Source organism: Manis pentadactyla, chromosome 14 (genome assembly GCF_030020395.1).
Source record: "Manis pentadactyla isolate mManPen7 chromosome 14, mManPen7.hap1, whole genome shotgun sequence".
Taxonomy (NCBI): domain Eukaryota; kingdom Metazoa; phylum Chordata; class Mammalia; order Pholidota; family Manidae; genus Manis; species Manis pentadactyla.
In genome coordinates this window covers 70,478,954-70,551,042 of record NC_080032.1, presented here as the reverse complement: position 1 = coordinate 70,551,042, position 72,089 = coordinate 70,478,954, and the positions used below count along the sequence as shown (strand labels likewise).

The 72,089-nt window shown below is 42.6% G+C and overlaps 2 protein-coding genes across 4 annotated transcripts in view; both read left to right on the top strand.

The window, feature by feature from the left end:
- The first annotated feature begins 13,875 nt into the window (after window positions 1–13,875).
- Window positions 13,876–38,204, top strand: HEBP1 (heme binding protein 1). Of its 2 annotated transcripts, none has more exons than XM_036909411.2 (4): window positions 13,876–14,073; window positions 23,810–23,948; window positions 25,489–25,669; window positions 29,100–30,160. In XM_036909411.2, the coding sequence occupies exons 1-4, from the start codon at window positions 13,996–13,998 to the stop codon at window positions 29,188–29,190; spliced, it is 489 nt and encodes a 162-aa protein (XP_036765306.2). In that variant the 5' UTR covers window positions 13,876–13,995; the 3' UTR covers window positions 29,191–30,160. The 2 variants fall into 2 exon arrangements, with proteins under 2 accessions (XP_036765306.2, XP_036765299.2); XM_036909404.2 differs by lacking the exon at window positions 29,100–30,160 and adding an exon at window positions 37,614–38,204 and having other exon boundaries at window positions 13,884–14,073.
- Window positions 38,205–64,191: 25,987 nt separating this feature from the next.
- The window catches only part of GPRC5D (G protein-coupled receptor class C group 5 member D), an 8,592-nt gene continuing 694 nt past the window's right edge, over window positions 64,192–72,089 (top strand). The window contains exons 1-3 of one of the 2 annotated variants that reach the window (XM_036906942.2): window positions 64,192–64,595; window positions 65,319–66,262; window positions 71,323–71,390. In XM_036906942.2, the coding sequence (XP_036762837.1) occupies window positions 65,362–66,262; window positions 71,323–71,390 (969 nt within the window). In that variant the 5' untranslated portion in view covers window positions 64,192–64,595; window positions 65,319–65,361. The remainder of the gene's footprint in view (window positions 64,596–65,318; window positions 66,263–71,322; window positions 71,391–72,089) is intronic. The other variant, XM_057491845.1, reaches the window with a different exon arrangement.

Here is a 72,089-nt window from a genome sequence, read left to right as displayed (position 1 = left end):
AGGGTTTAGCACTCCACCTCCCAGCCCTAAAAAACTATGGTTCTGGAAGCTGTGGCTATTTAACAAAAACTGAAAAATCTTACTAAGCTTGTTTTGTGTCCTGAGAAATCCACTTGGAGACCCTATGATCAGACAGAAATGTGAGTTACATCCCATTTGTAGCCAGATACAGTTGGACAGAAATGTGGACTTCATGCGCAGCTAGGTTCCTGCCAAACTGCTGCCCAGCCCTCAGGGGAATGGCAGCCTAGAATAACTATGGCCATATAATAAATGTTCCAAATACGTGAAATTAGTTAAGAAGTGCACTTAAAAGCAAACTCTTCAAAATTTCAGCATAGCTTCATTAGAAGTTTCATTACCAAAAAAAAAAAAAAGAATGAGAAATGAAAGAGATTAGGTACCTTAAAAGAAGAAAGAAATAACCCTGTAAGACTGCTCCCCTTTTCTCCTCTGAGCCCTCATCCTAATAATTCTCTATTAGAGTTGGATTTGCACCATGAAAAGACTGTGTGACTGTCCACAAAAATCCGTCAAGTTCATGGCCTTACAGCCGCCCCAACTTGGGCTCCTCCTACAAAGGAGGAAACTGAGGGACTTCCTGGTGAGCTGCTGTTACTCCCTTAAACAGCCAAGGGGTGACTGGCAGATACAGAGCCTATAGAGAGGATCCTGGAAAAACTGGCAGAAACCCACAAAGGGTGAATATTTTTACCAGAAGTAGCTCTTCTGAACCTCTGTCTGTAATGTCCAGTCAAGTGAGGAAAATAAAATGTAATGTTATTTCTTGCTTGTCCTGTCTTACATCATACCATCAGGCTTGGCTTTCTGCCTGCCTGGGACATGCAGGTTCTTGGTTCCTTCTCTTAGATGTATTTAGCTCTGGACTTTTGGACCCTTCTGGGGACCCCTCTTATACTCAAGCAATGTCATTCCATACTGCCAACAATATTTAATGTTTGCCCTGGCTGGAAACTGACAAGATATGTAAAAAGAAATTTTAGCAGCTCTGTAAGTCAACAGTTGGCTAAATTGGAGGCTGATATTTAGAACCTGATAGGAATTTTTAAGGTCTTCGTCCCTAAGGTAAAATTAGAACTATGTACCCAGAGGGAAAGAAGCCAACTGAGGGTAATGTAAGTGGATAAAGCTTTGGTGTCATTTAAGTTACAACCCACTTCTTTAAGCTGAGAACAACTGTCCTTACCTTTTAAATTTTTGCAAAACCAGAAATACAAGTCTAGAAACATGTCAGAGTCCACCTACAACTTTTATATAGATCATCCTCAATCCCTCAGACTGTAGGGAAAAAAAGGAAAAGAGACTTTTTTAAAAACCACAAACAGCTATAAAAACCCCTTTGCTATATACAGAAGTACCACAACTTCTATAAAGTTACTTGTTAAGAACAAATATAAATCTTATGTGTCTTCCCCAAAAATATTAATAACTATAATGTCTCTGTGTCTGTCTATATGTCTGAGTGTCTGTATGTGTGAAATTTTTTCTCTCTCTCTGAACAGTATTGCTAAAATTAATTTGTAAAGAGCTCTATTTAATTGGTTTAAAAATAAGCACTTTTAAGCATTTCTAAATCTCAGAAATATAATAGAAACTAACCTACATTTTTTTTTCAACTTCATGTGATCCAGGATAATTTTCAATATTAAAGTTAGCTTAAGTTTATTGGGTTAATAAAAATAAACATGTCTTTAGAGTTATCAACATTCAGTATACTTGAATTTTACCTAGGTTTACTATGAATAAATTCATGTTATCTCTGTTATAAAATTTGTCCACAATAACTTGGTATTTATAAAAACTTTTATTTGAAAATAGCTTCCAAAATCTTTTACTGGAAAATAGCTTCCAAAATCCTTTGGTAACCTGAAGTCTTGAAATTTTACTAAGCTAAATTAAATTAGAAATTCATTCAATACCTAAATAATTTCCAAATAAGATAAAATACTGAACCATGAATTTCTAAGCAAGTCTGAGTTTATCTATTTTTGTTTTCTTGTAACAGAAAACTAAAAATAAATTTGAGTATGCTGGTAAACTTGTTTGGGCTTTATTGAAAGAATGTACTATGAAGGAACTTGTTTCTAGAAATTATGCAATGTGCTAATAAATCTGCCAATCTGTAGAACACTAGTATAATAGACAGTTCACAATTGCTTACTATTTAATTTTCACCAGATATTAAGGGTTCTAAAAGTTAAGTGTTCTAATTAAGTGTTATGAGAGCCACTGGAAATAATAAGGGAAATGTCTCTGCATGCAAGAAAAGTAGAATGTGTGCTTTCAGTAAAAGAGGGTAGGAGGAATAGAGATGCATTTTATTTAGGGCAAACAAAGTAATTTTGTCCTAAAAGTGAGAGCCTGGCTATTTAAAGAGGGAAAAGTTAGGACAAAATATGAATGTAAAAAAGGAAACTGTGGAAGGCTTCTGAAAAAGAATCTTAGGGAAAGAATTTTCATGTGTGGTCAAGCTGGCTAAGATTAAAATGAATTTCTTTAAAATGATTTTAATATCAAAAGTAAGCTGGTACAAAATTAAAATCTAGTTTTCTCTCTGTTTAAAAGATAAAGTTGCCTGACTATTGGTTTACTCTTGATATAGGAGATTGTGAGGAGTTTTCTTCTTTGAAAGTAATTGCCAGAAAACAAAATTCTGTGCTTCATGGCATCTTTGTCATCAGGTGTTTGATTACTTAAGAAAACTGTCTTAATATTAAAGGAGGTAACTTTTGCAAGCGACTGTGTAACCTATATTTGTAAAGTCATTAATTGTCATTTTGGTTAAATAGATAACTAAATATTGTTTGACAGTGATCCTATTCAACCAAGTGTTTTAAAAAAATCAACCTATTTTTGATACTTCCGACAAACTTCCCAAAATCAAATTCTCACTAAACTAATTAGATTCATTTACTATGTTAAATGGCCTGAGATACATTGCCAAATAAGAAGTAGTACTAAACCTTCTGCATGTTATATTTGTGTAGGTATATAACTGTTCCAGATATTATATGGAATTCCTAGAAATCTGATAGGAATTCCTAGAAATCTGACAGGTCCTGGTATAAAGTTATCGCTTGTATTTATTCTCTTACCTTCTGAAGTTGTTGTCATCAAAATTGAGGCTCACACTAAAAGGACTGGCCTGAATCAGGGAAATGCCCCTGCTGATTTCCTGCAAACTTTCAGGCAGCGGCAGCAGGATCTATAGAAAATTGTGGCACATGTGGATAAAGTCCATTCTGCTTCTATGAAAAAAAGAAAGAACTTTTGTTGCCAGACTTTCGCCATCCTAATATCCTTAAAACATGGTAACAGTCTGCTCCTCAATCAGAGAAATTAACATGGGTTAATAATTATTATAAAAATCAATAGATACTCAAAACTACAAGAGACCCAAGATGGTTACTCAGTTCTTCTCAGCTCCTTAGTAAATTCTGTTTTTACCTTCCTCCTCTGGACCCTTTGAACAACTGTAGCTGGACTTCACTCAGTTGCCACTCTGTATGGGTTGTCAGTATGTTCTGGCTTTTGCATGTATGTTTCTGGATGAGTTGGAGCTTCTTCTGTTTGCCATGCCACCTCTGTGGCTAAAATACTGATAGAGAAAATTAATCAACTTAGGGGACCTCTTCTGCTCCACATAGTGATAGGCTACCTCATTTTACTGGACAAATTATCCAGCAGGTATGTGCTATCTTGCCAATATTATATTTTCATTACACGTACCATCCACAATCCTCTGGGTTAATAAAAAGTATAAACAGAATTATAAAGACTCAGTTAGCCAAATTCTGGGAAGTCTCCAAAATTCCTTGGTCAAAAAACCTTACCTACAGTTCTTTTGAATCTGATATCCACTCCCTTTGGAAAACATAAGCTTTCCCGTTTTGAAATCATAACAGGAAGACCTATGCATCTTTCGCTGGTGGCCTTAGACTCTCCAATTATAAAAGGGGAAATCCTTACTTATTGCCAAGATCTTATTAGAGCTATTAATAAAAATCACTCTTTAGTGAAACACTATTTTTACAGTAACAAGGAGAGTGACCTTCAGCCCCACGGAATTCAATCTGCAGGTTTTCTGAACTGAAAAAGACATCTCCACAAAAATTCTTGACAACCCCATTGTTAAGATCTCTTCCAAGTACTACCTGTGGATCTCTGTGAAGCCAAAATCCAAGGAATTGACTCCCGGACCTGCACATCCTACTTAAAAAAGGCTAATCCACCCGAATGGTCTGGCACTTGCATCTCCTGTCTCAAACTCAGCCTCGCTAGGAAGAGAAGCTGCTGACATCTTGAAGTCGCCTACTTGCACCCAAGAGTCCAGACCAGGCCTGTATATTCTGAAAGATTCAAAACCACCCTAATCTATATTTCCTCTATGTTCTTTCTAGTCATAACTCTTAACACTAAAGATGGGCAATCAGGCTACAGAAATCTAAAGCCCAAACACCATCACAAAATTTTTAGAATGTGTTTCATCAGGCTATGACTATTACAAAAACAAGGCCCTGTGAGATCCAACCTCAATTTAGGAGAGATATTAAAATGTTTCGGGGCATAAGGCTCATGGATTAAAACCACCTTTCAGATGGTATTTGCTGTCCTTCTTTTAATTTTTCTCAGTGTTATTTTATCTAAACTTTATACTCGATTGTTCTTCCCAATTATGTAAGTCTAGGAACTGAACCCCAGCCAACATTATGCTTGCTCAACAGATTGGATTAGTCACCTATGCCTTTCCAGAAAAAGATACTCTTTAAAAGAAAACTGAACATCCCCAATGAGAACTCACTGATGGTCCTCTCTCTCTCTCTCTCTCTCTCTCTCTCTCTCTCTCTCTCTCTCTCTCTCTTTCACACCATCTTGTTGTCCATAATTGACCTGAGACATCTTTTCTCTCTGATGTTACCTTTACCTCTCCCTCCTCCATGGGATGTGAGCCTTCCTAGCAACATGCAATAACGCCCTGAATGTAAGAGTCATTTTAAACATACTTAAATTCACAACAGACATGCATGAGCAACGATTTCTACAAAGTAACTTGCTGAGAGGGGGGAATGATAAGGAAAAATTGTGAAAAGTCCTAAATTAAGTGACATAAGGGCAGGAAAATAAGAGAGACAAGGGCAGGTCATCGGTCAATAGCCATGGGCCATAGTTAACCAAAAACTCCGCATTCCTGATTGAAGTTATATCAGCAATCATCTGGAAGTCCCCAGGACTAACCCAGCCCCCTTGCATGTGACCAGTGTCTGACCTTAGTCAACAACCAATCCACCTGGTCAAACCACCTCTCCCAGGACTTGCCCCACTTCTTGTTAGCCCACCTTACTTATCTGTAGCCAGTTGGAATTTAAAGAAAACTTTCTTTCCCAGAAACCCCTCAGAAATGTGCCTCATTTATTGAGTCTGGTAGACAAGCCATGTCTGTGAACTGTCCTTGCTGCAGGTGAAGCAGAAACTTCCTCTCCCAGAACTAAGTCCTTTTCCAGCTACATCTGTAAAGGCTCAATAAGCCCTTTATTTCAGAGATCTCTCTGTCTCTAGAGTACTTGATTTGTCATGATCAACCTCGAAGCTTCAAATATGCGTATTTTACAAAACCTTTTCCTTCTCCCTTCTAAAAAAATGTACTTAGTGTAAGAGGGAACATTAGACCCTGCCACACACACACACACACAGTCACTCCACTGGCTGCGTTCATGTTGCCAACTTTCCTCCTAGGGCCCTGCCCCCTCCTCCCCACACCATCTCCCCCCATCCCTGCTTCATCCATTCAGTAAGTATATATTGAGAGCTTATGTTTCTGATATATACCAGTGAAAGGCAGAAAGAATTTGCTTGGGAGCCATTAGTCGCAGAGACCCCTATGGCAAGGCAGAGTCCCTGTACCCAAAGGTGCATGGTACACGGCTGGCTCCAGCCACGGGCAGCCCCCCAAATGGAGGCACCATTCTAGGCACTGGGAACTGAGTCCTGGGTTTATCCTCCCATGATACGTGCATTCCAGTGTAAAGAGGTAGACAAAAGAAGAAAACGCATAGAAATACATATTTTCAGATACTGGTAAGTGCTCTGGGAAAGAGGGAACACTTAGGGTTGGGTAATCAAGGCAAGTCTCTCTGAAAAGGTGGTCTGACACCGCAATTTCGAGAAGGAAAATTTCTCAAATCAAGTGAATTTCTGGGGGAGCAGAATAGGGAGAAATAGGAAGTGCAGAGACCCTGACCTAGAACATACTTACATTCTTGAGGAATGCAAAGAAGATGCGTGTGGCTGGACTATAGTAAACTAGAAGGAAAACACTCAAATATTAGGTGAAAGGAGTGGGTTCTGTGTGTGTGTGCACATGCGTGTGTGTACTAGAATTTATCTCTGCACTGTTTGACAGTAAGTTGCATACATCATGCCCCCTGACCCCTTAATACTTCACTGTGTATTTCCTAAAAACAAGAATATTGTCCTACACAACCACAATACAGTCATCAATTTGGGGAACTTTAACACTGATACATTTATCTAATCTACAGTCTTTATTTCAATGTAAGCATTACTCCATTAATGCTCTTAATAGCCTTCTTTTCCTGATAGAGGGTCCAGTCCATAATCACAGACAGCATTTAATTTAATCTTTAGTCTCCCTTAATCTAGATCAATTCCTCAGCCTTTTCTTGTCTGTTAAGATACTGGTATTTTAAAAGAACACAGATTAGTAGTTTTATAGAATTGTCTTCTATTTGGGTTTTTCTGATGTCTTTGTAGTTACATTTGGGTTACACACCTTTGGCTAGAATGCTACATATACGATTAATTCAGAGTGTTGCTGGGGAGGAAGAAATTTCCTCTACCCCTGGAGGTTCTCTACCGCACCCAGTTTCCATTTGAATGTAGCTCTCTGTGGGGACAGCTCTCCTGGAGCAGGGCCTCTATCCGAACGGTTTTTCTGAAGTTGTGGGTGATGGGGAGGTCTAAGTTTGTTTCTTGGTCTTTTAGGCCTTGATTGTTCTCAGTTCTGAAATAATATGGACATCAAAATGGCACATTTTGGGGCAGCCTTGAATTCCCCCTTCTTGCAGGCTGTTGTTTAAGTGAAAACTGCAATGCAAACTACATTCGCTTAGTTTAGTGAATGGGGAGCAGAAACCAGGTGGGAAATGGCAATGTTTGGGAAGCCGTGTCCCCTAGGAAGCAAAGGACTCTGAGCACAGCATGGCTATACAGCTTAGCAGGATTTGAGCAGAGGTCAGGGAACAAAATGTCCATGTTTAAGTATAAATTTAGACTGCTGTAAAACTAATGGTTAAATGTTAAAATGGTTAAGTGTTAAAAAAAAAAGAACTAATGGTTATTTGAGGGGTTATTTGAGCAATTACAACCAAGAGTATCTGAGGCAAAGAAGAGGGCAGCAGAGGTGAACTGACGCCTCTGTGCCTCCCTCCTGGGGAAGGCCATAGAGAAGCAGGCTGCTGCTGGGCCACACCTTCTGTTTTTAAGGTTCTTCATTCTTCAGTTGCTTGGGCTAAGCACCTTGGAGTCATCCTCAGCGCCTCACATCCCATTTCTCCAGCGCAATCCTATTAATCGTATCTTCAAGTGCACCCAGAGCCCAGCCACATCTCACCATCTCTATGCACATCATCATTGCATTACCTCAAGGGCCTGCTAACTGGTCTCCCTGCTTCCCCCCTTGCCCTTACCATCTATGATCAACAATGCAACAGCAAGAGAAGTCCTTCTAAACCCTCCAATGGCTCCCCATCTTACTCAGAAAAAATACACAGCCCTTACAATGAATGACCTGCCAGGCCCTACATGATCTGCCCTGCACCCTACCTGTATTAGGGTTCTCCAGAGAAACAGAACCACTATGTGATAGATTTTATAAGCATAGTCTATTTTATTATAGCTAGTTATGTATTTCTAATTGTATATATTATATATATTTTATATATATAAAGAGATTTATAATAAAGAATTGGCTCATGTGATCATGGAGGGTGAGAAGGCCCACAATCTCCTGTCCAAAAGCTGGAGACGAAGGAGAGCCAGGGGTGTTAAGTTCCAGTTTGAGCGAAAACTCACGTTCCAGCTCAAATCCAGGCAAAGATCCCAAATTCTCTCTTATCCTACTTTATGTTCTATTCAGGCCTCTGCCAGATTGAATAAGGCCCACCCACACTGGGGCAGGCACCCTGGTTTACTTGTCTACTAATTCAGATATTAATCTCATCCAGAAACACCTTCACAGACACACCCCAAATAATGTTTAACCAAATGTCTGGATATCCAGGCCCAGCAACATTGGTGCATGAAATTAACGACACACCATCCCAAGTCATTTTTCTTCTGCCCACTTAAGGGGCACTCACTGCATCAGGCAGAGCACTAAGGGCTTTACAATTATTCATCCTCATAAAAAGCCTGTGAGGTAGATATTATCATTACCCTCATTTTGCAGATGAGAACCTAGAGGTGTTGCTGGGACAAATAACTTGCTCAAGTCGTCCAACTTGTGAGCAGTGGAACTGGGACCCGAACCCAGGCAGCTTGGCTATAAAGCCCATGCCTGCAGTCACTCTTGCTACTTCCTTCTCCCTTCCTCAGTCACCCCCAGCCACACTAGCTTCCTTACTGGCAATATACCAGGTACTCTCCACCTCAGGACCTTTGCACATGCTCTTCTAGCTGACTTGAAAACTCCCCTAGCTATCTGCTTGATTTTGCCCTCACTTCTTCAGGTCTTTGTTCAAACGTCACCCCCCTACCTAAGTGGGACACCTTGACACACCTTGTCCTCCTATCACACACCACCTGACCTATTATATATTTATTGGCATATTTATTTATTGCCAGTCTATTTACATGTTGAAATGTAACCTCTCAGAAAGCAAGGATTTTTGTCTGTTTTGCTTGTTGCTCTGGTATAGAACCCCAGAGCCTACCTAGGAACATACAGGCATTAAATGAACATGTACCAGATGAATTTAAGACTAAACCAGACCTTAGGGAGATGAGCTCCTGCTGTGTACTTTAGAAGCAAAAATGAGAGAAAGCAATTCCCTGGTGGATAAATATCTGTGTTACTGATTATGTGCTGTGTTCTCAGAGGAGGCAGAGGAAACATCGTCACTAGTGTGGGTAGGGAGTGGGTCTCCCCTGAAGGCTGGAACATGTCTAAAGTGAAACATCTGGCAGGAGCCCCACCCTGGATGAGCAGTGCTGAATGGGAGGTGGTCTTTGTGCAGATGGCAATGAGGAGGGAACTCCCATCTCTCTCTGTCTCATTCACTTGGGGTGCACAGCACTCAGAGGAGTCTCGGTTGCACACAAGACACCCTCTGCAGACATGAGGCAGGAAGGATGCTCTCACCACCCTATAAAAGTCTGAGTGGGACAGAGCCCCACTGCCTTCTTGGTATTGCATACAACTGTGTTCTGATGCCTTATTCCGATTATTGTTTGGTCTGCCTCCACTTTGCCTATAGGAAAGGAATGGTACCTGTTCTATCCCACTACCTGCTCCACCATTCTCATAATCTATTTCCCAGAGAAAATAAAAGCCTTCTGACATGAGCTCCCACCACTCTTCACCTCCAGCCTACACAAGTACATACACCTATACCCTTCCCTCTTTTTATAATGGAAGATAGGTCCATCCCACCCATGTTCCAACTCATACCTGTTTTTAATTTCTCAGAAATACCACTCACTCAGCCAACTTGCTCCTGGATCTTGGACATCTTCCTTCTTCCTAGCTCCTTCCTTTCTAATTAAAACTTGCCTCCATCTCTGTCACGTTAAAAAACAAACAGAAAACACCCCCTTGACCCCTCCTCCTCACTTACTGGCTCCGTGTTTCTCCCCTCCTTTTAGCAACCAAGCTGTGTTGTCTCCACTTCTTTACCACCCACAGACTCCTTGGATCTCTCCTTCTGCTTTCTGCACCTCCCAACCTGCCTTGTAACTGTAAATGTCAGAGGCATTCTTGATGCTACAGAAAATGCACCCTTCCTGGTCTCTTTCTCCCTGAATTCTTGGCAGCATTTGACACTGTCCATCTCTCCTCGGAACATACTCTCCCCTTGACTTCCTGGCTCAGTGGCTCCCTGGATTCCCCCTCCCGACATCACAATTTTTCCTTATTCTCCCTAGTGCAATGTCCCCTGCTACCTGTTCCCTTGAATATTGATGTCCCTCACTGTCCTGACTAGGCTCTTTTTTTTCCTAAGCTACATGCTCTACCTGGGCAATTTCATCACTATTAAGGTGCCCACGTCCAGCCAACGATGCTGATGACTTTCACATCTTTCTCCAACCCACATCTCTCCCCTGAGACACCGTGGCCTTAAGCCTAATTCTCAGCCTCAGCTTTCAAGGCTAAAATCTTGGTTTGCCAGCATTCTCAGAGTGGCTGTTTCTTTCAGGGGAAACTAAGTTATCTTTGTCACATAGTAAAGATACCAAAGATATTAGGGGCTGTGGTCATTGAATCGATATTATTAGTGGTATTGCTAGCATATTCATTATGAATATTTAAATCAAATGCCCATTTTTTTAATGAGCAAGTGATTTTTAAAACAATAAATTAAAGCCCATTCTGAAAGGGTGAAGCCCAAAAGGAAAATGGCTCATCATGCCTGAGGACAATAATAACCCGCAATGGAACAGCAAGGTTCCATTACTTAGGCCTTTTGCAGGCGGAGATAGTATAAAACAATCCATCCTCAGTGTATAGTATGTTTCTGAGCTTGAACCCAAAGGAAGAATAAATGTAAAAATCAAAGTCAACCAGGTATAATCCAAAGTAACTGAACCTTCTTTGCTCTTCACTTCTTAATTAAGGTCAGTCTCACCTCTAACCTTCCCTGTGAGCCACTGACCAAGAAGGCATGCTGGGTTAATGAACATTTTCTGCAAAGATGGAGCAGACAGTTGTCTCATGAGTAGAAGGGAAAATTTCCCTTTGAAGTCTTCCCATAGCTTCTGGTCTTGCTTTCTTTCCCTTGTAAATGTTTAGTAGACAATTTACCATGTATGCAACTTTGGCTGAGGGAGCTCTGCTTTGTCCTGCTTCACACATAAATATTACAACCTCCTTTACTTCCCTCTCAGGCTAGGTAAACTCTGCTTCTGAATGTTCCTCCCATCAAGTCCCATATTTTGAGTGGGCGCTTCTGCTGCAGATATCAGCCCCCACATCCCACCCCCGATCTCTTAAATCAATCTCTCTCCCTGGGTATGATTTCCAGGGAAACACCAACTAGCGCCTGCAGCGATGCCTCTGAGGAACTGTGAAGTCCCCTAGTGTCTCCTCTCCCACTCTCTTCAGCTCTTGGTGACTTGGGAGTTCCGGGTCACACTTCCTGCCCTACTGCCCTAGCTGCGTAGAGAAGACTTAAGAGCAACATGACTCTGGCCCTACAGTACCTGTCTTTGAACCCTACCCTCACGTCACTAGCTCTCAGGTAGATTACCTGCTCTGTCTATGCCCCAGTGTCCTGGTCTGCAACATCAGGGAAATCATAGCACCTTCCTCCAAGGCTACCATCAAGGTTAAATGAGATAAACCAAATTAGAGTGTTTCTGATATGTAATGGCCCCTATCCAACCCTCAATGAGTGCAAGTTATTACCCCTCTCCTACGAAGTTCTGCTTCATCACATTTTATTCCTAAAACCATTGCATAAATAATACATACAATATCTTTAGTCTATAGAACATACACATTCATCATTATTCAATCATAATACCTAATAAATTGCAAAAGGAAGTATCTCACAGCATATCAAAGTCTTCAGATAAAGGAAACACCTAATAATCTGTACTTTAAAAGGATGCATCAATGCAATGCTTTTAAAGCAAATGGGTTCAACTCTTGGTAGCAAAAACTTGACCGTGAGAGTGGAGATAGCCGAGCTCTTAACGGCGTCCGCTGTGTTTTTAAGTGCCTGAGCAATTTTAACCCTCCCAATGGCAAGAGAAGGTAACGTTAATACCCCAAAGTTGCAGGTGTAGGAGCAGAGGCCTGCAGAGGTTAGGAAATTTGCAAAAGAGACACTAAGCATTCTGGTAGGACAGAGCCTATGGGAATGAAGATGTTCGACCCCATGTATTCTGATTCCCAAATGCTTTTGTCACTTGAACATGCTGAGTAATAGGCCTATTTCACTATACCTGGTTTATTAACTAAAATAGGTGGTTAGATCTAGTATCAAGAATAGTTTTGTTAATCATTTGACAATTATTGAGCAGCCTCTGGGTGTGTGGAGTGAGAGAAAACCTGGAGAAACAGAGATCTTTGTACTTTAAGAGATTCGTTTGTAATAAAGGAGAAATGGCTGTGAGCAGGAACAACAGGGACTCTTACAAAGCAGCTTACAATCTCTTACAAATTGTATGCTGCATGCTATTTCACATTTTAATATCTCCACAAGTTTTCAAATCAACTGAATAGTAAACATAGTTTACTTAGTAACTTTTTTTTTCTTTCTTGGTGGCAACAGAAAATAACCATGCCTCTTATAACCAGTGACATCTTAGAGTTAAGAACATATAACTAAGTGCCCTTTATTTTATAGCAATCAACACATATTTATTGCCAAAAATCTTTTTTATACATAGTTAATAAAGTTAGTATCTGTTGTCACAAAACTAGAGGTCATGAGTATCACTATTACTGATTCCCACTGTCTGGTTCAGGTTCAATGTTCCCTTTTTCAAGATGCAGGCACAGGAGGAGGTCCCTCAGGGTTGGCTCAGAGCAGCCTGAACAAAGGAGGCCAACAATTGGGTTAGATGTTCAGAGGACAATGTAACCAGTGGGTTAAATGTGCATTAAAAAAATCTTCACAGAGGAAAACATTTGAAAAAACAAAACAGTACATGAATTCAGACAGAAGGGCCACACAGTGTTACCGGAGACACAGTGAAAGCTGCACATTCAGAAAAGCCAAATTCCAAGAGGTGTGTTAGAGGGAAGAGGCCCTGGTGGGGAATCAGTGCGGCATAGGGGCAGGAACAAATAGAGGGCATGCAGGGAAAAGGCAGGTCTGTGAGAGGCTAGAGTGACAGGGTGCAATGAAAGCTTTACAGATATTGACAGGACAGTCACAGATTCAAATGCTAGCCAAGCCTCACCACGCTGGTTTTTGACCTTAGGAAAGTAACTTCATTATTTTGAGCTTTGTGTTTCTCCTTTGTAAAATGGCTATATTTTTGTTTAATGGTATAAGGAGCAGTGATGCTTGTAAAATACTTGTCAGAGGGAATAGGCACTCAATAAATGGTAGTAAAATTGGTTAGAAGGTTTTTAATAGAAGGATTGAATGAGCAAAGCTGTGTTTTGGGAAATTAACGTGGAATCCGTCGTTAAACCTGAGAGGAGGAATGAAAGTCAAGGTGCTTTTTCAATCGTCCAGATGAGAGGTGCTGCGAGGAGGCGGGAGACAAGCTAGGGTTTCCGACGGTGGAGAGGCAGCAGCCAGTGTTCCTGGATGCAGGGGCTACAGGACTGGGAACCTGTGCTACTCCTACCTGCCGGGTTCGGAGCTGTGTGAGGTGCAGGCCGGAGAGGAATCGGAGGCTCGCAGGTTTGCAGCCCGGGTACCTGAGAGAGGACGCGGCAGTGGACAGGATAGAGGGGGCGGCGGAGGTGTAGGAAGCTCCACCACCCTGCCTAAATCCTATAGGGGGAATCTGTCTCCAGGCCCCCCGCGAATACTCAGCCTCAGTAAAGGAGGGGCGGGCAGCCGGGGCAGAGCCGCTCCTCACTAGGCACCCTGGCGGGCTGCCCGGGGGAGGCGGAGCGCTGCCACTGCTCCTCTTCCCCGCGCAGCCTCGCGCGTCCCGCCCGCCCCGGCCCGCCTGCAGCGCTGGTCCCGGGCGGAGCCTTAGGCGCCCTCCCGCTCGCCCGCCCCGCGCCTCAGCCCGCGAACGCCGGTGCGTCCCGAGCGCCACGGCCGCAGCATGTTGGGCATGATCAAGAACGCGCTGTTTGGGAGCGTAGAGACGTGGCCTTGGCAGGTCCTGAGCAAAGGGGACAAGGTAGGCCCGCCGGGCTGCCGAGGACCTGAAGTGGGCTGCGCCCCCACCCCGCACCCTGACGGGCCGGAGCGGGTTCGGAGGTCAGGAGGGACAGGAGTGTGCCCCGGAATGGTTTCTGCCGTGAGCACCGCCCTCCACTGCCACACTTCGGTTGGGAGGGCGGAAGTAGGAGGTCGGGTGCAGCCGCGCAAAGGGCTTTCTTTGCCGGGAGGAAGGGAGACAGGGGAGAGGTTGATTGGAGGGGAGAGTCCCGGCCTGGCGAGACGGCCTGCGCCTGTTGAATGCATTCATTCATTTAAACATTCCCACCATTCTGAACATGTGTTTACCAGGAAAACCTTGGTTGCAGAAAAACTGAGAAAAGTGCTTGTTCACTTAAAAAAAACCTTCCCAGCTACTCGAGAACTGAGTACAAAAGAATAAGATCTGTGCTCTAAGGAGATAAACATGCAACGATGCAAGGCCAGAGCACTGGGGAGGGAGCGATCCCTTCTGCCAGCGGCGGAGGGTGGGGCCTTCTTAAAGGAAGTGTCTTCAGCTGGGCCTCAGGAACATGCAGAAGCGCACAGAAAAAAGAAGAGCAGGTGCAAAGGCCCGGAGCCACAAAATGGCTGGCCGACCAGTGGAACGCCCGGAGTTGGGTGCCTAGAATACATGATAAGTGAAGTGGGCGTGGCTGCTGTTGCCCCAAACTCACATCAGCGCTAAGCAGGCAAATCAAACTGCCCCTGAAAACCGGGCATATGCCCGCAGATTATAATCTTGCAGACGTGGCTTTGGTGCACTTCATGGCCATGTGCCCAGCCCCTGGCTCCGTGCCTCGTTTGTTAAAGGACTGTGTACCTAGTACTGTGATTGTCACACACAAGTCCTCAACTAGACTGTATTCCTGACCCTCGGGCAGCTGTAGCCGGCGGCGTGTGACTGAGTTCCCTCAGCTCTTACAGAATGAGCGGGTTGGCGCTGACCCAGGAGGGCAACTTCCATTTCGGGCAAGCACCCAGGCAGGTCATGGAAATGCGTGAAGCTGGCTGTTTGAGACTTTGAGGCAAGGTGGGGCCTCAGGCAAACTGGAGAGAAAGAACTCAGGCCCCTGTCTGCAAAGGGCAGCTCCAGGCAGTTAACAGGAAGTGAGGTCAACCAGGGTTGCCAAATTTTTAAGGACACCCAGAAATCCAGATTCTTCATGTGAAATCTCCCAATTTAAAATTAGTGTATTCAACAAATAACTTTTCTGAAGTGCCTGTCCCTCTGACAGGCAATGGGGGTAAAACAGTGGACAAACTGACCAAAAATTCCTGTCCTCACGGAGCTTACATTTTAGTGGCTCACGAAATGTGTATGAACAAATAAATAAGTGAAATAAATCATACATCAGAGGTGGTCGGTGCTGTGGCTAAGAAGAAGGAGAAGGGGAGGAGGGGACAAGGAGTATTAGGGGTGAGGACGTGGTTTTGAGTAGGGCAACTGTCGGTTTTAACTGACTGCATATGTTTGCAAACACTGCAGGCCAAAGGGTCCATCTGTGGCCAGATGGTGCATGTGCGCAAGGCCAGTCTGTGGACTTGGCCTGATGATGTCCGGGGTCCTTGCTGGCCTCAGCACTCAAAGAATCTGTGTATTACCAACAGCTCCCGGAGGACTTTCTGTAGTGGAATCCAGCTCGCTGGCCTTTCTGGGTTAACTGCCTTGCAAATGCAGGCTGAGGGTCCGGGCTGGCCTGCTGCCTGTCTGCACTCAGATCCCTCCCACCCCCATTCTCTGCTCTGCTGCCTGTGTCTCAGTGTGGAGGGGGCCTCATCCTGTTATCTGTTTCCCAGGAGGTTCCTGTAGCGGGAGGTACTAGTGACAAATAAGAGAATGGGAGGAAAGGAGAAACCAGGGTATTTCTCGCTCTCCTTCTTGGTCCTTTCAGGTGTCTGGCACCGGGAGCTTTTCCGTGGCTCCAGCTCCTGCCAGACAGGGCACCATTGTCCCAGCTGCTACCAGGTATTGAGCTCAGGTAACAGATAATCCTCCCTGGACCTCTCCGAGGGCATGTACTAACCATGAGTTGCCTCATTGTCCCCTTTGGGCATCTCAGCTTTTTTATTATCTATGAAATCAATACCTCGACTCAAAGTGCCTTTGTTCAAAATGGTTTTTCTCTAGTAGTTTCTTTTTCCTGTTAGACCCTTTTTGATGGTGTCACCTGCCACAGGTTGCCCCCAGGGATAAATGCAGCTCTCTGATAAACGTCTTCCCTCAGCATTTGTTGGGAATATGGGGCCCTAATGGGATATTTTACCAGGCTGAAGCAACTCATTTAACCTGAATGGACCTCAGTTTCTGCAGCTATTGAATGGGTATAAAAATATCTTTCTCATCTACTGGCAGAGTTACTATAAATATTAAATTTTTAAAAACATGGAAATGCTTTGTGTACCAATACACTACGAATATAGTAGTGTCATTATGTCACAACTCATTTCCACTCCATTTTTACTAGCTGTTGAAGTCTCAGGCAACTTAACCTCTCTGAAGCTAATCATGAAAGAAAACAATAATTCATATCTTACTGTTTTAAAGTTATGCAAGATTATCTTCTGTAAATTGTTCAACAAAATTCCTTGCACTTGGTGGACATGGTAAATGTTAGCTTCCCCTTAGTTTACAGGTAATTTGGGGTAAGCTATTTAACCTCCCAACCTCTCTGATCCCTGAAATAACTCACTTATAAGAAGAGAATGACAGTGCCTATGTGACAATTACTTAAGTATTCAAAGATACTTGTAAACCTTTTTTTTAACTATACAAATTCAGGGTGTTATTATGATGAAGTGAACCTCTCCCTGAAATTCTCTTATCCTGAAAAGAGTCTAGGTCAGAAACCATTTCCGCTTCCATGAGCAAATGGATGGTACATAGTGAATCCTGCATAGCTTGTATTCAGGCTCACCAGATGCTCAGGACTGATTCCAGGCACCTAGTAGGTAGGTCCAGGCTGCTGCAGACCTTATCAGGTGCCTTCTGCATTGCCCAGGGAGGGAGGAAGACACACAGCTCTCTGTGTTGGATTGGGTGGGCCTTGTAGATACTCAGAGCAGGACAGACATTAACAACTGACATCTCTCTGGGAGTTGTTTTTAGCCTGTGCACATTGGTCAGGACCTAACTGCCTGAGTTTGAATCCTGGCTCCACCACTTTCCCACTGTAACTTCACATGTTACTGATCCTCTTGTGTTCCAGTTTCATCTGAAAATGAAGATAAAAACACTAACTTCTTCACAGGGCTGTTGGAGGGATTGAATCCATGTAAAATGTTTAAAATAGTACCTGACATATATAGAAAGTGCTCAGTTGGTTATTATTTTTATTATTAGTGATACTTTCTTATAAAAATTGCTGGCTTCTAAAATCAACCCACACATCAGATGGCAAGGAAAAAAACTGGCCTTGAAGAGGACCTTGCAAATCCCATAGCAACAGGCATTCTTGCAAGATCTCTGAGACTTGAACCTGACCAGGGCTCTCACTGCTGGTTGAAAATTGATGTTGGGCCAAAATCCTCATCTAGTAACTGATTGGAAGCATGAGCTAGCTGGATATGGGACGGAGGAGGGCTATTATGTTCTGAAGGTGTAAACTCTGTTAACTTAGGTGCTTTATTTTCTGCAGAAATTGAACTCTGTTTAAATTCAGCTCCCTGTAGAACTTGAGTGGTCTTACGATACCCATCTCTCAAACCTAAATTTTCAGTGATTCAGTGGCTCATAGGAGGGGTTGTGGGCATAGATACTGTGAAAACAGGCAGTACCTACTGTAGAAGCCAGCTTTTCTCCAGGTACATATAATTAGACTGGATTCTCACCTCTCCACCCCCCTGTGGCTATTATATCCTTGTCATCAGAGTAAAGGAAGGTTTCACTCTGAGGTCTTCTTTCCCACAACTACTTACAGAATGCTTACCATATGTAAGACGTGGTACTAGATACTAAGAGGTACTGTGGTAAACTATATATAACACAGTCCCTGACCCCATGGGGCTTATGTTTTGCAGCTAGAGGTTACACATAGTATTATTCGATTATAATTATAATAATTACTGTGTTTTGAAAGTACAAGGGCCTATAAAAAATGTCATGGGGAACGTGTTTTAAATTAGATCCCCTCTGAAGGAAATGATGCTTAGGTTGGGACCTATGGGATCAGTAGGGGTCCATCAAGCAGAGACAGGAAAAGACTGTTCCAGGCAGAGGAAGAGTCAGGTACAGAAGTGCTGAGGCAGAAATGACCTTGGCATTGAAGGACATAGCAGAAGGTCAGTGAGGAGGTGCTCTGGGTGTGGCTGCAAGGTAGGTAGAAGCTAGGTGGTGCTGGACCATCTGGGATAGATTAAGAACTTGGTGAGCAAAGGCTTTTAGGCAGGAGATTAATTAGCATGATTAGATTTATATAGAGCGCCCTCTATATGTTACTAAGCAATCAAACCTCATGCACGGTTTTAGTTACCCCTTAGGCTGATGACGTCCAAGTTGACACCCCTATGCCAGTCTCCTGCCAAGCTCTAGACCCAGGTGTCCAACTGTACAATGGTCACATTGCTTTTCTATAACAGGAGTGGGGTGGACTGACATATGTAAGGCCCTTCCAGCTCTAGAATTATCTCCCTTTGGAGTTCATAAGAAGGGGGGATCACTCAGGAAGAGGAGGTAGAGTTGATTAAGCCTCAAAGGATGGTAGAATTATGGAAGACTCGGCTCTCTGAGTTCCTTTTTTGGCAGCCTTTTTCTTCCTTGCTGTGGACTTTCTGCCTGGGGAACAGGCTGAGAGCACAGATCACCTATACCATTCCCCAGAACCCTTTTCTGCTTCGGGACCCCTGCCACTCAAGACTCAGAGACACTTGCAAAATCCTGTATTTAGATCACAAAAATTAGTTGAACTAATTAGTTGAACATGAAACTGACTTGCTGTCAGATAACCGTCATTGGTCACACAATCCAGCTCCCTGTGGCAGCCTCCAAGGTCTTTGGAGATCTGGCCCCTGCCAGAATCCCTGGCCGCCTCTCTTGCCATGCCCTGCTTGACAGTGTTTGCTCCAGTCACCACTCGAATTCTTCATCACCACCATGCTGTTCTTCGGCTCTTCTCATTTACCCACTAAATGGAATCGCCCTCCCTGAACTATCAGAGCATTTAACACATCGTATGCTAATTATGTAATTCTTCTCACACCCAGCTAGACTGCCCGCATATCAATCTCCAAATCTGTAGCACCTGGCAGAGGGTTTCAGTAAATGTTTATTCAATGAATCAATGCATCATTGATGGAATGTCCAGCTGGATGATCTATAAGCAAAGTCAGCTTCACCTACCCAAACAAGTATAGACATACCCATGCCCCCCCAAATTAACCTAAGTAAACAACCAACACATGCACCCCCAGGCCCCCAAATTAATGTAAGTAGTCCTCTGTGTTCCCACCCTGCCCTGACCCTCCTCTCCTCTGAAACATATCATCAGATTATAACCCATTTTCCTGGCTACTTCTAATAGACCATATCTCTCCTGATGTCAGAGACCATGTCTTTCATCTCTGTATTGTAGCACTTGGCACAGTGTTCACACTGTGTATTTTCTTGGTGGAAAGAATAAAACAAGGAGAGAAAGAACAAAGAAAGACAGCCAGCTCTTTCTCCAGTGAGAGCTTGTCTTTGGTTTCTCTCTTTGTAAGAGAAAGAGCTGCCTTAAATGACTTTTGATGCCCCTGTTCTGCATTCGACAGGGGCGTACAAAAGTCTATCCCAAATAACTAGCTCAATAGCTAGAGATAGAGGTTTAAAAATGCTCCGTCCCTTCCCCATAGCAGCATACTTCCCTATAATAAACATTAGACTGGAATTTGGGGATTTGAATTCTGGTTCCAGTTTCACCATTCAGCAGCTGTGTGTTCTCAGGCAATTCCATCTCTCTGGTTCTTCATCTCCTTTTTGGTAAAGTGAGTTTGATTTGGTGAACTTGAAAACCTCCTTCAGGCTGAAATTATGTGATTCACAGCAACATTTCTAGAATGTAAAACATTATTCTAAGTGGCAAGACTCAGTGGGACCTCAAGTGAAGGGTGAGTATAGTCTCCACTGTGACACACAGAGCTGGAAAGAACAAAACACCCCAAGTTTGCGTAACACAGTTTTGTTCCTGAAGGTTCTTTAGCGGTGTGGGGCTCACCAAAGGGAGGGCCTCACAGCAGTCCTCAGAATTAGTGGGCACAGTGACCCAAAGTCAAGGCCAATTTGAAGCCTCTTGATTCTTGGTCTGGTGCAATTTCCTCTGCCCCTTATAAGGGGAAGTTTATGGAACTGACATTCAGCATTTGCTTTCAGATCCCATGGGCTGCTTTCTCGCTACTCTTTAATTTTGCATTATAAAAATGATAGGTGTTTTTTCATTCTAAAAAAAAATTGTAATATTAAATGCACTTTTTCAGGCAACACAGGCCACTCAGCCCCAGAGACACACCCTCCACCAGGGATGCACTGGGAGTTGGGAGTTGAGAACTTCAGTCTGGGGTGTCCTAAGAAGGTCTAGCTGGGAATAGCCAAGTCCCCTATCATGTGTCTATTTTTCATAATTATTAGTAAGAGAGGCAGCTCCTTAATCAATAAATATCTACTGACCATCTAACACATAAAGCTCTGTGGTATGATTCCTGTCCACAAGGCTTTATAGCAGATTTTTCAAACTACAGTGGTGTTCCATTACCTGATAGTAAAATCAATAGAGAACAAGTTTCTCTTCTTTTAGTGGAACAGAATAAAATTCACCCAAGTACAGCAGAATAAAAGTAAACAGGACAGAAAGAAAAGGCAGGTAATATCAGAGTGCATCCCGCAGGTAAGAGTAAAGTATTATTTTATGAAACTTTGTTTCAATCGTGTATGTTGCCTATAGGGCATGATGTAAAATGTATTTCTTGTTATGGATTATGATTTTTTTTTTTAGTCTGGAAAGCACTGCCTTATGGTATGTTCAGGAATACAAAATTCTCTCATATTGAGGTAGAGCAGGGACATGGGACAAACATCATGATTAACTTGTCCTGCCTGTGATGAAAAATGCCAAGATATAAACAGTGTAGGAAGAACAGGAGGGATTCCATCTTAAGGCTAAGATTCCATTTTTAAAATGAGGGAGTTAGGAGGTAAGATTCCTAACATATTCTTTGTTAATCAGCCAACAACCTATCTTAAGGCAGGGCAAGCAGTCCTACCTGATAGGTTCCCAGTGCTTTGAGGGTGACCACTATCCTGGAGAAGAACAGGATCAATAAATTCCTTAGGTTAAGTTTATCTTACAGAATTATCTAGAAGACTGACTGTGGATGGTGACATAAAGTCACTCACTAGAGAGAGACATCATGAGACCACATGTCAAGCCTATGCCCAGCCCCACACCCACCCTTTGCCCCATTCTTGAAAGCCTGAAAGACAGAATCCTAAGCCCTTAAGGGTGCCTCCCCTCTGAGGCTGCCACTACTCCCCTTTCTTTGAGTGTGTACTTTTTGCCTTAAATAAGGCCTTCTCACTGCTCAACTTACTGCATTTTGTCTCTGCACTCTTCCAGTAGTAAGCATCTTTGTTACTTTGCTATTTCGTTCTGTTCTCCAGACTTAAGCACAAGTCTTCACTCTGTCTCCTACTTCAGACAAGTAGGGAAGGGCTGCTAAGATCTCTGATGTGGGCTTGCAAGTTCCCATCACCTGGGTGACCTGGACAGGCCTGCAGCTGTGTGATCACGCTCTTTAGTAGCCTGCCCAAAAATCTCATTTCTCTGCCTTTGGAAAGTTCTCAGAACATAATCTCACTTCATCCAGTGCTCTACAGCTCCCCGAAATCCTGGGGTGGTGGGGCTTAGTTCCTATGCCCTGCAGATTCAAGCAGATGCTGGATGCCAGGTGACCCTGGCTTGATCAGTTGGCAAGGGATTTGCCCTATGCCTAGCGGAAGTTCAGTAAGCTTCCCTGTCCTCCCTCTGCTGTTCCTTGCTCTCTGCTGCCTGCAAGGCAGCTGCCATTCCCTGACACTCCCACTTTAATGAATTCCTTCCTTACCTACACTCATCCCACCCATTCAAGAATTCTTTCTCATCCAGAATCAAGAACTGTCCCCCGTCCAGGTTGAGGTTTCACCTAGTGCAGGGAGAGACCTCCCCAGATGCAGCTGCCCGACAACAATATAAGTTATCAAATGTTATCAAGTGGCAAGGGGTTGGTGAAGGAGAGCTGCATGGTGCCTGTAGGAAAGGCTGATGACCTTAGGACAGAGACAGCACAGAAAGTTACCAGGAGGATGGGGTCGCTGCTGAGAGGAGGGGATTGTGGGGAGGGGACAGTGTTGCTGAGTATCCAGGGCAGTGAGGGGGTACATGAGATTGCAGGGAAAAGGAATGGCACTTGGGAGTAGGGCAAACAGAACTACTGTGATTCTCGAATTGCAGTCCTGTGCCTAGAATGAGGCTAGTCTTAGGGCCTTAGGGTTTTGTGGCATTGCTCTTCTATTTCTCTGTTTCCTCTTTTCTGATTTTTTCTTCCTCTCTTTTGCTGGAACTCCTGATATTCAGATGTTGGATCTCCTGGCTTACTGCTCTGATTTTATTTTTTCTTCTATTTTCTACTTCTTTGCCTTTGTACTTGACTTTCTGGAAGATTGCCTTCAACTGTTTCTTCCAACCTTTCTACTGAATTTTTCATTTCTATTACATTTTGTATGTCTAAGAGCTCTGATCTCTGAACATCCATTTTTATAGCACTCTGGGGATATTGGGATGGTTTTGGCTGTAGTATCTTCTTTTATCTCTCTGAGGATATTGATTATGTTCAGTTTTTTTCTGCTGTCTCTACATTTGTGCAAAATCCCAGAATCTATTTCTCATGGCCCTTCATACTCAGCCCTGTCTCCTCTGTCCTGTCACCATACCCAGACGCACTATTGAAAGTTCTTAGTAGTGTGCCTTTTGTAACTGGACTATTACAGGTCTTCCTTGACTTACAATTTTTCCAAAAGAGTTGAATCAGTACACGCCTAACTCCAATACGTATAAATAAGAGGTGTTTTGTGTGGGTCTGACTGTATATTTTTAATGCCTGAAATGTTTATTAAGTTTAAGAACAGCAAATATTATCTTGGAAAGAAAATTGGGACTAGCTGATCTTCCACAGTAAACCCATCGTAAATTGAAAATATCATGTCAAAAATGCATTTCATATACCTAACCTACTGACCATCAGAGCTTAGCTTGGTCTACCTTAAACATCCCCAGAACTCTTACATTAGCCTACAGTGGGGCAGAATCATCTAACACAAAGTCTCTTTTATAACAAAGTATGAATCTCTCATGTAACTTATTGAATACTGTGCCAAACATCAAAAACAGAATGGTTTTCTGGATACAGGATGGTTGTAAGTATAGCAGTTGTTGACCCTCACAACCATGTGACTAGTTGGGAGCTGTGCTCTCCGCCCTACACAGCATCACGAGAGATGATCATACCATATATCTCTAGCCTGGGAAAAAAATTCCAAATTCAAAATAAGAAGTACAGTTTCTACTGAATGCATATTGCTTTTGCACCATTGTAAAGTCAAAAAATCGCAAGTCGAACCATCCTAAGTCAGGGACCATCTGTACTGCCTCCAGAGTCATCACGGGTGGCCACTTCCTCTCTCTCAAGCACTGTGTGCTCTCTGTCTCTAGGAAGAAGTCTCCTACGAGGAAAGGGCCTGTGAAGGTGGACGGTTCGCCACAGTGGAAGTGACAGATAAACCTGTGGATGAGGCCCTACGGGAAGCGATGCCTAAAGTCATGAAGTATGTGGGAGGCACCAACGAGAAGGGTGAGGGTCCCTGAAGGGTGTGTCCTGGTCTCAGGGAGCCTGGCATGGGCCCACACCCACCCCACGGCTCCTGCCACTACCTGTTCAGTGGCATTTGAGCTCCCTGTGCCCCATGAGCAAGGGAGCTCTGGGGAGATCACGTCGGCGTCATCCAGCCTACCCCTCACTTTGTGGCCTCCCTGCTGAGTATCACCGACTTCCTGCTTCTCTCCCAGGAGTGGAGATATGCTCTGCTCTTTTTTTTGACCCTACAGTATTCGTCGTGTCTTTGGATGGGTGACTGGGTGAAGTGTGCCCACCCCACAGTAAGCCAAGCTGAGAGTAAGGCCAGCCTCTGACCTGAGACCTCCACGCCCAGACTGGAAATCTCCCGAGCCAGCCCTCTGCTAGCTCAGGTCCTGCGGGTACTGAGGCTCAGTGAGTGATGAGTATGGCAGGCCCCCAGCTCCGTTCTGGCAAATGAAGGGTCTGAGAATTCTTAGGCTGTCCCACTCTTAAAAGACTTGGCCGTTTCTGCAGAATGCCTTCCTATTTTTAAAATGATAGGCCTAAGGTTCAGTGTACCTATTAGCATGTAAACCATATTTAACTATGAATGTAAATCTTAAGCTCTCTAATTTGGCTGTACTTTGGAATCACTGCAAACCCAAAATGGGTCAGGAAGCAGAGTGAAAAAAGAGGGGTCATATTTCATTTTTAGCATATTTCCCAAGCTGATAATTTATAAAGTTAGAAACTGGTATTAACCTTGGCAACATTTACAAGGACCAAAGTAATCAGGCTTTAGGCAGTAAGCTGACCAGTAGGAGGTCAAGAAGAAATCTTTTCCTTCTCAGCACTGTTATAACATTATTTAGAAGAAAATATGTATAAAAATTATAAAGCTCATTGAAGTAATCTTAAAAATTACAAAACAGCACCCTTAATCCATCTTTTTTAATACAACCATTGCCTTTTGAATATATTTCTTTAGGGCTTTTTAATAGGCTTTTAAAATATAATCACAGTGTTTGTACAATTGTATATCCTGCTTCTGTTATTTTGAAACTATTCTCCACTGTTGCTAACTAGTCTTCTTAAGCATAACTATTAATAGATACATTATATTGTATCATGTGCCTATAATTTACTTAGACATAGTCCTATTTTGAACATTTATATGGCTCTAGTTTTCCATAGTTGTAAATTCTGCTGCAATGACTATCCTATTACCCATAGCTTTTCTGTATTTTTGGATTTTCATTGAAATTGATATCTAGATAGGAAATAATTAGGTACTGATATATTTACAGTCTTGATATATACTACCAGATAAATTTTTCCAAAAGAGTTGAATCAGTACCCTCCTAACTCCAATATGTATAAAGAAGAAGTGTTATGTGTGGATTCAACTCTATATTTTTAATGCCTGAAATGTTTATTGATTTTAAGAACAGCAAATATTATCTTGGAAAGAAAATTGAGACTAGCTGATCTTCCACAGGACTGAGCAAGTTCTCTAATACCTACCTGACTCAATGGGTTTTTATTGTATTTTCAGGAATTGGAATGGGGATGACCGTTCCTATTTCCTTTGCCGTGTTCCCCAATGAAGATGGTTCCCTACAGAAGAAATTAAAAGTATGGTTCCGGATTCCAAACCAGTTTCAGAGCAACCCACCAGTTCCCAGTGACGACAGCATTAAGATCGAGGAGAGGGAGAGCGTCACCGTATATTCCACGTAAGCAGATGATTCTTTCGGCATCCAAGGGCAGCATTTGATTTCCATAACTACTGCTTATCATCTTCAGTGAGCTTTTGCAGTAAATTTCTATTTTTTCCAGTTTTATTGAGATATAATTGACATACAACATTGTATTACTTTAAGGTGTACAACATAAAGCTTTGATATATGTATATATTATGAAATGATTACCACAATAAGTCGAGTTAACATCCATCACCTGACACAGTTACAGTATTTTTTCTTGAGATGAGAACTTCGAGATCTACCGTCTTGGTTACTTTCAAATATACAGGATAATTTTGTTAACTGTAGTCACCTTGCTTTACATTATATGCCCAGAACTGATTTGTCTTATAGCTGGAAGTTTGTACCTTTGACCACCTTCACCCATTTCTCCCACCCCGACCCCCACCACCCATCCCCCTCTGATGACCACCACTCTGTTCTCTGTATCTATGAGTTTGGTTTTTTTTTTAATTCTACACGTCAGTGAGATCATACACTATTTGCCTTTCTCTGACTTATTACACTTAGCATAAAGCCCTCAAGGTCCATCTGTGTTATCACAAATGGCAAGGTTTCCTTCTTTTCTATGGCTGAATAGCATTCCATCCTGTATGTGTATAGGTATATATCACATTTTCTTTATTCATTCTTACATCAGTGAACACTTAGGTTGTTTCCCTGTCTTGACCATTGTAAATAATGCTGCAATGAACATGGTGTGGTACAGGTATCTTTTCAAGATAGTGATTTCATTTCCTTTGGATACATACCCAGAAGTGGGATTACTGGATCATATGGTAATTTAATTTTTAATTTTTTGAGGAACTTCCATATTGTTTTCCATGTGGCTGTACCAATTTACATTCCCACCAACAGTTTAGAAGGGTTCCCTTTTCTCAATAACCTCACTAACATTTGTTATTTCTTGACTTTTTGATAATAGCCATTCTAATAGGTATGAGGTAATATTTCATTATGGCTTTGATTTGCATTTTGGTGAAGTTGAGCATGTTTTTATGTACCTGTTGGCCATGTGTATGTCTCCTTTGGGAAAATGTCTATTCAGATCCTCTGCCCATTTTTAAATCAGATTGTTTGGCTCTTTACCTGTTGAGCTGTATCAGTTCTCTATATTTTGAATATTAACCCTTTATTAGATATGTGATTTACAAATATTTTATCCCGTTTGGTAGTTTGCCTTTTCATTTTGTTGATGGTTTCCTTTGCTGTGAAGAAGCTTTTTAGTTTGATGTTGTCCCACTTTTTTATTTTTGCTTTTGTTGCCTTTGTTTTGGGTGTCAAATATGAAAAATCTTTGCCAAGAACAATGTTGAGGTGCTTAGTGCCTGTTCTCATCTGGGCATTTTATGGTTCCAGGTCCTGTGTTCAACACGTTAACCCATTTTGAGGGGACTTTTGTGTGTGGTATAAGATAAGGGTCCAGTTTCAATCTTTTGCATGTGCTGTCCAGTTTTCCCAAAACCATTTATTGAAACAGCTATTTCCCCATTGTTAATTCCTGGCTCCTTTGTTGTAAATTAGTTGACCGTATGTGCATGGGTTTATTTCTGGGTTCTCTATTCTGTTCCATTGATCTATGTATTTGGTTTTATGCCAAGATCATACTATTTTGTTTACTGTAGCTTTGCAATATAGTTTGAAAATCAGGACATGTGTCCTTCAGTTTTGCTCTTTCTTCTCAAGATTTCTTTGGCTATTCAGTGTCTTTTGTGGTTCCATACAGATTTTAAGATTGTTTTTTTTTTCTGTGAAAAACTCCCTTGGAATTTTCATAGAGGTTACATTGAATCAGTAAGTGGGTAGTATGGACATTTTAATAATATTAATTCTTCCAGTCCATGAGAATGGAATATCTTTCCATATACTAGTTATCTTTTCAATTTCTTTCATCAGTGTCTGTAGGACACTATAAGTTTTCAGTATACAGATCTTTCACCTTCTTGGTTAAATTTATCCCTAGGTATTTTATTCCTTTTGATGTATTTTAAGTGGGATTGTTTTCTTAATTTCTCTTTCTATATTTATATTGTTGATTAATTAAGAAATACTTGGTCCTGACTATTTCTCACTTCAGTTTCTTCAGCCTATTGCGCATAAACATTTGCACTGTATGTAAATAAATGCCTTTGCCAGTAGCAGAGCTGGCTTGGATAGAAAGAGTGCCCTCTCAGCTTAAGCAGAACACCTACATCAGCCACAGCAGGGTTCTGGGAGACTCAGAGAATCTCTAATTCAAGCTATACTTTGGAGTCATGAATACATGGGATGCATAAAGGGCTGGTGATACCTCTTAACCCACATTCCCCTTGAATGCCAGAAGGGCAGGGAGCATTTGCCAGAGCTGGACTGCCACCCTGTTAGTTGTCCATGGTCTGTGGTCCTTCAGACAGAGCATACATGCATTCTGTGATCATTCTAGTCTTGTTTCCAGGCCCTCCTACCAGGTCATGCTCCCTTGACTATAGAGAATAACAAGTATAAAAGGCGGCATGTATCTATTCATTGGTCCCCAGCCTCCCCCCAGAAACCAACTCTTCTAGGTAATCAGTGACTCCCTGTTTGTTAAAATCTTGTGTGACAGGCACTGAACCATGTACAAGTGAGAACAGGAGCTTCACCAGTAGCAACCATAGGTGGGGATTTGGTTCTGCACTAAAACAAGCTCATGAAAAATAAACATCCAGGTAATCTTGCACCAGATGGTTTTTGTCCACTGCCAGGGCCTCCCAGCTTAGTTATTTGCCTGCCCTTCTCCAACTCTGTGCCTGAGGATGTAGCTTTCTCTGAAGCTAACACTAATGCTGTGAGCCTGGCTGCTCTGGGAAGTCCTCAGGCAGGTGACATAGAGTCCCCCAGAGGACAGGGTGTGGACTGTCCTCTGGAGAACAGCAGCTCTTGCTTCTGTCCTCATGCAGGCTTTCCAGCCTTCCGTGCAGAGGCTGCATAGAAAGGCGCACTCTAATTAAAGAGCATCTTTTCCCCAGGCAGGGACTATGGTGGGGAAGCAAGGCCCCTCTGGTGCAAAATTTAAGGAGGCACTGGCTCTCATGGTTGCCCAGGTGCAGGAATGGCACCGAGAGCAAGTGCTTCCTTAAATTTGCACCCTGGGTGTCTCAGCTGTTGCACCTGTTCCTGCCCCCTCTTGGGGAGGCAGCCTGGTGTAATACAATGACCACATATATTTTAGTTTGAATGCCAGGATGATGGTGGGGAAATTACTCAGCCTCTCTAAGACTTAGTGTCCTCATCTCTTAAGTTTTAATAATATAACCTACCTCATAAGATTATTGTTAAACAACATCTTCTTGTGTTTACTAAAGTACCATTTACAAATTATTTAATGTTTATAACCTGTAGTAGGTTTCCATAAGTATTCTTTCCCTTCTCATTTTGTCAGGAATGTGGGTGACATGATCAAATCAGTTCACATGAGACTTCAAGCAGACAGGGCTGGTGTTGAATCATTTGCTTTACCAGACCCAGGATAATGAGTTTGCACAAACATTTCTTTTGTCTTTTAGTATGGAAATTTTAAAACTTATAAAAGTAGAGAATAAGATAACACAGCCCTATGTATCCATTGTGTATCTTCAATGATAATTAACTCAAAGCCGACTTTGTGTCATTTGTGCGCTCAAACTTTCACCCAGCCCCTACCCTGCATTATTTTTAGGCAAATCCCAGACATGATATTTCATCCATAAATATTTCAGTGTGACTACTGGAGACCTTTTAAAATTACAATCATTATATCTTACTACTCCTAAATTTTAAATTGCAATTCATTGATGTTGTAATACAAAATATCAAGTGTTCAGATTTCTCCCATAATCTCATGATTTGTTTTCATAGTCTGATTCTGGGTCCAATAAAATCCAGATTATTGATTGCTACATCTTTAAAGCTTTCGTCAATCTGTAGCTTTCGTCACCACCACACCTTTCATTTTTCCTTGCCATTTATGGATTTTTTGTCCTAAGGTTTCCCACAGTCTGAATTTTGCTGATTGCCTTTCTGTGGCATTTTGACATGTTCGTCCGCCCCCTGTATTGCCTGTAAGTTAGTCATTGGAACTAGAGGTGTGATCAGATTCAAAGTTGAGTTTTAGGTAAGGATATTTCATAGGCAGTGTTGTGTACCTCTATCAGGGGCTCATAACATTTGCCTGCCTCTGCGTGATATTCGTAACCACAGGTCACCATTACCTCAATGCCTGGTTTTAGTAGAGATTGTAAAATCATAATGTTCTCTATTTTTTCTTTCTTCATTTATTAACTGGGATACTTCAATAAAAAGAAACTTTCCTTCCTCTGCTATGTCATTCCCCTGACATAGAGTTATAGAGGAAAAACAGGATACCCTCTGTTTAGCTTGATGCCCTCTCTTCATTCCTTAACTTCCTCCAAAGGTGAGGTAGTTTTTTGAGTGTCAATATAAACAGGAATTTAAATGTAATGCATGTGATTTCGTTTTTGTGTGCATTATTCCTGTCGATGCTCCAGTTATCCCATCTTCGGCCAGTGGTAGCCTGTCCAAGTTGGTTTATTCGTCTTTGTGACATACCTCTAGCAGTCTATGGTAGCTTCCTTACTCTCTGATATAATAACTATGTTTCAAGCACATCTTGACATTTCTTGCTCCAGAGGTGAAATCAGCCATTTCTCAAGAAAACCCTGGTCTCTTATGGGAAAGAGTACCTCTTTAAAAGGTACTATTAAAGCCAAGTCCACGAAAGTTTCCTTTTAATTCCCTGACACCCAGACAGATGAAAGTGACAAATAAGGCATCTACCCTGGCGCAGTGAACCTGTGTGACCCACAATTAGCATGCGGTCATTCCTCAACTAGCCACTTGGTGTCACTGCACAGTCAAATGTACATGTAGAAGTCCCTTTCTGTGGAAGGCAACGCTAACGAGGGAGTGGAAGGAAAAGTTCTATTTCAAATACACACTGAGTCATTAGATGACAAAATTAATTCTTGCATCTTTAGTTCCGTCTTCTCTTTTTATGACCTCGTGAAGGTATGTCCCCAAAGGGCTATTTATTAGCAGTGTGCCTCACAAGTGCTTTTTAAATGAATATAGGCTGTGAAAAAATAACACTGTCAGAATCTTTTCAATATTCACAAGATGCAATAGAAATATCCTCACAATGAGACAAGTGGCCATGTTCCAGACCACTGTCCATCCGCTATGACCTATAAGGCCACTTGGGTCAGAGGTTGGCCCCTTCAGTGCAGGTCAACACTGGGTTCAGCAGAGACCAACAGCAGAAGGCTTGATGGTTTTAAGGAAACTTTCATGGCTTTGATGAAATGTCTCCATGTAAAGGAAAGATGTGGAAACAAGGAGTTCATTGTCAGGCTGAGGACCTTTGGCATGTTACTGAGCCTCCCTGTGTCTCAGTTTCCTCATCTGTAAGATGGGGGTGAGATTTCCTGCCTTACAGAGTTGTGAGGATAAACTATGGTATCTGTAAATGCCTGCGCAATGCTAGACGTTAGGTGGACACTCAGCAAATGTGGGCTCAGTCTCTTCTTCTTGATTTCATCTCCCTCTCCCTCCCTCTAGTTTTACTAGAATTAACAGCAAAAAATTCAAGCTACCACTTGATTTTAAGCCTCAACTCAAGTAATTATGAATTTTATAACTTTGGGCTTTCTGAGCTTGAGTTTTCTAATCTATAAAATAGAACTTGCAACTTGTTGTTGGGAGGGTGCAGTGAAGTTGTGCACATGGCAGCCTTTTGTCAGCTCCGAGGCACAGAGACTGGCAGTGCTGCTTCTCTACACGATCAGGCCTTGACTGAGGCCACTGGTAGCTTGGGAATTCCAGCCTGCAGAGAAGTGTGGAAGAAAGGGTCCAACTGCTAAGCCTCTAGGGTGTTCCCGTATGACCACTTAGGCGATCTACAGGCAAATGCTGGCGGGTCCCAGATCATTCTAACACCCATCTGTAATCACGGGATTTGGGCCAAGGGTGACATGACACCGCTTTGCCTCCTGGGCCTGCTCAACACCCAGGTCCTCTCACTTCAGTTTCAAGGGGCGTCACCTGACCTTTCTATCAAAAATAAGCACCTAAGCACCCTGTCCTTTTCTACCCCCTTACCCTGCTTTATTTTCTTCATAATACTCATCATCTCATGCATAATACACCTATTTGTTCACTTAGTTGTTGTCCTCTCCCTCACCAGAGTATTCCTGAGGGCAGGGCCTTTGGCTCTTCTCTAATAAGTGCTCAATGAAAAGCTCATGAATAAATGAATGAATGAAACCTTGGATCATGTTTCCCTGCACTGCTGTTCTTCGCTTTCCTCCCTAAAGATCATGGTCCCCTTCCATAGCTCCAACTTTCCCTCTTCTGTGGGTAATTCTCCATCCTGAACTCTGTCCAGCTCCCTTGAGTGTCTTATCATTCATCAGACTAAGGGGAGCCACTTAGCATTTATTCATTCATCCAAAAATCACAGGTTCATTATTCACTTACTCTGTGCCAGGAATTGGTTTAGGCACTGAAAATACAGCAGGGAGCAAGTAAAGTCTCTGTTCTTTGAAGTGGGAGAAACATTCTACTCGGGAAAAAGGCAGAGAAACCAATGTGTCAAGGTATTTCTGTTGTTCCAGAGATAAAGAAGTGTCTGTGGATTGAAATTATATTGCTACTCAAAATAGAAAGTTTGAAATGGTACTATGGGAAGCATATTTCTACTCAAAAATAAAAACTTTCTCGCCTAAGTGTCTGACAGTAAAATGGACAGATAACAAGGTGATGAAGTCCTTGCCCTGGAGGAATTCAAGCACCATCTGGGCAGACGTGTGACAATCATCCTACGTAATGTTTGTACCAAGTGGGAAGTTGACTCCATTGGACCAGTGTTCACTGAGAGCCTCTGGTGTTTATACCACCTCACCTCTAAGCCCTGCCAAAGATAATGTTCTCCATCTAAAACCTAATTAATCACCATTCGTCTCCCCCCACAACAGGCCAGGTGTCCCACAAGTCTTTTACAAACTGACACTTAGTAGGGGCTTCAGTCACCATTTATGGGGGGGTGGACCCCAGTCAACATGGCTCATGAGCTATTACTTCCAAGCACCACCTCCTGTTCCCAGCTGCCTGGGAGGCAGGTCCACATAAACCAAAGTCTCCCACGTCGACACGCCCGAAGTGGAACTGCAGCCCTGACCCCCTGAGTTGTCTTACATGCGGTCCCCTCTGTCCTCCTACCTGTACCACTCAGATGGCATCCTGCCCCTTCACCTCCTGTGTCACTCCTGGGCCGGGCCGTAGTCACCCCCTTATGGCTTCCCCTTCATCCACCCTTCATCACGTCCTGCCTGAACCACCGCCACGCCTCCTGATTGTTGCTGTTCATCCCCCTCTGCCTCTTCCAAGTTGTCCTTTCATTGCCACCGGCCCTGAAGCCCGCGACCCAGCGCCCCACTGCCCCCTGCTGCTCAGCTCTGGTGTGGGCCTGGGCCTGCCTCTGACCTAGACACACACTAGGATTGGCTCCAGAGCCCAGACTAGTAATAAAACGAGACGCAGGATGGGTAAACTCTGGGTTGGGCCTCCAAATGTGTGACCAGGCAGCGAAGCCTATAAAACTCCCTTGTGCTGGGATTTACTGGCTGCCCGATGTAGCTCCGCTCCACATGTCCATCCTGGAGCACCCCGCCCTCGCCTCCCGGGGTGCCCCAAACACACACACGGCATCCACTTCCACAGCTGCTCTCACACAACCCTCCCCAGTCTGTTATTGTAGGTGCTGTGAGGACAGGAATTTTTTGTCATGCTGTTCCATCACCAGCATCAAAAAGAAATGCTCAGTAAATAATTGTTTGCCATCACATGCTCCATAACGCCTTCCCTTTGTGCCGTGAGTCAGGACCAATCATTCCCTATTCCCAGTGCCCGAGCATTCTGTTGGCACCTTCTCCCTCCATTCTCGTGCTCTGTCTGCCCCATGTCATCTTTACGAGTGCTTCTGTCTGGACCACTGCAGTCCAACCTCAGGAGGGTAGGAAGACCTCATATCATCCTTACAGCTCTGTGGTGTCTAGCTTGTGTTTTGTGGCCAGCAATGCTCAACTCAATAACCACGGTCCAGCCTAATTGAATGAAATGCTTTATGGTGTTAAGCTTCTTTCCTGTTGACATGAAATTATCAGCAATGAGTCCTAGACTCCTTTTGCCAAGCACAGAGCTCCATGCACAGAGGACTCTCCACACATTTGTGTTGACTTGTTGACTGTTAACATTTTAGGCCAAGTTGGATGGTTAGGTTCAAAGTCATTCCATTTCTCTCTCTTTCTCCCAGAATGTCAGCACCAGACACTCCCTGAAAGATAACACACGATTTTTTGCCTCCTTGGACCAAAGCCTCCCATCTGTTAGCCTATCTCACCGGTGCCTGCGTCATCTCCCCACTTTCGTGCTTCTAGAATCCAGGGCATGTGTGTCCTTCCTCAGTTCCCATGGTAACCAAATTCTTCCTTCAAATACCAAAGCTCAGTTGGGGGAGATAAAATATAGTGCCCTTGAGGAGAGCTGTTTTGAAGATAAAGACAAAGACTTGTAAGCAGGCTTACAGAACTAATGTATGGCCTTCGTGTTTATTTCCTGTGAGGATCTCCAAGCACATTGCAAGCATTACTTAAGTCACACTCACATATGCCTGTGAATTTGGAGACTGGGGTACTGTGTTAGCCTCTGTATACAGCTTGGAAACTGAGGCAAGGAGGATTAGGTGACTTGCCCATGACCCAAGCCAGCTAGGCAGCTGAAGTGGCACCTCCCTCGTGTAGCAGGGCTGTGTGCCACGTAGGGTTGGGTTTCTGGCTTGTTTCTGCAGCTCTGTGATGAGGGTGGGTTGGTTAGATTGGCAGTGAGAACACCTGTCTCGGTTCCATAGCCCACCCAGCTTGGCTGGTTTTCTAGCAGAATGCTTCCGTGATGAAGCAGTTGGGAAATTTTCATCCTCATTACCAGCATCTGAGTCAGCCTGGGAATAAATACAAAAAGTTGAGTTTTTCTTCCAGTAATGGATTCCAGGACCCCTGAATGATGGCATTCTCTGTGTCGCCCTCTGCCGGGTCTCCTGGGCTTTCTCAGATGACTCCTTCCCGGTGGCGTGTGCCAAGTTCTCACCCTCCACCCACCACCTGGGGACTCGGAAGCCTCAGAGCAGCCTCCTGACCCTCATGTGCTCACCATCTTGGCCTCATCTCCTTCCTCCCCATGATTATGGCCCGTGTCTGCTCGCTGGCGACCCCGGATACCAGTCCCTACACCTGTCTCTTTCCCGAATCAGTATCTCTGACTCCAGTTCTTGCCCAAGTCTAAGGAGGTGTTCACAGTGCCCAGCACACACTTAGGTACACAGTCACTGTCGCCTGAATGTAGTCTCAGAGGCACCTTCGTATCAATATGCCCCCAAACAAGCTATTCACCTTGCCCACCCGTCCTTCCCAAAGTGACTGTGAAGCCCAGAGTCCCTGGGCTGGTCAGTGGCATCAGTTTCCATCACGAGACTTAACTAGAAATGCTGGAGATTCCTCCACACCCCGTTTCCCCGACCTCCCGTCCACATGCTGTCACCTGTCAAATTCACCTTTGTCCAGGCCTCCAGCTCCCACCTGGTGCTTCCTGGCCTCCAGGGACTCCTTCCTGCGCCACCAGAGGGAGCCTCTAAAATACCATCCGGGCATGTCTGTCCCTTACTGTAAGTCCCTTGGTAAGTCTGCCTTTGCACTGGATCCTGGGCCTTAGCATGGTGTTCAAGTCCCTGCCCAGTGTGGCTGCAGTCAGTCTTCTTTCCTATTTGAATTCCCACCGCTGTGCCCTTAGGATGTGCTCCCAGTTTCATTATCTGAGTGAGTGAATATGGAGGCAAACAGACTTATTACGTGCTGTCATCTTCAGTCTACCAGCCCGAAGACAGTGACTTCACCTACTTATCTCAAAACTGTTCACTCAGCCTAGTCTGGGGGAGCTAATCTGTGTCAGTTCTGTGTTCAGTGCTCAGATACCCCAGTGGACAGAAAGTGACAGAGATCTGTGCCCTCATGGGGTGTGTTCTCCCAGGACCTCAGACCGTAGGCAGTGAGCATAATGAATAAGTGCAGAGTAAGTTGGGAGGCGATACATACTGCGAAACAGAAAGAAAAAGGCCACCCTCACCAGATGGCCCTTCTGAGCAAACCACAAAGTAGCGATAATCACTGTCTGCTGCGAGCTTCCCCAGGCACTGGGCTGAGCAGCTTCCAGAGTCTTTCCTCCTTTAATCTTTACAGCCGCCTTCCCAGAGGGATGCTGTCATCCCTTGCTAACAGATGAGGGACCCAAAGTGAGAGAAATTAAAGCATTTGCCCCAGACCGTGAGCTAGAAAGCAGCAGAGGTAAGATTTGAGCACACAGGTAGCCATTTTGCTCCAACCGGTGAATGAAGATATCTGAGGCACCCTCCTTTGGATGTTTCCAAAAACCAGTAGCTTAAAGAGCCAACCGTGTCCGTTTTCACAGAGAGGAACGTAGTGTCACTGCTGAGAGCACCCAACACCTCCCACGTCCAGCATCTGATTTGTTTCAGACTGATGGTTCTCAGCCTATAGACATCCTTTGAAAAGAATTCCCATGTCTGGCAGGCTTTTATTACTGGAACAAATCTCTCCTTACATTTATCCTCTACTAATCCCACTTCCTCTCATATGAGCCTCGGTGAAGCTAGAGCTCGACTCTCTTCATCAGCCTTATAATCTTTTTCGACATTATTAAAGAACCTCTCTTATTCCAAGTTAGCCTCAGCTCTGCCCATGCTCACGAGCTGCCGTCTAGACAGTAGAAAAACCAATCTCTTAAAGATGGAATCCCGGGTGTTTTTACATCAATAACCCTGTAATCAACATGCTGAGCGCTTGCCAAGCATGACTAACCCCTTATAAAAGAGCAAAGCATGAGTCAGAGAACCCCACCAAAAATAATGCATTTGGCCTAATCTTGGTCTGGTGCAGATTCAGACTTTTGAGTCATAAAGCTCATTAGAAATGGGGATGTATTTGACTCTAACAAAGATTTTGGTGCAACCCAGATTTAGAGTGGTATATTTAGGGTAGGCCACAGGATGAAATTTGGAGCATAGGCAGATGATGTAAGGAGAGAATAATAATCTTGAAAAAACAAGCTTCCTTACTTTCCTGTCCCCATCTTCTGCTATCCTGAGAAAAGCACAGTTTGGGAAAAGTCTCTTTACTTACTAGAAAAAGAATGCTGTCATGATTTGAGCAGGAGAAAGGATGCATTTGAAGTGGTTTCTTTATTTGGGGAATGCTTAAACCTTATCTAGGAGCCCTCCCAAGAATCCTCTGTCCGTGCCCCTGGAGCTCTGTTTTTTTAACAAAACTGCTTCTTGTCACTGCTGCAATGCACTCACTCGCAGGAACTCTGTGCTGTGGGAGAAACACTGGCTGCACCTCCACCCGAACTCACCTGTTCCCTCCTCCTTCCCCAGCTGGAGGCAGAGGCGGAGGAGCAGCTGGGGCAGGAGAGGGTGCTAAAAAGAAGGGTGACCTGCCGTGTCTTCAGGAAACTTCAGGAAGTAAAGGGAAGCTCACGTTTAGTACATGACTAGGTTTCAAACTCTGCATTAGAGTTTTTCACATCCATTATTGTATTTAATGCTCATAGCATGAGGAAAAAGAAAATATATCCCAATTTTACAAGCAAGTATCTAAAGCTCAGAGAGGTTCAATCCACCCATCTAGAAGGTGGCGGTCTGCAGTCTTACCATAGAGCATGCTTGTCTTTCAGAGTAGTGAGTGACTTCTTTTTTCAAAGTTCTCCCCCGACACCACCCCCATCTTGGAGAGCATGTCCTTTCTTAACCAGCCACTTGCTCTTGCCCCTTCAGGCAGTTTGGTGGCTATGCCAAGGAGGCTGACTACATTGCTCACGCAGCCCAGCTGCGCACCGTCCTGGAGGGCTCAGCCACCTACCGGAGTGACATCTACTACTGCACTGGGTATGACCCTCCCATGAAGCCCTACGGACGTCGAAATGAGGTCTGGCTGGTGAAGACATGAGAGATTCCGTGAGCCAGAACTTGCTGGAGGTGTGCTTCTATGTCCACTTACTTGGGGGGTCGGGTGGGGGGACAATGCTTCTAACTACAGCTCCAGTTTCACCGACTTTCCTTCAGGCTAGTTACTGCCAATCATCTGAAATGATGCGTATTCGTATATTGAAGTTCTTCTTCTCATGTGTGAAATAATACACCCGAGGTAGGAGCACCCTTCCAAGTGACTTGGAAAATTCTGTGGTAGACTAGAAAACACCAGCAACATGTTCCCAGCTATCTAGGTCACTAAAGTCTGATTTTTAAAAATCTGAATCTGTCTTTTTGTAACTAATGGAAAAAATGTGATTTGTGTATGATCTTCTACCTGTGATTCTGTAAGAGCTTCATCTAAAAAGAAACTGGAAATAAAGATCTTTGACTTAAGCAGCTGAGACAAATCCTAAGTATGGTTATTGCCAAGATTCCACAGTCTTACAGATAATGTAGTTATGGATTCTGTCAATGGCATTTACTGTTGCAGGAATCCTACGACAAGAGTTGCAAAGTCCTTCAGAATATAAACCCAGAGATGGCAGGGTAGGAGGGCGGGGCCACAAGCTTGAGTGTCTCCAAGTCATTGACATTTACTGTGGCTGCTCCAGGGATTCCCCGAGCATGAACTGAGGGTCCTGTTTGCAGCTGTGGTCCACAAAGGGTCCCAGGGGTCACACATAGAGATGGAAGAGAAAAGTCCTCACACTGTGACACACAATGCTGGCGGTGGGAAATCTGCCTGGAAGATCTATTCAGGGGGTGAGATGACGTTGGAAGACGCTGAGGCCAGTTTCAGGAGCTGAGGGAGATGGAAATGGAAGAAGCGAAGCACAGTTCGGCCAGCAGAGCATCAAGGGGATGGGGAGGGAGGGAAGCGGCTGAGCTGGAGCCGTGTGCACGAGGACGGAGGGGCCCGAGGGCCACAGGGCACGTGGAGGTCATGCCCACCCTTCCGGGGCTCACCGGGCCCGGCCCTGACAGCAGCCCTCCTGGGACAGCTGGACAGGCCATGGGGAGAAACACCCACGGGCAGCAAGGGCTCCATGGGGGAAGAAACATAAGAATGTGCTTTAATCTTCAAGGAAGGATTCTCTTTGGACCTAAATGCGGTTTGTTACAGAGGAACAGGGCAGTGTTACCGCCTTCCCTGGCGGCTGTTCAGAACAGCAGTCCCTTCTGAGGAACAGGCCGTGCCCACCTCTGAAGGTCCATGGTAGAGCACACAGGCTACCGAGCCTTGACCACCTTCCAGACACACGGTGGGCACCTCTCGTGCCCTCCACGTGCCCCACATTCACACTCTACCGGGGAGGCACTCTCACGAGCCCCACACACAGCCGAGGGTCCTGCAGGTTCACACGCTGAACTCAGGGCCGAGACAAAAGTGCAGCCCAGCGGTCTCACGTCATGCCGAGGAGTTTGAATTGTATCCTAAGAAAGTGAATGAGTTTGAGCAGGAATGTGATGCCATCATGTTTCAGAGGGAAAATTCTGTCCTCAGTGTGGAAGGTAGATTGGAAGGGGATGTGACCAGAGGTAGGGAGACCAGTCACAAAGCTCCAAGTAAAAGATGGTGGAGGACTAAGCTGGGGTTACAGCATGATGATGGGGGACAGTTTGAGAGAGAAATTGGATCCTAGGACTTGGAGATCAGCAGGGTGAGCGGGGTGAGGGTGAAGGCGTCAAGTGCAGCTCCCAGGGCTTGGGCGGGGGGCAGGGGTGGGACTCTGGGCAGGGAGCACAGGAGAGAGGCAGGTGACTGGGGGCAGTGTCCACACGGGAGTATTTAAGCCTGCCGAGCAGCCAGGGGAGACAGTCCCGTTGGAAGTGTGATTCTGATGCTAACCGGGAGATAACCTGGGTAGACATCATCAACACATGGACACAGTGGGTGGATTATGACTCCCCCGGGGAAACACTGCAGAGTAAGAGGAAGACCTAGGGAAGAATCCGGAGGAACCCAATATTTAGAGAAGAACCGAGGAAAAGAGCCTCACAAAGATCCAAAAGAAAGGGCCAGTGGCATAGGAGGAAAGTCAGAAAATCAAAAAGGAAGAGTTGAGTAGCGAACTGCAGCCGCAGGCGAGCCCCGCGTCATCTCCAGCCCGTCGCTGCGGGTGCCAAACGGGCGTCAGTCCGCGCCTCCCTGGACTCACAGCAACCCCCCAACGGGTCTCCACATCTCTGCTGCTGCCCTCCTCGGTCCTGTTTATGCAACATCCAGAAGGATCCTGGATTCAAAACCCTCGTTTTGCACTTGGACCAAAAGGCAAACTCCATGTCATGGCCTGCCAGGCCCGTGTGCTTTGGCCCCTGAGCCCTTCTGTTTAGCTTCCTGATCTCTCCCTTGCTATCCTCCAGCCTCAGCAAACTTTACTTCCTTCAACTCAAAGCTCTTTTTTCCCAGGGGCCCTTGAACTAGCCTCTTTGTTTGCCTGGAACCCCTTTTGCTTCCTTTTCAAATGGTTGCATCGTCTGATCTTACACGTCCTAACTTAACCCCTCCTCCTCAAAAAAGGTCTTCAATGACCCCTCTGTCATTGAACTATAGGAGGACCCCCCTATAGTTCTCTATCTTAGCATCATATTTTTGTTTTCCTGTACAATACAGACCTTTATTTGTGATTTGGAGACTTTTCATTTCCTTTTATTCTGCCTTTCACATTTGATTTTACATTTGATAAGAAGGAAACCCATACCTGCTTTGTTCTCTATTATATCCCCAGCACCTAGTTCAGGGTCATATATCATTTAGAAATTTCTGTAGGTAACAGAAAAGGGAACCAACAGTAGTTTAAAGTAATAAGATTTTGTTTTCTTACATAAAGAGAAATCTAGGGATAGGCTCAATGCTTATATCTGTGCACTTGCCTCATGGCTGCAAGATGGCTGGTACAGCTCCTGCCATCTCATCCATGTTCTTCCAGGCAGGAAAAGGGAGAGAAGAGGAAAGGCTGTATTCACTGCAACTGTCCCATTTTATGAGGAAACAAGCTTTCTCAGAAGTTCCCCCAGCAGATTTCCACTTATCTCTCAGGAGCCAAAACTGACACACACAGCCACCCAACCTACAACAGAAGTAGGGAAAGTGAGTGTGTTTGGCTCTCCAGCCTCTGTAGTGAGAGCAGCAAAGGAGAATGATTGTCAGAATAGCTCTCAGGTAGCAAATCTACAGGATTTTCTGCAAGGGAACCCTGGGTAGGTGTGCACACCTGGCGTCAAGAGCTTGGGGAGGTGAGAAGTATGAGACAGCAGGAGAGAAAGGCTGAGGTCAGACTGCAGAGGATCTTAAAGGTTTGTATTCTACATTCCACTTCCGAGTCTATGCTCGTGACTCAGGAGCACTTCGCCGCCTCCCCTCCCAGTGTCTCTCCCCTCTCTCCCTCTTTGCAAACCCCAAACAGAACAGCATCATCAAGGTGAAGACGGGAGTGGTTTCCCATCCCTAGTGAAGACAGAGGGGTGACTGGCTGACAGTGACTGTCGCTCCCTGGGGAAGGGGTTTCCCCTTCCAGGACAAGTTCCCTGTGAATCTGATGAATCTGAAGGAGGGCAAGGGGAGGGACAGATTGGGCTAAGCGGTTTTATTTCTCATGTTCACTAGCCAGGCCCCGCATTGCCCGTCCCCTCTGGCTGTGGTGCTCCGTCTTTTCCCTGCCTGCCCCTTCCAGCAGGAACTCCATGGGAAGGTCCTTGGTGACAACTGGTGGGCACCAATTAGGTACCAGGAACAGAGGGGAGGAGAGAATGGCCGTTTTCTCTCCCGTTGCCCCACATCAACTGACCGGAGGCTTTGCTGTGGTAAACATCTTTTGGCATGTAAAATAGACTAAGGCCAGGCAGGAGATTCTGGAATCTCTCAGTGAAAACTTCCCGTTTACCCCACAGTGATACAGTGAATTATGAAAGAGGGACAGGGGCCAAGGAAATGAAATGTGTATCCTCGTTCTGGATTTAATAATGATAAACAGAACCGCCGAGACCAGGGTTTCTAATTGCCAATCTATGGACCAGTAAAGCAATCTTTTTACCTGATTCCCATCACTCTTTTGTCTGTATCTTCTCCAAAATAGTACTTGATGAGTAGTCTTTCTGGCTCTATCTCCCTCCTCCTCTCCTTAGGGTCTGGAGTAGGGCATATGGCTAATATTTTAGACTGTTGTATAAAATTAAGCTGGAAAACAATAGACTACAGATACTAACAAATATCTAAGTCATGCTCTAGGTTTAATGCCCAGGAGCACAGCCTTAAGGCTGCAGACTCTTGGAACTGCATATATAGGGATGTCCATCTTCCCCCAGAGGCCTCTTCCTGTGGCATTAATATTCTTGTACATTTTGTGAACACCAACCAGTAAACTTTGTCCTGCATGTACCACGGCACAACACCACACTCTCCTGCTTATGTGAGCACTTAAGGGTCATTGGAAGATTGTGGGTATAAATACAGTGCAACACATGGCTGAACTCAGGGAGTTGGTCACTAATTGTTAGAAAGACCTCCTTCATTTACATTTGGCTTCTCCACTCTTGAGTAATGTTACTTTGATCTTCAGCACAGTAATTAAAGCCTCACAGCATGGATGGTATTTATTTGGTTGAATGCCTTGGATTTTTGCCTTTGAATTTGTATCCTTGACTAACTCTAGGTTTTTTCTTTAGAAGTATTTTGTTTCCATAGCAACCACCACTCTATAGGAATCTGGGAACAGACCCAAATAATATTGCACAAATGCAGAATCAATCCTTGTAAGAAGCAGATGCCAGAGTGGACTAAAGATGTGACAGGAATTGGTGTGGGCTGTGTAGAGCAATCTCATCATCAAACTTCAGGTGAAACTTGAAATAAGTTTTCCTTGGCAATGACTTAATTAGACCCTTGTCAAAGTTATTTTATGAGATGGCTTAAACCCCAGCCTCTTCTCAAAATTCATCAACCTGTACACTAAGATTTGTGCATTTTATTGTGTGTACCTCACTATAAAAATGTTCAGTGTTACTGAGAATCTAAAATGTTTAAAATTAAAATTAAATTGAAAGATAAAATAAAATTTCTAGTCAATCTTAAAAAAAGAAAAATGGAAATAGAACTCAGCCTCTTCTCATATCCTGCCTCCTCCTCTCTGCAGGGTTCCTTACCCTCCAGTAGCACCAGAATAAATGCTGCTTCCCCTAAGGTGCTCCCCACTTCCCTCTCCATGCTTGTGCTCACACTGCTCCCACAGCTAAATCTCCTCTGGCCGCCCTTACCCATCCCCTACTCATCCCTCAAGTCTCAGTTCAGACGTCCTTGAATTCTCCCCTGATCCCTTCAGTTACACCGCCCTCCCCACATCACCCCCATAGCATAAGAATTTGTGCACAGTACATATTCAGTCTCATTAATGTAGATTAGTTTGAACTTTAAAAAAGAAGCGCTGTTGAAGAATACCATTTATTGAGCACCCGCCACATCCCACACACCATGCAAACTCATTACATGAATGACCTCATTTACCCGCACAGCAGCCGTAGCAGGCAGTCACAGGCACTGCCCTCTCCGCCCCGTTTACAGATGAACTGGGGCAGCTCTGGGAGGTTCATTGACACCCTCCAGGCTACACAGATGGTACGTGACAGAATTTGAACTCAGGCAAGTTCTAACTCCAAGACCAAATATTACTAACACTCTGTTCAATGTCTGGTTTCCATGTCTGGCAAGAAAGGAAATGAGGCAGAATGTGACTCTACAAGTGAGCACGCTGGGTGGATGCCCCCTCCTCCGTCTATAATTTATGCTGAGGCTCAGCCAAAGTAGCAATGATACAATCCCTGTGTCTCTAGGGTATATGCCGCTGCCTGGAATTTAGATGAACAAAATCCAAGAACTTAAAACTCAGCAACAGCATGGATACCCAGCAGCAACCTGGTAGCCACCTGTCGAGGCGGAAGCCCTCTCTGCCTGCTCTCCCGTTACAGATTAAAACTCAGCTGTAAGAAGTTCTTACGCCACCAGTACAACCCAGGACGACTGCCCCTCCTTGAATAATGTCTATGATGTACTTTGGAACATGTAAGGCATATTTGTAAACATGTTGTCTCCACTCCCATTTTAGAGTCCTTCTCAGGGCTGCCAGACTGTGGACACGTGCCGGATGTCTGCCGTGTGAGCAAAACATGTTTTTTAAAGCAGGGTAGGGTGAGGGATGATGGCAGACTAACCTAGAGGCAGAGCCCAGCAGGGCCTCGACCATTCTAAGAATCAAGAGGAAACTTCAGCACCTGGATGTATCCACAAGGGCTCTGTGGAGGAAGAAGAGTTATTTGAGTCCATTCAATTCTCAGGATGAGAGGCTCAGGGGTCATTGGAGAATACCGTCCTTGACTCCTTCCCTCTGTCTAAGGATGAGATGTCCCACCTTCCATCCAAGGTCAATCCTGTCCCCTGTGCTGGGGGCCAGGTCTCTCACTTCCTTAGGAATTCTGGTCCATTTTACTCTCTCCTTGTGATTTCAATCTCTCCCTCTTCCTTGGTTTTTAACCTGTCAACACATACCATGATCGCATTCTCCGGTTAAAACAAAAACACTTCCCCTCCAACCTGTCTTGCTTTCTAGGTACCACCTCATTCTCTCATTCCCTCCATAAATGGTCTTGCAAATTAATTTACACACACACACTGTTCATTTCCTTTCCTCTCATTCACTCCCTTCACAGACACTTACTGTCCCTGAAATTGATCTTCACTTGCAAAGTCCAGCAGGTGCATTTTGCTCCCTATCAGGCTGCTGGCTCTTCTGTACCTTTGGACGTTGAGATCCCTCCTCCTTTGGCACCCATGCCTGTCATTCTCCAGGTGTACCGACCTCAGACTAACCCCCTGCTTCCTTCATAGGTTTCTCTCTCCCTGCCCAGCGCTCAGATGTTGGTGTTCTCTGGGGGGATAGATTCTAAATCTTACTGCCTCTGTACTTGACCCCGCACACTCTCCAAGATCTGATGTTGCAGATCAAGCCCATGGCTCTGTGACCATCCATGTTCTGGTGACTCCCAATTACTCATTTCCAGCCCACCTGCCTTCCTGATTCAGTTTTTTATGTATCTCAACCTTTTCAAAGCGTGACCCTTAGATGTGCAGGAGTAAGAAATGGGTCCATTGCTGAGATACACTGAACAGTCCCTCTCTTACTGACACAAAGATATAAAAACCTTGAAATAATTGCTTGTAAAGGCTCATAGAGAAGTGGTAAGACCCACCCTCTTTTTGGGGTCTCTTTCTGGTAAGAAGGGCGTAGCACTATTAATTTATTCTTCAAATTGCCCATACCTCAAGAGTGCATACATCTCAAGTATTTGTCAACATATCTCACCAATTAGATGTGGTTGTCTTGAGTGCTGATATTTAGTATTATTCATTTTGTAGTCTCAGCTCCCAGCAGAATAGCAGTGTATAGCAAAATTCAGTGTATGAATGTGGTATGAATCAGTGAATGAATGACTGTATTTCCAATTCATGCAACTGCTGAAAGAAGGCTGGGAATGAGGATGGAGGGTGGTAGCCTGTCTGCCTATGGGCCATCCAGCTTGTCATATGTCCATGATGCCAAGAGGAACCTACATAAAGACAAGTGTAAAAAGGCAGGAATAAATCTATAAGCTCCCGGTGCATATATCCACTGACCTACTTACATAACCACACAAGTAATTCACAGTTATCTCAGATTTGACGTGTCCAAACTGAACATTTGGTTCAGACTCTTCCATCCCCTAAACCTTTCTTCTCTCAGTCTTTCTCACCTCTCTAAGTAGCACCGACCATTCACTTACTTGCTCAAGTCAAAAACCTGGGAATCATCCTGAGAAGAGACAAATCTTCCTTAGTTGTTGGATGGTCCTCTGGCAGCTTATGCAATTGTCATCTGAGATAGAATATTCCTCTTGCCAACAAGGCTGTTACCCCCTTGGGAAGCTGCCATTTCAACTTAATCAGTTGGCTAGTTATTTCCTGTCTCCTCTTCTACAGAAAACAGAGAACGAATGGGGAAGAGTGGGGATCCTATTTCAGAGCACAAGTCCACAGCTATGCCTGGCCAAGAGGAAGAGTTTGGAAGAATGCATACATTTTGCCGACTGTCTGCCTCCAACTCTTCCCTATTGACTATGCTTTAGCCTGTGCTTCCTGCTGGTGGTGTTTGGCTCCACTTTCTGGCTTAACACATTCCTGAGGACTTCTCATCATTCATTTCACAGATATTTATTGGGTCCCCCACCCCCATATGCCAAGCACTCTTCCAGACAACTAGATTTATCAGTGAACAAAACAGGCAAAAGCCCTTGCCCTTATGGAGTAGGGGATATAGGTCAAAAACAATAGGCATATTTGAGCAACTAGAAGAATGGATTTAGCATAAACTGAGACAGTTTGAAGGCTGCTGATGGAGCAGGTTTGGAGGTACCAGGAGCCCAGTTTTCCTTCCTTCTCTGTCTCCCAACCACCAACAATACAGAGATTCCACATGCAAAGTGCCTTTTGAATCTTAGCAGCTCTTTACATCACCCCCACCACCCAGCCCTAGGAAACTAATAGCCACCATGACACCTCACCTGCACTCTTGACATGGCCTCCTGTTTCCTATCCAATCCTCTCTAATCCATTCTCAAATGCCCCATGTTCCTTAGTAGGTTAGACGGTCTGAAGCCACATTGATCTTTTCAGTATAAGCTGGATCCAATGAAATCAAATTGGTAATCAAAAACTACCTAAAAACAAAACTCCTGGTCCAGATGCCTTCACAGCTGAATTTTATCAAACATTTAACGAGCCAATACCCATCCTTCTTAGAGTATTCCAAAAACTAGAAGAGGAGGGAATACTTCCAAACTCATTCTAACGAGCTAGCATCACTCTAATATCAAAACCAGACAAAGAAACCACAAAAAAAGAAAATTATAGACCAATATCCCTAATGAACATGGATGTAAAAATCCTCAACAAAATATTAGCAAACCAAACTAAAAAATACATCAAAAAGATCATCCATCATGACCAAGTGGGATTTATTCCAGGGATGCAAGGATGGTACAATATTATAAATCCATCAATACCATATACCATATTAAAAAAGAAGGATAAAAACCACGTGATCAAGTAAATAGATGCTGAAAAAACATTTGACAAAATTCAACATTCATTCATGATAAAAACTCTTAACAAAATGGATATAGAGGGTATGTACTTCAACGTAATAAAGGTCATATGTGACAAACCCAAGCCAACCAACATCATACTTAACAGCTAAAAACTGAAACATTTTCCTCTAAGATTGGAAATAACACAAGTATGCCCACTGTCACCATTTTTATTCAACATAGTACTGAGTCCCTAACCATGGCAATCAGACAATACAAAGAGATGAAAGGCATCCAAATTGGTAAGGAAGAAGTTAAACTCTAACTATTTGCATATGATATGATATTATACATAGAAAACCCTAAAGACTCCACCAAAAAACTATTAAAACTAATAATTGAATTCAGCAAAGTTGCAGAATACAAAATTAATACACAGAAATCTGTTGCATTTCTATATACTAACAACAAACTAGCAGAAAGAGAAATCAGGAAAACAACTTGATTTACAATTGCATCAAAAAGAATAAAATACCTAGGAATAAATCTAACTGAGGAGGTGAAAGACCTTTACTCTGAAAACTACAAGACACTCATGAGAGAAATTAAAGAAAACACCAATAAATGGAAATCTATCCCATGTTCATGGATAGGAAAAATTAATATTGTCAAAATGGCCATCCTGCCCAAAGCAATTTACAGATTTAATGCAATCCCTTTCAAAATACCAAGAGCATTTTTCAATGAACTAGAACAAAAACATAGTTCTAAATTCATAGGCAACCACAAAAGACCCCAAATAGCCAAAGCAATCCTGAGAAAGAAGAACAAAGCTGAGATTACACTCTCTGACTTCAAGCTCTACTACAAAGCCACAGTAATCAAAACAATTTGGTCCTGGCACAAGAACAGACCCATAGATCAATGGAACAGAATAGAGAGCCCAAATATAAACCCAAGTATATATGGTTAGTTAATATACTATAAAGTAGCTGTGAATATACAATGGGGAAAAGGCAGCCTCTTCAACAGTGTGGTCACTGTCCATCAGTGTAGTAAGATGTTACAGAATCATTAACTGTATTCTCCATGCTCTAATACTGTCCCCATGAGCTAGCTATATTGTGATTGTGAATTATTGTGCCTCTTAATACCCTTCTCTCTCCTCCCTCCCCAAGCGGCACCTTCCCCAACCACCTCCTCTTTAGTAACCACTAGTTCCTTTTTAGTGTCTATGAGTCTACTGTGTTTTGTTCCCTCTGTTTTGCTTTGTTTTTATACTCTACAAATAAACGAAATCATTTGATACTTGTCTTTCTCCACCTAGCTTATTTCACTGAACATAATACCCTCCAGATCCATCCATGTTGTTGCAAATGGAAAGATTTATTTTCTTTTTAGGGCTGAATAGTATTCCATTGTGTATATGTACCACCTCTTCTTTATCCATTCATATGTTGATGGACACTTAGGTTGCTTACCTATCTTGGCCATTGTAAATAGTGCACTGATAAACATGGGAGTGCATTTGTCTATTCAAATGAGGGATCTTTTTGGGGGAGGGGGTAAATTCCTAGAAGTGGAATTCCTGGGTCAAATGGTATTTCTATTTTTAGTTTTTTGAGGAACCTCCATATTGCTTTCCACAACAGTTGCACCAACTTACATTCCTACCAACAATGTAGAAGGGTTCTTATTTCTCCACATCCTTGCCAGCATTTGTTATTTCTTGTCTTTTAGATAGTAGCCATCCTAACTGGTGCTAGGTGATATCCCATGGTGGTTTTAACTGATGATTAGTGATATGGAGTATCTTTTCATGTGCCTGATGGCCATCTCTTTTCTTATTTGGAGAAGAGTCTGTTCAAGACCTCTGCCCATTTTTTAATCAGGTTACTTGTTTTCTGGGTGTTCAGACATATATGTTCATTATATATTTTGGAGGTTAACCCCTTATTGGATAAATTATTTACAAATATATTCTCTCATACTGTAGAATGCCTTTTTGTTCTACTGTGGTGTCCTTTGCTGAACAGAAGTTTTTTAGTTTGATGTAGTCCCACTTGTTCATTTTTTATTTTGTTTCCCTTGTCCAAAGAGATGTGTTCAGGAAAGAGCTGCTCATGTTTATATTCAAGAGATTTTTGCCTATGTTTTCTTCTAAGAATTTTATGGTTTCATGACTTACATTCAGGTCTTCGATCCATTTCGAGATTACTTTTGTGTATGGGGTTAGACAATAATCCAGTTTTATTCTGTTACATGTAGTTGTCCAGTTTTCCCAATACCTTTGGGAACATCAGTAACCATGCTGATGGACAGTGGTCACACTGGATGGGGTGAGGACTTGATAATATGAATGTTGAACCACTGTGTTGTATATTTGAAACCAACATAAGACTATATATCAATGATACATGCTTTTACAATTTTTTTATTAAGGTATTATTGGTTATACTCTTATGAAGATTTCACATGAAAAACAATGTGGTTATTACATTTACCCATATCATCGAGTCCCCCCCATACCCCATTGCAGTCACTGTCCATCAGTGTAGTAACATGCCACAGAGTCTCTACTTGTCTTCTCTGTGCTACACTGTCTTCCCCATGATCCCCCCCCTACACATCATGGGTACTAATAAAATACCCCTCAATCCCCTTCTCCCTCCCTCCCTACCCGCCCTCCCCCAGCCCTCCCCTTTGGTAACCACTAGTCCCTTCTTGGAGTTTGTGAGCCGGCTGCTGTTTTGTTCCTTCAGTGTTGCTTCATTGTTTTACTCCACAAATGAGAGAAATCATTTGGTACTTGTCTTTCTCTGCCTGGCTTATTTCACTAAGCATAATACCCTCTGGCTCCATCCATTTTGTGGCAAATGGTAGGATTTGTTTCTTCCTTATGGCTGAACAGTATTCCATTGTGTATATGTACCACTTCTTCTTTATCCATTCATCTACTGATGGACACTTAGGTTGCTTCCTTACCTTGGCTATTGTAAATAGTGCTGCAATAAACATAGGGATACATGTGTCTTTTTTAATCTGAGAACTTGTATTATCTGGGTAAATTCCCAGGAGTGGAATTCCCGGGTCAAATGGTATTTCTATTTTTAGTTTTTCGAGGAACCTCCATATTGCTTTCCACAATGGTTGAACTAGCTTATATTCCCACCAGCAGTGTAGGAGGGTTCCCCTTTCTCTGCATCCTCACCAGCATTTGTTGTCCTTAGTCTTTTTGATGTTGGCAATCCTAACTGGTGTGAGGTGTTATCTCATTGTGGTTTAATTTGCATTTCCCTGATAAGTAGTGATATGGAGCATCTTTTCTTGTGCCTGTTGGCCATCTGAATTTCTTCTTTGGAGAATTGTCTGTTCGTATCTTCTGCCCATTTTTTAATCAGGTTATTTCCTTTTTTGTTGTTGAGGCATGTGAGTTCTTTATATATTTTGGATGTTAACCCCTTGTTGGATATGTCATTTAAAAGTACATTCTCCCATACTGTAGGACGCCTTTTTGTTCTGCTGATGGTGTCCTTTGCTGTACAGAAGCTTTTTAGCTTGACGTAGTCTTGTTCATTTTTGCTTTTGTTTCCCTTGCCTGAGAAGATGTGTTTAGGAAAAAGTGGCTCATGTTTATATTCAGGAGATTTTTGCCTATGTTTTCTTCTAAGAGTTTTATGTTTTCATGACTTACATTTGTATCTTTGTGTATATCAGTGATACTTTAATAAAACATAAATAAAATAAAATATATGCTGGATCGTGTCACATCCCTGCTTAATGCCGTTTAGTGGCTTCCTGTTGCCTGAGACTCCATTCCCTGGGTCTTGAGTGCCTGTACCATCCGATGCTCACTTCCTACTCTACTCTCTTGTTTTGCTGCAGACAGTGACTTGACCATCTTTCAAGTCCTCAGACACACCATATTCATTGGCACCTTTGGGGTCCTGCTCATTTGACCTCTCTGCCAGGAAAGCTCTTTCTCCTTCACTGCATGGGCATGGCTGGCTCTTTCCCATCCTCCAGGTCCCTGCTTTCTCAGAGAGGCACCCCCACTCCATTCTTCTCCATCACAGCATCTTATACAATATTTTCCACCACACTGGCAAGAATATATATATTGTTTCTTGATCGAGGGCAAGAAACATGTCTGTTTTGTTCATCACTGTATCTATAGCATTTAGCACAAGAAATAATTGTAGATGCTCCATAACAATGTGTTGGATAAGTGAATAAATGAGTTATATTAAATGTAATGCAATACAAAGCTTAAATACAATAAATAAAGTTACTCTCAGAATAACATCCATAATCCTTAAAATACAAGGCCCTGGGTCCCGTCTCTCTCACCCATTCATGCCCCGCAGCATTCACCTGCTTGCCATTCCTGGCCTTGACCATCAGGTAGTCTTATTCCTCTGTCTTCAACACTTACCTCTGATTTCACATATCTTAATTCAGTTAGACATCTCTTTGTCTGAAAGGCCTACCCTCACCTCCTCTCTGGAGTACCCACAAAGTGTTTACTAAATACCTACTGATGTTTTCATAACCTGCTCACCCTCCAGCCACCCCAGTCTGAAAGCAACTTGAATACTTGAATAATGGACTAGGTTTTGGTAGCTGTGATAGCTCCAAACAGAAGCTCGGTAGCTGGCACAAAATACATGCTCCAAAAGAGTCATTAGAAGAACAAACAGGCGAATGAATGTACTCTAGAGAAAGGCTCCAAAAGTAAATAAATGGGCTATTTTAATATGAAGGCCTAACATTTGAATTTAACATAGTAGTTTGCATGTTGATAATTAAGGTATAAAATATTTTTAAATCATTCATATTTCTAGGTTAAACAGTGATATATCATCTGTGGTATGCTTTATACCACCACTTTGCTCTCAAAATTCTTTAACTCAGCCCAGACCAAATTATAACAAAAACCAATGGTATGTTGCCTTTATGTAAATATACCCACAGAGAAGAGGAAACACTTATTTAAATTCAGAGTTCAAGAATTTAAATAAAAGTTCAAGAAACTTGCCCAGGAGCAGAGAACTAGTTCATAGCTGATATCCAAACCCAACTCAGTGTCCAGACCAGTGCTCTTTCGATGAAACAAGTATTTTTTAAACTTTTTATTACCCTAGCAACAGTCAGAAATGCATTTTATATTTCAACCTAGTACAAGCATACACACACACGCACACACAGTTGGTACAAATGTTTTCTGAAATGATATTACCCATTACTACAATAGTAAAATTAAAGCATAGCAAAATAAACATTGCATATTATTTTATTGATATTGATATAGAATATAAAAATCTAAAATAAACAGGACAGAAACAAAAATTTAGACATAATCTTTGTTTACTGAACTTTAATGACCTTTATTTGGTGCTCTTACCTGTTTATAAACCCATGCCAGTGGAGTGCACGAGCACAAAGCAATACGTACATCCAGTGCACCATTGAACCTGGTTCTTTCCCTTTTTAAGTCCAATAAAAGTTGAAAACCCTAAAACTTCACCCAAATAAATTGTTGTGGTTGGTAATATAGTAATAGTCTCTATTTAGCACTGGAAATTTTACTGTAGTCTTAATCTAAATAAGGAATGTAATGTCTTTTAATCATTCTTCAATATAAGAATTAAATGCAGCGATTTATTCTCTTCTTTGTTCACCAAGTTTAATTCAATTATTGGTTCAGAGTTTTGAAAAGCAAATAGGTCTTTTATTCGTATGTTTTTCTTTCAAGCTTCAGATTTTCCTCTACAAAGTAATGATTGTGACTTTGAGAGGGAAGTGAAATGCGACAATATCTCTAATTTGATTTTGATTTCATTCAAACTGATTGTATAATGTTCCTGTCTATGTGTTGCAGTAATGTTGGGAACATACAGCAGCTAGAAGTATGACATCTACGAGAAAAATATAGTGGTTAGAATTAACATCCTTTCAATGGAACGCTAGTGCCTCTGGGATAACCTGATCCTACAGGGATGTATGCCTTTGGCTTTGATGAGACTTTTCCCTCATAGGTAAAACATGTCAGTTTTTATCTGGAGCACTGAATTAAGTTTCCGTGTGCTTCAGAGCTTGGTTATAGGAGCAATATCTTATAACTCAGATATGAAACTGACATGTGTTTAAGGAAAAACAAGCATAACTTTGAAAAAAATTATCTGCCCTTCTATTGCACAATAAAGCTAACCTGTCACTGGGACATCTTTATCAGTGGGTTGTACAGAGTCTTTCATTAGAATCCAACCATTTATTAAAGTTACACTTATCATGCAGGAAGGTATTTGTGCTGTCCACAAATTACCCAGAGACACTCATTATTTTTAATATTAGCTAAGACAACATTTGGTCTCGTACAGTGTACTATCCACTCTTCCCAATGCTAACATTTTGGTCACTTGACTACTCAGTAGATAGGTAGGTGTTCACTGCTAGAAATGAAAAAAAGTAGAAGAGCACATTGGTACCTCAGGCCAAAAAAAAAAAAAAAGTCCAGCCCAACTTTATTGTATTTTCAACTCACACTTGATTTTGCAAATCCACTCAGTGGTAATTGCCAATTTGACCTTTGCCTTCAAAGTGGTTTTTCTCACCTGGTGTTGACTAGGCTATTTTAGAACTCTGTAGAAATAAACACTAACATGTAGAAAACTCATAGCAATGCAAATAATTCTTGCACATAGACAAGCACATAAATTCCATTCAGCAAACAGTTCAAACCACTAGAAGAAGAGAATCCATTTCCCAGATGTCTTTTCCATTCCCATGTCTGGTGCTCTGGTGGCAATGGCTGGAAGGCTGGGCTCAGCTGGTGTCATTGACCAGAGTACCTATCTGTTGTCTCTTGGGTGGCCTGGGATTCTCAGAGCATGGCAGCTGTGTCTCAGGAGAAAGCGTCTGGAGACCATGTATTCCAAGGGATCAAAGCAGAAGGTGCAAGGTTTACTTTGACCTAACTTAGGAATTCACACATCATTATATCCACCACATTTTATTGGTTACAAGAGAGTGACTAAGTCCAGCTGAGATTCAAAGGGAGGGGAATTCAATGCCATCTCTTGACAGGAGGATGTCAGATAATAACAGACATCTTTTAAAACTGCCATGTCTTTTGGAATACTTGAATGTGTTTGATGTGTTAAAATATATAATAGATTCCTCCAAAAATTATAGTTAAAAATACCCTAAAATCAGCTAAATGTGCACTTTTACCATCAAAATATCACATCAAAAAATAATTGCTAAATGAGATAGTGTTCCAGTTCAAGAAATCTGAATCTTATTTCTGAGTTTATGTATTATGCTTAGCTTCTTTACATTATGGCACCCAGGAATTTCACCATGCCAAGTAAGTGGATTTGGTCAAATCCAACATCTGACCAAATATTTCTAAAAGTTTTGCTCACTGACATCTCATCTTACTTCAATTAATCCATGAGATTCAAGTAAAATTTTTCTAGGTGCAAAACTTCACGATAAATAAACCATGGTTTTAGTCATTTTTAACAATTTTTAATAACACTGCCATATTTTATATTTATTATCAAGCTTGTAATTCCTTTATGATTTTTCCAGCTTAAGCAATATTGAATCAACAATATACTTTTCCACCTCGGAGATTATATCTAATCTAGTTGTGACTGATACTAAATTCAACATAAAAATCTTCTATAAAAATTCTCTTGTCGCTGGTTCTTCGAGAAAATAAACAAAATAGATAAGCCTCTAGCCAGACTTATTAAGAGGAAAAGAGAGTCAACACAAATCAACAGTATCAGAAATGAGAAAGGAAAAATCACGACGGACCCCACAGAAATACAAAGAATTATTAGAGACTACTATGAAAACCTATATGCTAACAAGCTGGGAAACCTAGGAGAAATGGACAACTTCCTAGAAAAATACAACCTTCCAAGACTGACCCAAAAAGAAACAGAAAATCTAAACAGACCAATTACCAGCAACGAAATTGAAGCGGTAATCAAAAAACTACCAAAGAACAAAACCCCCGGGCCAGATGGATTTACCTCGGAATTTTATCAGACATACAGGGAAGACATAATACCGATTCTCCTTAAAGTTTTCCAAGAAATAGAAGAGGAGGGGATACTCCCAAACTCATTCTATGAAGCTAACATCACCCTAATACCAAAACCAGGCAAAGACCCCACCAAAAAAGAAAACTACAGACCAATATCCCTGATGAACGTAGACGCAAAAATACTCAACAAAATTTTAGCAAACCGAATTCAAAAATACATCAAAACCATCGTACACCATGACCAAGTGGGATTCATCCCAGGGATGCAAGGATGGCACAACATTCGAAAGTCCATCAATATCATCCACCACATCAACAAAAAGAAAGACAAAAACCACATGATCATCTCCATAGATGCTGAAAAAGCATTTGACAAAGTTCAACATCCACTCATGATAAAAACTCTCAGCAAAATGGGAATAGAGGGCAAGTACCTCAACATAATAAAGGCCATCTATGAAAAACCCACAGCCAACATTATATTGAATAGCGAGAAGCTGAAAGCATTTCTGCTGAGATCGGGGACTAGACAGGGATGCCCACTCTCCCCACTGTTATTTAACATAGTACTGGAGGTCCTAGCCACGGCAATCAGACAAAACAAAGAAATACAAGGAATCCAGATTGGCAAAGAAGAAGTCAAACTGTCACTATTTGCAGATGACATGATACTGTACATAAAAAACCCTAAAGACTCCACCCCAGAACTACTAGAACTGATATCGGAATACAGCAAAGTTGCAGGATACAAAATCAACACACAGAAATCTGTGGCTTTCCTATATACCAACAATGAACCAACAGAAAGAGAAATCAGGAAAACAACTCCATTCACAATTGCATCAAAAAAAATAAAATACCTAGGAATAAACCTAACCAAAGAAGTGAAAGACTTATATTCTGAAAACTACAAGTCACTCTTAAAAGAAATTAAAGGGGACACTAACAGATGGAAACGCATCCCATGCTCATGGCTAGGAAGAATTAATATCGTCAAAATGGCCATCCTGCCCAAAGCAATATACAGATTTGATGCAATCCCTATGAAACTACCAGCAACATTCTTCAATGAACTGGAACAAATAATTCAAAAATTCATATGGAACCACCAAAGACCCCGAATAGCCAAAGCAATCCTGAGAAACAAGAATAAAGTAGGGGGGATCTCACTCCCCAACTTCAAGCTCTATTATAAAGCCATAGTAATCAAGACAATTTGGTACTGGCACAAGAACAGAGCCACAGACCAATGGAACAGACTAGAGAATCCAGACATTAACCCAGACATATATGGTCAATTAATATTTGATAAAGGAGCCATGGACATACAATGGCCAAATGACAGTCTCTTCAACAGATGGTGCTGGCAAAACTGGACAGCTACATGTAGGAGAATGAAACTGGACCATTGTCTAACCCCATATACAAAAGTAAACTCAAAATGGATCAAAGACCTGAATGTAAGTCACGAAACCATTAAACTCTTGGAAGAAAACATAGGCACAAACCTCTTAGACATAAACATGAGTGACCTCTTCTTGAACATATCTCCCCGGGCAAGGAAAACAACAGCAAAAATGAACAAGTGGGACTATATTAAGCTGAAAAGCTTCTGTACAGCAAAAGACACCATCAATAGAACAAAAAGGAACCCTACAGTATGGGAGAATATCTTTGAAAATGACACATCCGATAAAGGCTTGACGTCCAGAATATATAAAGAGCTCACACGCCTCAACAAACAAAAAACAAATAACCCAATTAAAAAATGGGCAAAGGAACTGAACAGACGGTTCTCCAAAAAAGAAATACAGATGGCCAACAGACACATGAAAAGATGCTCCACATCGCTAATTATCAGAGAAATGCAAATTAAAACTACAATGAGGTATCACCTCACACCAGTAAGGATGGCTGCCATCCAAAAGACAAACAACAACAAATGTTGGCGAGGCTGTGGAGAAAGGGGAACCCTCCTACACTGCTGGTGGGAATGTAAACTTGTTCAACCATTGTGGAAAGCAGTATGGAGGTACATCAAAATGCTCAAAACAGACATACCATTTGACCCAGGAATTGCACTCCTAGGAATTTACCCTAAGAATGCAGCAATCAAGTATGAGAAAGACCAATGTACCCCTATGTTTATCGCAGCACTATTTACAATAGCCAAGAATTGGAAGCAACCTAAATGTCCATCGATAGATGAATGGATAAAGAAGATGTGGTACATATACACAATGGAATACTACTCAGCCATAAGAAAAGGGCAAATCCAACCATTTGCAGCAACATGGATGGAGCTGGAGGGTATTATGCTCAGTGAAACAAGCCAAGCAGAGAAAGAGAAATACCAAATGATTTCACTCATCTGTGGAATATAAGAACAAAGGAAAAACTGAAGGAACAAAACAGCAGCAGAATCACAGAACTCAAGAATGGACTAACAGGTACCAAAGGGAAAGGGACTGGGGAGGATGGGTGGGTAGGGAGGGATAAGGGGGGGCAGAAAAAGAGAGGTATTAAGATTAGCATCCATAGCGGGGTGGGAGAAAGGGGAGGGCTGTACAACACAGAGAAGACAAGTAGTGATTCTACAACAGTTTGCTACGCTGATGGACAGTGACTGTAAAGGAGTATATAGGGGGGACCTGGTATAGGGGAGAGCCTAGTAAACAAAGTATTCGTCATGTAAGTGTAGATTAATGATTAAAAAAAAAAGCAGTTCCTATGTGGTGACCTCTAATGAGTTCTACACAATGATATAAAGGGCATATAAAAGTGTAGGCAAAGGGTCTGTTTGTGTTTATACAGAGGATCAAAGCCTAATTTGGCTACCCCGAAAATGAACTAAGATACGATATGAAAAAGAACTTCAAACATCAGCACTCTCGGGAAGACTCATGACAGAAGATGATCAGCAAAAAAAAAAAAAAAAAACCCCAACAAAGATGCACGCACTGTCACAGGTGTAGATGCACTCATCCCACCAGTTCCTGGACTTGCCATGGGAATGATGTAGGAGATATCTAAGCTGGCCTGTGCATACAGTAAAACAATAATTGGACTGGATCTATACTGTTGGAACTCAACCAAGAATTAGGAGAAGTGCAAATTGTAGCACTCCAAAATCTTACAATCACAGACTATTTATCGTTAAAAGAACATAAGGGATGTGAACAGTCCCCAGGAATGGGTTGTTCTAGTTTATCTGAATTCTCTCAGACTGTTTAAGTTCAGTCGGACAATATCCACCATATCATAGATAAGTTTTCACAAATGCCTAAGGTGCCTAACTGGTTTTCTTGGTTTCACTGGAGATGGCTGGTAATTACAGGTATGCTTTGGTTACGTAACTGTACTCCTATTATGTTAATGTGTGTGCACAATTTAATTAGTAGTTTAAAACCTATCCATGCTGAAGTTACTCTACAAGAAGATATGTCAAAGAAATAATCAATCTTCCCAGGTTTTCTTCCGCCTGCTACTTCTATAGCTTTTCTTCTTCCTACCTAATTACAACCCTTAAATAGAATTCGTGCCACAGGTCGAATTTACCGAGTATCATAATTCTTCCAAGTGGTAAAGACACCTCAAGACAAATGCTGGGCATAGATGCCACAGGGCATAAATATGCAAAGAAGTAAAAAGCTAACCTTTTCAAACAATCAGGCTTCTCTCTCACTTACCAACTTAACATTTCCCTGTATGGCCCCAGAAGATGACTGGTTAGCCAGAGACGGGTAAGATTCCTCAAGGGAGGAACAACCTAAGACAGGCACCGTCGCAGGGGGGCCATCAGGTGAGAAAATGGGGATCAGCAGAGGTGAGGCTTAGAACCTCCCCCCTCCTGTTCTGAGAGAAATCTTCTGCATACGTGGATGTTTTATTGCCCTTGTCTAGCTCAGATTAACACATAGTCTACAGGCACACACCTGATCATCTACATTTGCTCTCTTACAACACTAAACTATGTTTTCTACCTTTATCTCGTAACTACCTACCACTTCAGCATTTTATTAAAAATAATAATAATAGAGAAATGTGGTATCCACATATGAATCAAGTTTAAAAATCAAATGAATATTCATATTTGAACTGACTGTGTATAGTTCATAATGCATGAACAAAACCGAAAGCTTCTGTGATGACTGCCCTTGCACTGCTCACCATGTAACTTATTCACTATGTAAGAATTTGTACTCCATGTAAGAATTTGTTCATTATGCATCAGAAGATTGGAGACTGACGAAAATTAGGCTTGGGGTGGATTAATGAGTGTGCATTGAGTATTGACCCCCCTATACAGAAATTTATTGTGGTTAACAACTATTTGATCAATAAATATGAGAGATGCCCTCACAAAATATATATATATATATATATATATATATATATATATATATATATATATATATATATATAAACACACCTCCAATTGTAAAATAAATAAGTAACCGGGATGTAATGTATAGCATAAGGAATATAGTCAAAATATTGTAACAACTTGGTATGGTGATACCTGGTACCTAGAATTATCATGTATATAAATGTTGAATCACTGTGTTGTACACCTGAAACTAATGTAATGCAATACTGTTGTCAACTACCCTTCAATAAAAAATAAAAAAATAAATTAAAAAATAATAATTTAAAAAAAAAAAAATTCTCTTGTCACTCATAGCTGATCAAACTAAAAGCATTGGCAATTTACAATATCGGGCTTTCATCAAGCTGAATCACAAAATCTATGTCAGACTATAATTATGTTAAAATATTGTTTCTCTATGTTCTGTACTAGTACAGATCTGATGAGATATTTTGGTATACAGATTTTTCTCAATTGACAAGTATGAAATTGACAAGAGTGACATCCTGATAAACCCACAGTTAAGATGAAAATATCGTAAGTCAAAAATGCATTTAACACACCTAACCTACTAAACAGCAGAGCTTAGCCCAGCCCACCTTAACCACTTATATTAGCCGAGAGTTGGACAAGATCTTCCAACACAAAGCCTATTTTATGATGAAGTGTTGAATATCTTGTAATTGATTAAATAATCTACCAAAAGTATAAAACAGAATGGTTGTGTGACTATAAGACGGATGTCAGTGTATCAGTTGTCAACCCTCAAGACTGCGTGGCTGACTAGGAGCTGTGCTCTCTGCCACTGCCCAGCATTGTGAGGGAGGGTGTACCTCACATGGCTAGTATCCTCGTGTCACTACTGTGATCTAGGAGAAGATTGCAGTTCAAAATCTGAAGTAATTTCTATTGAATGCCTATCACTTTCACACCATTGTAGTCAAAAAATTATAAATCAAACCTCATAAGTCAGGGACTCTCTGTACTAAAAGGTATAATTTAAATTTGTCAGCTGATTTCATTTTATCATCAAAAATCATTTGCCCCCTTCCATACATTCTAGAAGAATAGTTTTAGCAGCTGTGTAACCCATAGTTTTTGCCACCTAATATATTACTAAATAGATTATTATGAGGCTCTTTCATTAATAGTAATTAATGAAACAACTTAGAAATTACTGATTAATTTATGTATTCTTCTTTGGAAACATGTGAGGAAATGTGACTGATAGGATGTTGTTTTCCCAGGTGTGTTTTTAACTTAGAAGACTTTTTCATTTGTAAAAATTTCAATATAAGCTATATGTTGTCCATCATTTCTATTACGGTTTGCAAATTTTATTAAGTCATATTTACATACCCTGCATTATAAGATCCTACATCTGCTTTTTCTTTTTTATAACACAGCTCAAATAGATTAAAAATTTTTATTAGTCATCATTTTTTTCAGTATTGTCCTATTTACACTTCCAGATCCAGCCATTGAACTTGAACATCCCTCTATACTTTTCATATCATCTGCTTTCTTCTAATAAAGGTAAAACAACCCGATATACTAGTTCAATCAAGATGTTCTATTAGTCACAAACTGGAAAAAAAATGTCAGATAACTTCCTGTCTGAAAAAGAACCTGAACATTCATGAATGATACTCAGTTGAGAGAATTGACATCTGTTGATGAAGATAAAACACTGCCGTTCTTCACAACTGCATATTATATTAATATACAATTAAGCTGTACAGTGTTAACATCCTGATGTACTATCAATCAAATGACCATCAAATGCCAAAAATTTAATGAGATGCCCAGGGCCACTTACATAATTTGCAGGACCTAGTGCAAAATGAAAAGGTGGTGCCCTACCTGGATGTGGTAAGTCAATTCCCCCCTTTCCAAGGTCCCACCACGCCAACCCATGGTGGCCAGGTGACCCCAGGCAGAGCTAGGCAGCAGTCACAGGGCAAGGGCAGAAATGGGGAAGCCAAATGACCTGGGGCACCACGGGGTAGCATGCAGTGGGCAGCTCAGCACCTGTCTTGGGAAGGCAGGGAGGCAATGGGAGGCAGGACTGCAAGTGAGCCCAAGGCTGCAGACCCCCAGCACACACTCCATCCAACTACACTTACAAAATGCAAATTCAAACATGAACTTATAAAAATTTCAAGACAGTAGCCACAAAGCATTAAACTCCAAGCACAGGATCCTTCTGAGTGGGGCCCTGAACAACTGTGAGTGTTTGTAACTCCAGAGGGAAAATACGTTCCCAGCCCAGAGCAAATTACCTTTGAAGCCAGAATCAGTCAAAGGTAGAAATAAAGTGAGAGAAACCTGTTTATTGCTTACAAGCAGTCATCCATTTCTGCTCACCCATGTCTCTTGCAACCTGGCTGCAAAAGGGGCCCCACCCAACCTCTCTGGTCCAGGTATGCCCTCACTCCCCCTTATAACCACCTATTGATATGGAGATGGACTACTTCTCTTCACCCCTTGGAAACACCTGCTGATATGGAGATGCATTAAGGCCAGGTGAGAGATTCTAGAAATATTGCAATTTTACCCACAGCATTGCAGTCCCATGAAGCCAGCCCCAGAGACACCAGTGAGCAAGAACAAATGATCTGTTCCTGGCAAGCATTCTCACAAGCCTGTCCTCACATGGCCAGCCATGACAGCTGCAGAACTCACTGCAGAAAGAAGACTAGCTGGTAGACTCTCATAATCTATTTCTTTTTTTCTTTCCAGTCATGATCCATGTGTCATGTCCAAGGGTGTGTCTCTTTCAGGGCCTGTCCTCCTGAAGTGGAAAGTGTCGGGAAAGGCAGCCTTGTATGGCAGCAAGAATGTGGCCAGGAGTCACAATCCTGGCTGTCTCCTCTAACATTCCAGACCTTGAGTACATCCCTTCATCTCTCTGGACCTCTCCTTCCTTATTATGAAATTCTTCATGTTATAGTATTGGCCTCCTCATTATTAATTATTAATGAAAGGGTTAGGTGACCTCTCACATTCCCTCCAGCTCTGATTCTGGAAGAAGGAAACAATGCAAATAGGTGTTTGGCAAAGGCATTTGGCTCTTGACTGTCTCATCTCCATTTTTAATGGACTCATTGTAATCAATATACTCTGATTCATCAAAGCCATATATGAGCTGTTCTGTGTGATCTTTCTGCCACATAAAAGCCCAAAGAAATGGGGTGGGTCGTGTGGATGTGTGTGAGCAAAGGGAGCCCTTATTTCCTTAAGGCCTGGCAGCAGATGGGTTAATTCTATCACCTCATATTTTAACATAAAGATAATTAGTACCTGAGTCGAGTTCTTTTATCTAAGGTGCTCAAAGGGCTTTGTGGTCATTAAGCCATTAAAGCACCTGCCCCCAGCCATCAGGAGCTCAGGAGGAATCTCCAGAGAAGACAAGCACGCCAGAGACCCAGAAATGGGAACACCCCAGCAGGGAGGAAGGACCAGGACTGGCTGGCTGGAAGGCGGTGGGAGGAGATTAGGGGCCACCAAAATACTTCTCTTGGAAGAATTAAATGGGACGTCCTCTACTACTTTCCTGACAGAGATCGGCCACTCACTCCGCTCTTTGGGTGACTTCTCATGGGTGTCACACTTCCTCCTCAGAAAACCCCTTTACCCTTAATATACACTTTAAATTAGCCTTACAGCTTTAGACAGACCACAGTTATGCCGAAAGCAAGTAAAGGGGAGGACTCCCTTCCCTAGAATATTCTTCTCTCAAAGGAAACAAAAATGGCTTTTTAAAGGTAAGGACTCTCAAAAGCCAGAACTTCAGAATTAAGTTGTCTGGGGTTTGTTAAGGTCCTGACTTATTTGCAGGTGGTTTCTGTTAAAGTGCCTGTGGGAAAAACCACTGCTAAGAAGGACCTTCATAAGGCCTAGAATTCTGTCATTACAATCCTTCAATGAAGCCATCCATCAGCTAAGAGATACTCCACTTGGAGCCAGGCACTATGGGGACTTAGAACATGGAAGCTGACCCCCAGGCAGCTATAAATCTAATCAAAGGGATGAGATTAATAAAATAAATTAGTAAGTGTATTATTTATTAATCTTGTTCATTCATTAATTTTATTTACTAATAAAATTAATGAATGCAATGAAATAGGCAGAAAATATAGCTTCCATAATTTTGAACAGCACAGATGCTACTAGTGTCGTGGTGTTCACGGTGGGAGATGATCAGTGAGCCATCAGGGAAGGCAGGGAATCATAGAGGAGATGAATTAGATCTTGGAGGCAGGGAAAGTACTTGGGGAGGAAACCAAATCGATGGGAACAAAGCACAGAGGATACATGGGAACCAAGCAAAAGGAACATCAGGTCAGGGACAACATCTAAGAGAGGGTGAGCAGATGGGAGCTTGTTTCTTTGTGAGACAGAGGGAGAACCAGCTGATAAAGCACAGGGCCCACAGTACTACTGGGCACTGTTCTGGGTGCCCCATTACTGGGCATCATAGGAGAAGAGGGATCTGTTATCGCTCTGTCAGCCGGTAACTTTCAATCAGGAGTTCTTCTATCTTGTGCTCTGGGAATGCCCGGATGGAATGAACAAGTGTGTTCAGATGGGGCAGGTCACACCAGGAAGAGCTGGTCCAGGTAGGAGCCCACACTTGACGGGAGGGCCAAGCCTGAGGGAAAAGAGAGTGGCAGAGAAGACAAATTCCCCCTAACTCACCATTTCACCAACCATTGGTTCTTTTCATGCATAACCCTTCTTTATGGCCCAATAAAACTCTTAGTCCTTTGTTGAATGGATGCTCTTTTAGATCAAAATTGAAATGTGGGGAAGACCCTGGAGATGATTTTTTAGGGATTAGGTCAGAAGAAGAACGAAGTATCCTCCTGTCAGGCCGACAGAGGGCCTCTTGCAGCTTCCTGGACACAGAGGAACATGAGGGGAGGAAGCAGGCTTTCCAAAATTTATGCCCCCTCAGGACCTACCTAAGGCCAAGGTGCCTCTAGTTAGCAATAGAGTGAAAAATAATTGTTCTCACCAAAGAAGTCTCTGTAGAAAAGTTGCCGTGAAACTGGAATAGGTGTGTCTTTCTGACCTTCCGGTCCCTTTTATAGACACTGCAGGAACCTGAGTGAGGGCCTCAGTCCTTCCGCCCATTTGGGGAGAGATTAAAGAAGCTGGGACTGTGTCCTTCTTACTCACTGGCAGTTACAACCTCGCAGCCACTAGAGCCTCAGCTTCCAGTGTGGACACAGAGAAGGTAGGTCGGAATGAAGTGGCCAGTCCCTCAGCTATAAACCTGGGTCACTCCAGCCATTTATTCCTGGGGATAACTGAAGAGAAGTAGAGCTTGGAGTATTCCATTGCAAGGTGTTTCCAAATGAGTATCTGGAATTTTTTCCTAGACTACTTTAGCTAAGACAAAGTTTTGGTGTTAAACTGTTCCAAAGTTACTTGAAGTCAGGGACCATTTTGTATAATTCTTTGATGAACAAATAGTAGCAGGTATTTGTTTAACAATAACATGCTGCATTAGATCGATGTAAATTAAAAGAACAGGCATTAGAATTACTAAGAAAAATCATCTGCCTGTCTCCTTCAAGCAGGGCTTCTGCATCTTGAACAATCCAATTAACGTGGATAACCCTTGTTCTGGAGCCTAATTTAAATGGACTCCCATTGATCGTGCAGAAGTTGTCCACACCCAATCTTATGAAAAATATTCTGCCTTAGGCTCCAGAAAGCGTTGGTGGAAATTGTGACATGAAAATTTGAATTATCTGGAGCCCCAGGTGAAGACTGTTCTGCTTTTCCCGGCTGGATGGAGCTAGATAGTTTTGAGGGTCTGATAGTTTATAGCTACTTCATTCAGTATGGGCAGCTGCCTTCATTTGGGAATAAGGGACATAGTATTCAGAATAGGGATATCCAACAGGCATTTTTTACATAGATAAAAAGTCCTAAGGTCTCATCTTTTCTACAGGGGAACAGAAGTCCATTCTCGTGAGGTCCACCTACAAGCCACCATGTATGAAGACTGCATCCAGTCCACTGAGGACTATTATCTCCTCTGTGATACAGTCAGGACATGGTGCATTGTGCTAGAGTCCCTGGCAGCCATTGGCATAGTGGTTACAATTATACTGCTCTTAGCATTTCTCTTCCTCATGCGGAGGGTCCAAGACTGCGGCCAGTGGAATGTTCTTCCCACCCAGCTTCTCTTCCTCCTGGGTGTGCTGGGGCTCTTTGGCCTAGCTTTTGCCTTCATCACCTGCTTCAATGAGCAGACTGCCGCTGTACGTTACTTTCTCTTTGGGGTTCTCTTTGCTATCTGTTTCTCATGCCTCTTGGCTCACGCCTCCAACTTGGTGAAGCTGGTCCGGGGTAGAGTCTCCTTCTCTTGGGTGACAATTCTGTGCATTGCGCTTGGTGTCAGCCTGTTGCAGTTGCTCATTGCCATTGAGTATGTGGGTCTCATGATGACCAGAGGCATGAAGTTTGTGCACCTGACACCCTGTCAGCTCAATGTGGACTTCGTGGTACTCCTGGTCTATGTCCTCCTCCTGATGGCCGTCACGTTCTTCATCTCCAAAGCCAGTTTCTGTGGCCCGTGTGAGAACTGGAAGCAGCATGGAAGGCTCATCTTTGTCACTGTGCTCATCTCCATCGTCATCTGGGTGATATGGATCTCCATGCTCCTGTGTGGCAACCCACGGCTCCAGCGGCAGCCCCAGTGGGACGACCCTGTCATCTGCATCGCCCTGGTCACCAATGCATGGGTTTTCCTGCTGCTGTACATCATACCTGAGCTCTGCATCCTCTACAAGTCATCTAGGCAGGTCTGCCCTTCACAAGGCGGTGCCTGCCCGGGCCCAGCCTCAGCCTACCCACAGAGCTTCAGAGTGGAGAACCTGGAACTCTCAAGAGGTACTCTCCTGGGGTGTTCAGGGGGCAGGGAGGCTCTCCTGTGGGAGGAATGGGAGAGAAGTCAGGCAGCAGGATGAACCAAGAGGGAACAAAAATGGAATGGTCAGAATTCAGGTGGGTGACTTAATAGTTCGAGTGTGGAAGTAAAGACACCCAGAATCAAGGTTAAACTTTTATGAAAAATCAGTTCTTCCAACATATCTATGGGGAGAGGCCAGGACAGAAATGAATCAAAGGCCCTCAATAAAGAGGGTGTGGCTCCGAGAGTTCATGCTGGGTAAAGAAATGCACCCATTATAAAATGAGTTAACCAGCCCCAAATGAGGCTTGGACCACGCAGTCGCATGACATCATGCTAGGTGCAGCTGTGTTGGCCATCAAGTGCAAAAGTTAATCTTGGTGACAGTGATTGACCTTTTTAAAATTTAAGTCTGAAAGTTAATTTGCCCAAACACCCTAATAAACTGATCATAGAATTCATCCCATTATTAAAGTCTCAAAGTCCAGGAACTTCTGGATTTTTACTTTTCAAACCATTCACTGCTTGAAAGCCTTCAAGGCTTACAAAAAGTGACAGGAAGAGCCATTAAATCAGAATTCTGAGTAAAGGCTCTGATGTGTAACCATTAATAGAAATAAAGTAACTTGTTTATGTGACATTTTCATAACAATTTCTGGGTCAGATTTTTATCCTTACGTAAGAACAAGCCACCTGACTATACCTTGTTAACAAATAAAATGTATTATCCATGACAAAAAGGATCCTTGGACCCCAACAACCTAGGGGAAATAGTGGCTAATTTCAGTTATCTGGTAATATGTCAAAACTCATTAATTCCTTTCTAAAACATCTGGCCTATTATTCATAGCCCAACATCCTAGTTTCACATCAATTTTTATGTCTTAATAGGCATCTGATTACTCACAATGTATTTCTAATGTGCAAAGATGATGCTATTTTATATATTGTACAGCACACATAATGTTCACCACACTCAAAAAAACCAATAGAAGCCTTCCTTTTAAGTGCATACACATTTCTGAACTGTAATCTATGGCTAATTACACATTCAAATTAAATCCTGTTCAGATAGAGGCATCCATTAATCCTTTTCAGTTCAGTTGACCAAGAGTCGGAAGTTGACACTATACATCCTCCTGTAACAGCTTTTCATTGCTCACTGGTGGTGTGTCATCGCATCACTATGGTTAAGGCTGAATTGCACAGTCAGTCCTCCTTGAAACTACTTCTCACAGTTCTCGCCAGAAGACAGGATAAAACTTCTTGTGTTGGTTTTATTGCTGCTGTTATGTGTTCCCGGAAACAAAAGCCAGAGTGAGAAAGAATGGAGTTCTTAGAGTTTCATAATAACCCAAAATACACTGGGACTTGTAGTGACCAATACTCTATACCCCTAAAATATTAAGCAAGTGTTTAAAGTGTTCTAAGAAGTGTCTCAGTGGAAGAGCAAGGGGCTTGCAAAAGCACAACGATTCCTGGTACTACCCTTACTACTCACGCATGGTTAGAACGTCCATTCCTGAGCAGGAAATAGTCTGCCAGTCCTAGTCATTGTCAACGTACTTTGATTATCTTGTGACCAAAGCAATCAAGAGCATGGTAAAGAACATATAGATTGCTCACCAAAATTGAGCCAAATAATCTGAAACTTAAGCTTAGAGAATAAAAACAAAATGCAGGTCACCTGAATATCAAACATCAAAAATTAGAAAAATGATTAAAACTCACTAAAAAGCTCAGGATTACACCTAGGAGGAAAAGTATACAAACAGATTAAGAGCCAGAAGAGTAGGGCTTAATAACATTAACTTGAAAACTCCAGAGTTGTTATGATAAGTTATGAGCCAACAGTGAGCAAGCAGCTAACAACTGTCTCTGCTTTTGTTTGCTCTGGAACAGTCCCAGGACTATACAAACAGATGGGAGGGCGGCAAGGAGAGTCAGGCCATTGTACTCAGCATCGGTCAGTGTCTAACAAGAATAGCTGCTCCAGTGCTGGGATCCACTCCTGAGAAGTGTGGGGAATTAGAGAGGCTGGGTGGAAAACCACGGCATTGATTAAAGGGTTTAGAACATCTGACCTAGGTGGAAAGGTTAAGACAATTAAATCGAGATGGTTGTTCTTCACACACCTTTCTCATGGACTGTTCAAGTCCTCTCTCTCTAAATTCTGTGCTAAAACTTGACATCTGGTTCCAGTCCATGAGGTATGCATTTGTCCTGTGACTCTTCTGATTAATACTATTTGTAGCTGGGACTCCAGTCACATAGTCACTTGATTTACCACTGGGTTGTGGGACCCAAATTATTCAGTCAAAAGGAGAATGAGACAAGAGGGCATTAGCAGGGAATTCACAGCATGGAGACCTCTCTCCAAGAGGCTTTTGTCCTGCTGTTTTCTGTCTCCAACTTAAGACAATGAACTCAAACTGAAGCATGAAGGATTTAGATTAAATACGGAAAATAACAGTTTGTAAACACTAAAATAGATCGGTCAAGGGATTAAGGACTCCATTTCCCTGGTAGTCTTTCCAAAGAAAATTAAACTTTATCTTTCTAAAGTGGCTTATGGACTTAATTCCAAGACATGAAAACATTTCAGTGGAGAATGAAAATGCATTCAGGCATGTTCCTACAGGAGACCAAACAAATGGGTATAAATATTCTTTGCCCTATGTTATAAATGAGTTCCTAAAAAGCTGTATATTGATTGAACTTTTGAAATCAGTTGCTCTTTGAACTGAATGTGATATAATAATTTGCAGAGATCTTAAATATAGAATATCAGTGATGAATCTTTATAATGAAGGGAAATCTCCTGTTCTAATTATTGCCTGCTTTATCTGTGTTAGATTACTTGCACTATGGTTATATCAAGTTTTCTAAAAGCAAGGCTGATGTATATTTTAAAGAATTACATTATTGTGGGCATTTTTTCTGTCTGGTGTTTGAATGTGTACAAACACACTATGATCCTTTCTGAAGGTATTCAGACAGAAATAATGAGTATGCAATGTAAAACTGGGCCGATTAATTCAAAATTACGTGAACCAAGAGGAAAATGTTCCAGGATAGTTAGGCCCTTTGCATTGTTTTCCTTACAGCAAACTTCAGGTTTTGCTGAAAATAACCCTTTTTGACAATTCTCAACATTTTTTTCTTCAAGGCACCCTTCTTACAAGAAGAAACCTGATTTGCATGGTCCCAGCTGTGTGATTTTTGTTTGTTCTTTCAAGGGAACAAATCACAAATCACTCTATTGTGCCCACCCTCAAGAGCGACAGGTCACAGAGAGAGAGAGCTGGCATAAAGGGGGGATGAAGACAGTGGGTCTGAGCAGGATTTGTTTGGTCTGAGGACACGTAAGGCAAGGATAACAATGCTCACAGAGATTCAGGTTGCATGAGGTAATCAGGCAGCATGGGGAAACAGAAAGCACAGAATCTGGCCTCTCAGGCCCTGGCCTTCTGGCCAACTCCGCTTCTTACCAACTTTGAGACCAAATCTCATTCCCCAACCTCCTCAGGAGCTCAGGCTCCTTGTCTTTAAGTGAGGATTGTAATGTCCCTGCCTGCCTTATTCAACTGTGATTTCATACCATGAGGTGGTAGAAGGATTAATATAGAAAGAAACGCTTAGCCTCTCCGTAAATTCATGAACGATAACTATGGTGAAGAATGAGGCTTCTCCTATTTATGATCTGGTCTGATGAGGATGTTCGGTGGATTCTGGTTACCAAGGGGCTGAGTGTAAAGGAAGAAAGCTAAGTAAGTCAAGGTTTCTGTTCATTCTGTCATGAAAGAAAGAAGAGCTTTTCATGTTTCACAGGACCCAATGCTCTGAAAAATGCAGTAAGAGGACAATGTCAGAGCATCAATTATAACTATACCACCAGCACCACCATTAGTAATAATATACAAAGAACAGCATTATGGGGTTTTCATATATCACGCCCTTCTTTATACTGATTGATTCAATCTTCAAAACAACCTTGTGAATAGATTTATTACTACGATCATGGTTATCCCTTTTATTCCCATCAAGAAACAAAGGCAATAAAAGTTTAAAGGACTTGGTCCTAGGCACACAGCTAACAAGTGAGAGAGCCGAACCGCCCTGCTCCAGCATCAAGGCGCTCAACACTACAGCCGCTAAGTGTGCACCCTAGTGACATGGCTACGTCCATGACCATCAGACAACAAATATGCATCGAGCAAGGACCTGGCCTTCGAGACAGACACAGCTCCGGTCTTCACAGAGCTCACAATCTTGCTGAGGAGATTCAGCAAGCACTATGTGTGATTATTCTATAACAGTATAAAATTATCTTTAGGAATCATGTCCAGTTTTTAAAACAGAATCAGAGCTTGTAGAGTATCAAGTTTAAAGGGACTTTAGGGGGAGGGAGGATGGGGAAGGAGGGAGAAGGACATTGAGGGGCATTATGATTGGCACACATGGTGTGGGGTGGATCATGGGGAAGACAGTGCAGCACAGAGAAGGCAAATAGTGACTGTGTGGCATCTTACTACACTGATGGGCAGTGGCTGCAATGGGATCAGGGGGATATGATAATATGGGTGAATGTAGTAACTACATTGTTTTTCTTGTGAAACTTCATAAGAGTATATATCAATGATACCTTAATAAAAAACGGGGGGAGGGACTTTAGAGACGACCTAGTTAAGGCCTTTTGTTTTACTGTGGAAGATGAGATGCCGAGGGTCATGCAGGTAATACAAAGGGAGCTGAGACCTTGACCCAATGCTAGCACTCTTTCCCTAGAAAGTGATGACAATCCTTCAGCCTTCTCAGTTACTAACCCAAGTAATTCCATATGCTGCCCTACACATCCATCCTCATAAGTTTATGAACACTCTTTTTTAAATCATCAAACTTTTTTTTAATAACTTGACTGAGAATTCCTTTTTAAAAGGCCAGGAGCCTCTTTGCAAGCCATTGAGTCTGCTGATGCTCACATGCTGTTTCCAAGTGAATCTCTAACACTAACCCAGCCCTTCCCTCATTTGGCTTTCAGCCCGAGACAGTGATGGAGCTGAGGAGGATGTGGCATTAACTTCATTTGGTACACCCACTCAGCTGCAGGTAAATGTGCCCATCAGCGCCCTCCGCGGAGGGACACAGCCAGCCAGCCTTCCTTAGAGCTGTCAGGCTTCGTTTGCAATGCCTGTGCTGACCAGAGAGGAGAGGCAGGGCAGGTCACCCCTGCAGGCTTGTAGAGCTGCAGCCATCCAGACTCACCCCACACCTGGGCAGTGCAATAAAGGCAAATCAGTCTTCTGCCTCCACCCGAGCCCCTCCCAATCTCCAAGGCCACGCCACCAGCAAAATATTCTGATGCAAGTGAATGTCCCTGGAAAGAAAAGGCAGCAGGAAGGGTTTGTGTGAGGGTGAAGAAGAGCAAGCCGCTTCTTTCTGTCTTGGGGACAACAGGGGTTGTGACTGTGTAGGAATGTCAGTTCTGTTTTTAATGCCACTTGTCTAAATGTATCCCTCAAGTCCCACACTTGCCTCTCTGAGCCACTGTCTCCCTCCAGCAGCCCAGGCTGCCCCCAAGAACTGGGCCAGGTCTGTCTTCATTATCTGGATGCCCAGCTTTACTCTTTACAGGCAAAAACAGGAGCGCGGCTGAGTAGAAATGGAGATAACCTGCATTTCTGCCAAGACGGCTTAAAAGCACAAATCCAGATGGCCCAAAATACTGCACTGAAACTCAATTCTTACATTATGGAGATCGGAAGTAACCAAAATCTAAGAGTAAAAGTCATGCTTTGACTGTTTGCT

What these genes read in the sequence shown, in the direction of transcription:
- HEBP1 (XM_036909404.2), top strand. Translation starts at nt 13,996, where the DNA reads ATGTTGGGCATGATCAAGAACGCGCTGTTTGGGAGCGTAGAGACGTGG. An exon ending in TCCTGAGCAAAGGGGACAAG is followed by an intron (nt 14,074 to 23,809) that starts GTAGGCCCGCCG and finishes CTCTGTCTCTAG; the next exon opens with GAAGAAGTCTCCTACGAGGA. An exon ending in AGCGTCACCGTATATTCCAC is followed by an intron (nt 25,670 to 37,613) that starts GTAAGCAGATGA and finishes TTGCCCCTTCAG; the next exon opens with GCAGTTTGGTGGCTATGCCA.